This window comes from Sorex araneus, chromosome 4 (genome assembly GCF_027595985.1).
Source record: "Sorex araneus isolate mSorAra2 chromosome 4, mSorAra2.pri, whole genome shotgun sequence".
NCBI classification, from domain to species: domain Eukaryota; kingdom Metazoa; phylum Chordata; class Mammalia; order Eulipotyphla; family Soricidae; genus Sorex; species Sorex araneus.
The window spans coordinates 159,022,509-159,090,456 of record NC_073305.1 but is presented as its reverse complement, the minus strand read 5'-3'; the positions used below and the strand labels follow the sequence as shown (position 1 = coordinate 159,090,456).

Here is a 67,948-nt window from a genome sequence, read left to right as displayed (position 1 = left end):
CCGAGAGTGAGAAAGCCACAAGCAGATGCCTGTCTATGGAAACTCTCGAGCTTATTCGTCAACGTGGTTTGGCGTGAGCCTCAGGCAACCACAAGCTGATGTCCAAGCTCGCAAAGCTGTGCAGAGAAAGGAAGACCTCAAAGAGAGAAGAGCAGCAGTGTTGGCCGATGCAGCAGAAGCTGGGAAAAGTATTCGCAATGCTCGCCTGTCCTTCGCCAACTACAAGATCAATATGACTGCCCTCCGACGTCCTGTGGATCTATCACATCTTCCAGAAAGGCAATGGAGAGGATTACTCACAACTTCTACTTGGATCTCTTTGACAGCCACGTCTACCTGTCCACATACCAAATTCTGCAGGATCGATATGTTATTCCCAATATCTTCCCTTCCGAAATCCAACATGCCATTTTTTCAGTAAAGACATGTACAGCACCCGGTCCAGACAAGGTCAGACCTGAACACCTGAAGAATCTGCTGGCAGTACTCGTCAATACACTGGCTCAGCTCTTCACATGCTATCTGTCTGAATGCAAGGTTCTGTCTCAGTGGAAAACCAGCAGGACCTTTCTGTTGTACAAGAAGGGAGACATCCATGACATCGGCAACTATCATCCAATCTGCCTGCTTTCTGTTGTCTACAAGTTGCTCACTCGTGTCATCCTGAATAGAATAGGCAGAACACTAGATGAAGGACAACCATGTGAGGAAGCCGGGTTCTGAAGGGGATTCAGAACAATCAACCATATCCACATAGTGACCAAACTCATTGAAGTTTTGCGAGAGTTCAAGATGCCGCTCTGTCTGATGTTCATCGACTTAAAGAAAGCTTTAGATTCTGTTGAGACTGAAGCAGTCATCGAAGCCCTAGCCAAACAGGGCATTCAAACTCAGTACATCGAGGTCCTCTGCGAGCTGTATTATGGATTCATCACCAGGATCTCACCATTCTACAAGGAAGTGATCATTGACGTAAAGAGAGTCTTCAGTGCCACCCTCGAGAATGTCATGCAATGACTGGAATGGGAAGGAATGGGAGTGAAGATAGATGGTCGGTAACCACACCATCTCCTCTTTGCTGATGACATCGTTTTCATAACGCCAAACATTAACCAAGCAGCACAAATGACTTCGACCGTGAGTGTTGGAAAGGTCGGACTGCAGCTGAACCTCAACAAGACAATGCTCATGAAAAATGAACTAGTCCCTGACGCTCCATTCGCTCTCAATGGAACAAACATCTCTGAATGCAGCAGTTATGTGTACCTGGGTCAAGAACTCAACATGATGAACGACTTGGAGCCAGAACTGCACAGGAGGAAGAGAGCAGCGTCTAACGCCTTCAAGAGCATCAAAAAAAATGGTTAAGAGGATGAAGGACCTCCGACTCCAGGCACATCTTTTTGATTCCACCGGTCTTCCTGTGCTAACATATGAGACCTGGGCCCCATGCAAACAGGATGAGAACGCTATTCAGGTATCCCAAAGAGGAATTGAAAGAGCTATGCTAGGAATATCATGTCTCACTCAAGTGAGAGAAGGAATCTGGAGTTTCGACCTCTGTTGATGGTCAAGAATCAGGGATGCTGTCTCATTTGCCAAGACATCAAAAATCAAATGGGCCAGACATGTAATGCAATTCAGAGATGACCACTGGACTAGAGCTGTTACTGACTGGATTCCATGGGACGTCAAAAGCCTGGCTGCCCACCAATGAGATGGTCAGACTTCTTCTTTAAAACTCTGAATGAACGGCTTGAGCCTCTTCCTGTTCCTGGAGCTAGCAGATATCATTGGGCTACACTAACACTTGACAGAGACAAATGGAGACGTTACTGGAGCCCGCTCGAGCAAATCAAAGATCAACAGGAAGACAAGTGATACAAGTGATACAAGTTGTTGTTCTATTGTTGATGGATATGCTGAACTTGACCAAGCCTCTTGCCCCAAAATCATGGGTAAGTTTGATGCTTCAGTAAGAAACATGATGTGGGATCATTCAAAAGGGGCATTGATGGTCTCAGCATGTCATGAAACTTTATCTACCAACAATAAACCATCAATCAATCAGGATCATTGTCTCACTTCCTTTAATCTGCTATGTTCTTTAATCCCTTAAGAACTGCAGAAATCTAGCGTTTTGGTATACCTTAGTGAGAACACAGGTTTAGTGGCCCTATAACATTGATATTAATTATCTCCTTGGTGATGCTTATATCTTATATGATTTATTGGTAACAAGATGAACCAAGAAGCAATGTCTATTGATTCTGTGTCCTCATTTACATTGATCTTTGTCCCTGCACTTGTTCAGTATCGAGCCAACCAAATCAATACTTAAATACCCCTTTTTAGTTATTTATTATTCCTTTTATTACTCTCGATTTACAAGTACCCTTTAGTACCCTTGTGTATATGTCTGTATATTTTAAGAAGTCAAATGACTTATACCAAGTATATGTTAAGCAGGCTTTGTGTGGATGGTAAAAATTAATTAAAAAAAGTTCTGTTTCTTAATGATTTCTGTCTAGAACAAGGACAGAGTTTCATCGTTGTCATCATTCATTCATTCAGTATTAAAAATTATTTAGCACTCAGAATATGCCTTACACTGTTCTAAGCATTTTAATAATCTCAGTTAAGACTATACTGAATATCACAGAATATGATAATTCTGTAAGCAATTAAAGAACCAGGAATGGGACAATTTACCTTAGAAAACAAGAGAGATGCCAGAGACCAGCTGGGTAACTTTATCTGGGCATTTTATTTAGACTTAGTCATGAGTGCAAAAGCAAGAAAAAATAAGACACCACATCAGAGTCTAATAAATTCACACAGCGGGGTGATAAATGGAGGATAAAGAGAGGACCCATAAAAAAAATGAGGCAGTAGGGATAGACAAGAATCCCACCATTAGAAGTACACAAACATGCTATCCTAAAGCTATGAATAAGATTTAACTCAGGATTTCAGGATGGATTAAATCATTAAAAAAAACCCATACTTTGAGGGTTGGAGATAGTATAGCAGGTGGGGCACTTGTCTGATGTGCAGCCCCCAGTACCCCGTATAGTCCCCGAGCTCCTCCAGGAGTCATACCTGAGCACAGAGCCTGGAAGTGAGCTCTGAGCACTGTCAGCTATGATCCTCAATAGAAGCAACTTTGCTAGTGGTTTGAAGGATAGATTAGGAAAAGAAAACTCTAAAGTTATGGTCACCATACAGGTGACAATTGAAACCAATTCATTGGGAGTGGTGGGAGATGTCTTGGAGACGTGCCTGAGAAGTATCCAGGAGAGCAGCACATTGAAGCCTGGTGAGTAGCTGGGTGACAGGGGCTGATGTAGGAGTCGCAGGAACTGGAATATAGACAGTTTATAGGCCTTGGAAGAACCTGTCTTTTATTCTGCTGGTCATTGGATGCCACCTACATGCTTGGATGCAGAAAAAATCACTGTCACTGTCACTGTCATCCCATTGCTCATAGATTTGCTCGAGCAGGCACCAGTAACGTCTCCGTTGTGAGACTAGTTGTTACTGTTTCTGGCATATGGAATATGCTAAGGGTAGCTTGTCGGGCTCTGCCATGCGGGCGAGATACTCTCGGTAGCTTGCCGGGCTTTCCAAGAGGGGCGAAGGAATCGAACCTGGGTCGGCTGCATGTAAGGCAAATGCCCTACCCGCTCTGCTATCGCTCCAGCCCATGCAGAAAAACAACACAATTAATTCTTTTATTTTTTTTTATTATTGAATCAACAACAATTTGTTTTACATTCTAATAGGATCAGCCCGACTACTGTTGTGCAAAAGCATTATTGGTGTGAAAACCATATAGGAAGGTACTGGAATGACCCAGGGTGGAGATGATGGTAGCTTGGATCAGTTTCTGTGGCGAAAAATTTATGATGAGAAGTATTAAAAGAAGGAATCATAAAAATAAATGTTTTACTTACATTCACGAAGTAAGAAAGTGCAAAAACCCAGGAGAAAGGAGGAAAAACAGGAGACATAAGGTTGAAAAGGACAATCTGCCTCTGGATACCATCTCAGTGCACCAACAGTCTTGGTCCAGAGACACAGCAGTGAGTCCCGGAAGACAGCAGCTCGCTGGAGATCTCTCCGGACCCCGTGGAGCCATTTCCACCAAGGCACCTCAGATGGAGCAGGTGTGCTCTCTCCGCCCGCTCCAGATGAAACTCCAGTGACCACAAGCTTCCAGAAGCAAGGTCCAGTATGCTGGTTCCAGGACTAAGACTCCAAGCCACATGGCTGCAGTGGAGACGGGCTGTTGCTCCCTGTCTCCCCACCTGCTTGGGGTCCTTGCTGTCACGCCCACAATATGCCTCTGGGTGCCATCTCAGAGCACCAAAAGCCTCGGTCCAGAGACTCCCAAATGAATCGCAAAAATGGATTAGCGCCCTACAGAGATGTCTTTGGAACCCAACCTTTTACAATTTTAGAATTCCAGAAGCGTGTGGCCTCAAAACTCTCATGATATTCAAAGTGAGCAATAGAAAATAAATTATCTATCATCTGCCCCTGGCAGGCAGGCTTGAATGGTGATGGGGAAGTTTGAGCAAACTATAATGCCCAAAAGTAGAGAGAGAGAATATGGGGAAAATTACCATAGAGGCAGGGAGGAGGGCTTGGATGGGTGGGGGGACGGATACTGGGTACATTGGTGGCGAAAAATGTGCACTGGTGGATGGATGAGTGTTTGATTGTTTTGTGACTGAAACTCAAACATGAAAGCTTTAGAACTGTATCTCACGGTGATTAAAAAAAACAGTAACATTAGTAAGTTCATAAAGAATGAGGTAGTGGTTAGCTGTGTCAAATATCATTGTGTCAAAATGATGCTAAACTCTTTTGTTAAACTTTTAAGAATTAGTGAATGTTTTATTTATGTAAAGATCCACATTTACCTTGAAATGGTGATGAAATCATGGGGGAAAGGAAGGGAAGGGATTGAGATTGTATACCTAACCCTGGAAAGGAATTTTGTTGCAAAATAGAGCAGAGAAGTGGGGCTGGAACTGGAAGGGGATGTCAATCAAGAGTTTCTTCTGAAGTTGACTAAAATGACTTTCTTTCTTTATACTAGAGGCCCTTCTCCCCTATAACACTCATGCCTTATATATTTAAAATAGTTGAATTTCTTAATTCAAGTTTTAGACTGTAAGCTTTCTAATCTCATAATAGATACAAACTATCATTTAAGTTACATACTAAATAACTTGTTTAAATAACTTACATATAATTTTCATCCAGATTTTATTCTTCACACACAGATGAGGCAAAGACATTACAAGCCCCATTTAATTATTAATTTTTCTATCTATTTCAACATAATGAAAAGTTGGTATGTTTCCTGGATCTACTGACTGGGAGAGTGAAGGGGAATTCCCACATGTTTTTTTTTTAGATTTTGTTCAGAAAGTCAGGTGACCCAGGACAAGAAGGCACTGGTAGAACTATTTTTTTTTTTAGCTTATGAATGTTTTATTAAAGTTGTGTATTGTCTAAAATGTATTAGTTACATGAACATTTTTAGAATTTGCTATGTAGCTTACTTCAAATTGACAAATATAAGCAACTGCATTTAAGTTTTGTACATATTGTTTATTTTTGCTTACGACTAACAAACTGACAATAAAAATGAGGATGAATAAATAATGCATAAAATATTCAATTCCCATTGGACTTCTGAATTTGCTATATCTTAGCTAAATCTTTTTTGGAACTAATATAAAAGACTCTCAGGTGCAATAATATAACTTAAGTAATTTTTTATATTGCAACCCTTCTGACAAAGACCAAAATCTTTAAAAAATTATGATAGTAAGAATTAGGATGCAGTAATACAGATAGCTTATGTTATTTGAATTTTTTTTTTTTTTGCTTTTTTTGGTCACACCTGGCAATGCACAGGGGTTACTCCTGGTGGTACTCAGGGGACCATATGGGATGCTGGGATTCGAACCCGGTTCGGCCTCGTGCAAGGCAAACGCCTTACCTACTGTGCTATCGCTCCAGCCCCAGCTTATGTTATTTGAAACATGTTTAATTATTGAATAGAAACACAAATGCTAAAGAAGAATTTGTTCTTTTAACATTTAACATTTTAACATTTTTATCTCTATATCTCTTTTATAAAATATTATAATTTTCATTTAAAATCACCAGAATTTATTATGTACCAATCAGAATTACCTACCCTCATAGGAGTTTAAAAACAAGGAAGACAAAGACACCTGGGGAAAATTTTACAATATAGTTCAAAAGCACAAAGGTAGATTTATATGTATAATATATATTTTTTGCTTTTTGGGTCACACTCTGCAATGCACAAGGGTCACTCCTGGCTCTGCACTCAGGAATAACTCCTGGTGGTGCTCAGGGGACCATATGGGATACTGCAAATCGAACCTGGGTTTGCCATGTGCAAGGCAAATGCTCTACCCGCTGTGCTATCACTCCCACCACCTATATAATGATTGTTTTTTTATTTGATTTACAAATTTTTTAATTAATTTATTCTTTTATTGAATCACCATGTGGAAAGTTACAAAGCTTTCAGGTTTAAGTCTCAGTTATACAATGCTCGAACACCCATCCCTTTATCAGTGCACATATTCCACCACCAACAATCACAGTATACCTCCCCCTCCCCCCCACCTCCCCAGCCCCCCACCCCGCATGTGTAACTGGTAAATTTCACTTTACTGTCACTTTACTTTGATTACATTCAATATTTCAACAAAAAACTCACTATTATTGATTTGGAGTTTCTCCCCGCTAAAGTCGACCCGCTGAAAAGAAAGCATTTGATAATTTGTTTTCCATTGCTGAGAATGAAGAGATATGAGGTCGAGAGGCTGCACTAGCAGCCGCACGGTTTTGGATTTCTGTATTTTAGTAACTAAGTCCAGAGAAATATCTGCCAGAAATTGCAACATTGTAACCTTTGATTTACAAATTTAAAAAAATTTTTTTTAATTGAATCACCATGTGGGAAGTTACAAAGCTTTCAGGTTTAAGTCTCAGTTATACAATGCTGAATCCCTTCAGGCACTGGTAGAACTTTATGAGAGAAAAAAAATCCAACTCCAAAAATCAAAAATGGGGAGAAGAGGTGAACCGAAGTTTCCTCAAAGGAGAAATAAAAATGGTCAAAAGGCACAAAAAATACTCTGTATCATTAATTGTCAGGCAGATGCTTCTTTTGGAAAACTTGGCATTTCCACTTGCTTTGACATTATTTTTATCACCCAGCTATCATAAGTGAAGGAGTTTCACATTGACAGCAATCTCTTCCGTATGGCATAGTTCAACACACCACCCCTCTGATCAGCTGCTCCTTTTCAATCTTCCTGGGCCAGAGGTATAGGAGTCAACTTGCTGGCTGCAAATTTCCACACCAGTGTACACATGACAGGTAAATCACATCAGCAGTGTGCCAAGTAACTATGACAGACTCACTCACATGTCACTGACATTTAATTCACACTTTTCCTTGATGGTTTTCTTCTTAACTCTGACATGAAAATGAATAATAATAGCATGTTTTGAAAGACATAATTTAAGCAAACTGGTTTCATGGTGTTAAAATTATAGTAGGCAAAGTTCAGTACTATCCTCCCTCCCCACTTAAGTGCCCAAAGCTTCTCCATAACTGACCCTATGTCACCTGTAACCTCTAGTCCTCCTTTTCATTTCTCTTCTATTCCCCCTGGCTCCACAGTTTGGTAATGTGAATTTTTCTAATACAAGTCCAAGGATTTGTCATCCTCTAATGCTGTCTTTTTCCTGGTTTTTGTCTCTCTCTCTCTCTGTCTATACTGCAGATAAGTGAGATAATATGGTATTTGTTCTTTTCCCTCTGACTAATTTCATTTAACATGATACTTTCCAGTTTCATCAATGTTGCAGCAAATTTGGACTTCATTTTTAAAATAGCTATATTATATTCAACTTTGAATATACACCACAACTTCCTTATTCTTTCATTTGCCATTGGCTATTTGGGTTGTTTCTATACTATCACTATTTTACTTAGTGCTGCAATGAACATAGGCAGAGGTGTTTTGTTTTGTTTTTTTTTGGTTAGGGGTAGGGGCACACACGCAGTGCTCAGAGATTACTCCTGGCTCTGCATTCATCTGGGGTCACTGGTGTTGGGAATGTACACTAGTGGAGGGATGGGTATTGAACACTGTATGACTGAAACCTAATCATGAACAGCTTTGTAAGGGTCTATCTCATAGTGATTCAATAAAAAAAGATATAATAAAAAACTAGTTACTGTTAAAGTACCAAGTGCTGGAGCCTATGGACTGGTTGTGCCCTGCCCTCTACAAACATTAGGACATGCTCAGTTTTCCGGTAAAAGTTGGATGATTACTTCTCAGTTGCAGGTGTATGTGGCAATATTGAATTTTTGTGCCTTAAAAGTTAACATTCTGTGAAGACTGATAGATAAGAAAAAGAGCAGTACACAGCCTAATCCATCAGAGTCTTCCCCCCATAAATTAGGTCTAAGCAGCAAAATAACAGGAGTTAAGGAAAAGATAAAAGAGCTCCAAGATGAGATGCAGGTGATGTCTTGTAAACAACAAAAGATTAAAAGAAGTTTGGAGAAAAATTACTAGAGAATCCTATAATAAGTTCAAAAGGAACAATATAAGAATCATCAGAGTTCCTGAGGAATAGGAAGGTAAATTCAATGAGGAACCTCTAGTTAAATGAATCAGAGAGAAAAATTTCCAAGAATTGCAAATTGCAGACACTGAGATCCAAAGGATCCCAATGAAAACAGACCAAAATAGAAAAACTCCAGACATACTATACTCAGAGTGACAAAAGCCAGAAATAGAGAGAAAATATTAAAATATTAGAAAGCATCAAGATTACAAAAGGGACTTGCTTGCATACAAAGCAAAGCCCATCTGATTCACAGCAGATCTGTCAAATTAGACTCTACAGTCAGAAAAGAATGGTGTGTTATAGTAAAACCAACACACACACACACACACACACACACACATACACACACACAACAAAACCCAAACAAGAACATTTAGTGAAATGAACACCTCACCAAGAATACTCTTTCAGCTAGATTATCATTCAGATTTGAAGGTATGACACAGCTTTAATATCTTTGGGAGTTCCTAGCTTTGAAACCAGTTTTGTGAGAAACATTACAGGAAATTCTTTCGAAGACAAGGACTTTGCCATTGAATAAAGCATTCGCTTCGAAAGTTTATGGTTACTCAAAAGGTTCTTTGTTAATCTACTACATTAAGAAAGGTCTGTTTACTTCTTGCTTGCTAAGGGATTTTATACTCTCTTAATAACGAATTAAAGTTTCATTTATACTAAATGTTGTATGCCTATTGGGTGACTCCTTTTACATCCACAGAGGTTTCTGTTATAATATTTTAGTTATTAGTGCTGATGCTTAAGCCTTATCTATAACATAGTATTTTCTAACACAAAGCCAATATTCCCTTTTTAGGATAAAAAATATATACTTAAATAATTATGAATTTTTGAAATTGCTGTCAAGACCTCATTAATAACTATAACTAGTAATGAAGTAACTTGATTAAGAAAAAGTTCAGTATTATTTTTCTTAATCTTCTTCTTGATTACCATTGTACTTTATCATAGTATTGCCTTATTTTGATTTGAAACTTTTCTTCTTCTTGCCTAATTAACTAGAACTTCTATTGGTTAATAGTGATGAAAGTGACTTGTGCCTGACAACAGAGGACAGCTTTCAGCTTTTCCCCATTTAATATGATGTTATTCACGATGATTGTCATTTGTAATGACTTTTACTACACTGGGATGTTTCTTCTATCCCCATTTTTTTCCTCTCCCCACTTTGGTGAGACTTTTTCGTTATAAATAGGTGTTTGTTCTCTTTAAAAACAGTCTCTGCATATATTGATAGAATAATTGTTTTCTATAAAAATTATATTTGAGGAAAATTTAAAATTGATTAGTGTGCAGGGGATAATTTCATCCATAAACCTACTTTTTATATTTTCATATTCTTGTACTGGAGAGAAAACTCAATATGCTTTTCAGTGTGGGAGATGCCAGTGTAATCCCTGAAACTGCATCCAGTGCGTGGTTGCCTGAGCACCTTTGGAACGCATGCTAAGCTCAGACCCAGGAGCCAAACCATGAGCCCCATAAGAAATGGCCCTAAAACACATTCTTTTATGGTGCTTCCCTGTGTCTTTTCCTCAAGATCATGATCACAATCACGATCACGAAATCCCGTTAGTCACCCATTTCTCCGGCGGGCTCAGTAACATCTCATTTCGTCCTTTCCCTGAGATCTTAGAAGTCTATCTCCACTCGGCCCTCCTAACAATGTTGCACTGGGGGCTCTTCAGGGTCAGGGGAATGAGATTCAACTTGTTACTGGATTTTGCATATGAATACACCATGGGAAGCTTGCAAGGCTGTCCCATTTGGGCAGGAAACTCTCAGAAGATTGCCAGTTTCTCCCAGAGGGAGAAGAAGGCTAAAGATATCACTTCTGGGAGCTTGCTTTTAAGTCTCTCTGTGGACGTTGGCCGTTGATGGGATTACACACACCTGGGTTCCTCTGTCGGTACCTTCATGCATGAGGCCTGTCCGAATCTGTGGAGAGGGGCCTCCAGCATGGCTGTAGCTAGGTTCCAGTGGTCTTCGGCATCCAGGAGTTCTGCTTGGGGTGGGGGGGGGAAGCTGGAGCCCATCCCCTCTGAGGGGCCCTGGGGAAGACAGCCAGGCATGCTCTCTGCCCTCAAGATCACAAATTTGAATTTAATTCTTTCTGCTGAATCCCAATAATTATTTCTTTTTTCAATGAAATATTTTAGTTAAAAGAGTATGTTAGCTGAGATATTTTAGACATTGGGGCAGTGTCATTAATTCCACACTCACAAGAGTATCTACCTCTGAATGCTTCAACAACACTGACCATTGAAGTCAATGCAATCATGTACTTTCCAGGTGTCACATATATTGCACAACATCCTTTCTTAGTGCTTTGTTGTGCAATATATTGATGAAAGAATATAAATAGCTGGTGCAGAAATGGCTTTCATAAAACATCCATACCTTCATCCCCCCAGTACAAGATACACGATTTTGGCTCAGTTTAACAAAGGGCTAAAAAAAATTTAGCTATGTTTCCATCATACTTTTCAAAATATGCAGCAGTTTTTATCCTCTTTGTTCTGAGGGTTGGTGCTTTGGACACTTTTATTGCTGCAGTATATGAGCATGCTGTTATATTACCAAACAAAACAGAAATGCCTGTTTCCAAGGAAGAAGCTTTGCTCTACATGAACAAGAACATCGATGTTTTGGAGAAAGCAGTTAAACTGGCGGCCAGGATGGTATCTGTCCTTTTGTTTTGTTGGTTTATTATAAAAAGATATTTGAGATTTGGTGGGGTTTTGTGACTGGAATTTATAAGAATATTTTGCTTCCACCTTTTTTGATAGGGCGCTCACATAATTGTGACCCCAGAAGATGGAATTTATGGCTGGGAGTTCACAAGGGAGACCATTTACCCATATTTGGAGGGTATTCCAGCCCCTGAAGTGAACTGGACTCCATGTAAAGACCCCAAGAGGTATAGTTATTACCCTTTGGTTTTTGAACAATAAACTGTGGTATTGCAAAATACCAGCAACAAATTCAATGAATCTGACTAATGTACTCTCAGGCAAGTAATTAACCTTTGTATCCAAAGCTTCATATTGTGTAGTATTTGGCATGTCTTCTGCTTGGTAAGTGATTTGAGAACATGGTGACTCAGTTATTGGTTTTAGTTCTTTTGAATGAATTATATGCACATATGCAGTGTTTGTGATGGTGTTCAACAAAGTAATTTCTTTGTTTCTGAATATAAGTCATTCCATGAATATCTTCCTCCTCAGAGGTAATCACAAACGATGAAAAAACTAATATTTCCAAAGAACTCTGATATCACTTTCATTTGCAGTGGTCAGTGGAAATTTAATGGGACTGTTGAAACCACATTTACCACCTTTTATCTGTGTGATGTAAGGCAGATAACATAAACAACATGAAGTTGTTTATGATATCAACTTTCTCTTCTTTAAGATAGACATGACAAAATTCTCTCTTCCTACTGCCCTTACAGAATAAAGAGAGTCAAATAAATAATGCTTATTGAATCTGTACTTTTTTTTTTTTGGCTTATTTTGGGACCACATACAAAAGTGCTCAGGAATTATTCCAACTCTTAGGGATCATTCCTGGCAAGACTCAGGGGAGTATACTGGAATTCTGGGATTAAAACCTGATCATCTGCTGATAGGAAAACACCCTACCTGCTATACAATCTTTCTGGCCTCTGGACCTACATACTTTATGTTCTTCACAATATTTCCTGTCAATATTTATGTTGAATGGTCATCCAATAGAGATGAGGGATTCTGGGGATTACTCCTATGGATATTCAGCCACTACTCGGGCAGAATGGCTCAATGACTTGGTGATAAGGTGTTGTTAGGACCAGTGGTGCTCAATGTATTATTAGTTTTTCAACAGGGTAACTCAATTTGAGTTTATTTTTTTTCTTATCCTGTGAGAAATTGCAATAATTATTAATAACTGTGGTTTGGGTGCAATTATCTTAAAAGTTTATAAAACAACCAAATATTTATGAAACATAATATTTTAGGTTATTTACTCATGGAATACTATGTGTAATTTCATTAAATGAAAAACACTTTCAAAGTTATTTAATTTGCATACTATAAACTGACACCGGTTTGTTCAGAATTTTATTGTCGATCCAAAGAGGAAGCTTCTTTTATAATTTTGATAAATGCAGCAGCAAAAGAAAAAGAGCTACTATATGAGCCAAGTCTAGTCTGGAATTTTCACCTTTAAAAATTGTTTAAATGTTGCATAATCAGTATTTGCAGTAACCATTTAAGTATGATGCAGTGTATACTTGATTATGTGGTTTTTCCCAGACCAGGAAGAACTCATTATTTTTTTTTAAACTTTTTGGGTCACACCCGGTGATGCACAGGGGTCACTCCTGACTCTGCACTCAGAAATCACCCCTGGTGGTGCTCAGGAGACCATATGGGATGCTGGGAACTGAACCCGGGTTGGCACATGCAAGGCAAATGCCCTACCTGCTGTGCTATCACTCCAGTCCTGAAATATGCTGTTTACTTAGGCTGCTTGAAAGTTATTTCTTAAGGAAGTGAGGTCCAAAAGTCTAAAATTAGTTTCGAGTACGTCATTTTAAGGGGGAAATTAAGTGGCTAATTAAACTTTCATGTTGTTGAGATTTGCAGAAACTTATTTAAATGACAAATTTTCAATTTTGTTATTTTAAAAAATTGGGACTGGAATTATAGCACAATGAATAAGGTACTTCTTGCATGTGACTAACATGGATTTAATTCTCTGAGCCACATATGGTCTCTGAGCACCAACAAAGTGAGCACAGACCTAGTATTAAGTCTTGAGTTACTGACCCAGAATTAAGTACTGAGCACAGTTGAATACCAACCAAACCAATTCCACCCCATCTCCGAAAAAATAGAAAGTGAAAAATTCACTATATCAGTATTTTTAGTAAACAAAAACATTTCTTTCCTAGTAATATTTCTCTCTAACAGAAGTGCTCATCCTTGGTGTATTTAGATACTATCATTTAGAATACTGACAGATCTCATGCTTCCTTGGACTTTCTTGATGAGGAAAACGCCAATAACTAAAGTGTAATTATTCTCTATTTATTTAGTCAAAAAATAAGATGAGGGGCTGGAGAGATAGCACAGCGGGTAGGGCGTTTGCCTTGCACGCGGCCAACCCGGGTTCGAATCCCAGCATCCCATATGGTCCCCTGAGCACAGCCAGGGGTAATTCCTGAGTGTAGAGCCAGGACTAACCCCTGTGCATCGCCAGGTGTGACCCAAAAAGCAAAAAAAAAATGAATCAAAATACTTTTTAATTCAAAGTTCTTAATGAATATGAATGCTGACCATTTGGCTCACTTACTCTAAGCGAGGGAGGTGAGGAGGGGGACTTTATGGTCTGAAACCATGGCCATAAATCTTCCCTTCCTAGTAAAAAATTAGTTGAACAACAACTATAAGGGGCTTCTAAGAGAGTATGAAGCACCCAAAAGACCTTAAAACAATAGACCCATCAGTCTTATGAGTTGCCATTCTACAGCTCAAAAATTCATATTTGCTGTTATTTATATATTAAGGACCTACTCATCCCCAGGAACTATATCTGGTACAATACACACATTATCCCATTCAACTTATACTCCAGGTTTAACTACTTTCATTTAAAATATAATAGTAGAAAAGGATGTAATTAGCATGACAATAATTCAAACACAACTATCTGTTTTGAACATTGCTAATTAGATGGTACTATGAATACCTATTTGCCATATATTATACTTGCAAAATTTTCAAAGACTAGTGAACTCTCTTCTTTTGTCTATGTAGCAAGGCGAGTAGGGAGTTTGCCTTGCACGTGGCTGACGAGGATTCGATTCCTCCGTCTTTCTCAGAGAGCCTGGCAAGCTATCGAGAGTGTCCCACCTGCATGGCAAGCTACTGGTGGAGTATTTGATATGTCAAAAACAGTAACAACAAGTCTCACAATGGAGATGTTACTGATGCCTGCTCGAGGAAATTGATGAACAATGGGGCAACAGTGTGACGGTGTGACAGTACAAAAAGATTGGTTTTGGGGTCACAATGTTGGTGCTCAGGGATAACTCCTGGCTCTAGGTTCAGGGATCATCCCTGGAGAGTGGGAACCCTATGGAGTGTGAGGTATTAAATCCAGACTGGCCATGTGCAAGGCAAGTGCCCTCTCCTCTGTATGCCTCCAACCCCAAGTTACTATCTTTTTCAGTTTTTTTCCTCTAAAAATTATTTTTGCCTTTCAATTCCTTTATTCTAACAGTATGTTTATATACATATATCTGATATCTTTTCTTAATCTCTTACCATCCTTTACATTAGTGCACTTTAAATGTTTGAAACCAGCTATTATCCCTCCAATTTTATTATCTTCCTTCTAGGATAACATCCCAAAGTGGATAAGTTTGACACTACTCAAAAAAGCAATTTCACAGCCTGTATCCGTCTCTGGGTCTCAGGGTTCTTCTCTGTTTGAAGGGGAGCAATACTGATTAATGAACTGGAGAGGAAACAGTCAACAGATTGGATTATTTCCTTTTGTTTCTCTTACTAAAGTAAAATCCTCTAATAGTAATGCTTCATTTGTTCTCTATAATGTTGATTTACATGAGACTATTTGCTTCCTATTTACTTCCAATTCCTATTTGCTTCCATAATATGACTATGGCTTGAGCTATAGAAAAGATTTTTTTTAATGAAGAGTCTATTAGGGCTCACACCCTTCATTTGACCTCCTATGATAATTTTTAAAAAGAAGCTCTTACTTCTCTTCTTTTCCTGGCATCTCTTCACTGTTGGGTCTTGCATTGTGACTTGGAGTTAGGCACACTAAATTAGATGACCTTTTTTTTTTCTTATAAAGATGGAGAGATTGCATTGCATGTGAGATTTTAACTGCTAGTTGTTAATGCATGTCTGTTTTGTTACAGGTAAAGGGCAATTGAAGCAAGTTCAGAGATCATAAAACTATTGTAAGTTAAAGGCATATATCTCCTGATTTAGGTTTGGCTATACCCCAGTTCAAGAAAGACTCAGCTGTCTGGCCAAGCAGAACTCCATCTATGTTGTGGCAAATATTGGGGACAAGAAAGCATGCAATGCCAGTGATCCTCAGTGCCCCCCTGATGGTCGTTACCAGTACAACACCAATGTGGTATTTGATTCTCAGGGTAAGCTGGTGGCACGATATCATAAGGTGAGAGATCTTATGTCTTGCCTAAAATTGCTTATGCCTTTTGCTTGTGGCCTGAATGTGTACTTGTCTATTGAATGCCGGTGGGAGACTGTTAGGAAAGTATTCTTAATTATAAAGTCATAAGAAAAGGGGGATGGAGAGATGGTATGGCAAGGAAGGCACTCGCCTTGCATGCAGCCAACCTGGATTTGATCCCTGGCATTCCATATGGTTTCCTGAATACCACCAGAAGTAATTCTTAGTGCAGAACCAGGAGTAGCTCCTGAGCACTACAGTAGCTCCTGAGCACTGTTTAATGTTGCCCCAAAACAGAAAAAAGTCATCAGAAAGTTATTCAACTAACTTCAGTATCACATAAATTTTCTGAGTTAGTTATTCTTAGAATATGGAAGACTATAAACCAGATGTAATACTAGCCTTGCAAAGATTTCATAATTCTCTTAGAGAAAAGTTTGATTTTCTGTATAATGTAACATCAATGTTAGATCTGACTCCTACTATGCTTTAGTCATTAATTCTTTAAATCGTTTTTTTAAAAAACGTATGCTCATAGAAACTCCCCTCGGAGAGCCTGGCAAGCTACCAAGAGTATCCTGCCCACATGGCAGAGCCTGGCAAGCTATCCGTGTCATTTTCGATATGCCAAAAACAGTAACAACAAGTCTCACAATGGAGACACAACTGGTGCCTGCTCAAGCAAATCGATGAGCAACAGGATGACAGTGACAGTGACATAGAAAACTCCAATTTAAGTTGGCTTGATAAAAGAGCAATGGGGTGGGGCTGGAGTGATAGTACAGCGGGTAGGGTGTTTGCCTTGCACGCGTTCGACCCGGGTTCAATTCCCAGCATCCCATATGGTCCCCCAGCACTGCCAGGAGTAATTCCTGAGCGTAGAGCCAGCAGTAACCCCTGAGCATCGATGGGTTGACCCAAAAAGCAAAAAAAAGAAAAAAAGAGCAATGGGTATCTGCAAGAGAGTTCTTGGTGCTCATGAAGCTGAACTCTTGTCCTGTATGTGGGCCTGGGGAAGCACGGCCGCCTTTCAGGCACTAAACCATGTGGTATTCTGTGGAGTTCCGGTTGGTGGTGGGATGGCTATTACCCCCCTCCCCACCCCACCAAATCTAATAACTAATGATGGGATTTCCTTACCTATGTACTTGGCAAAATGTAAATCATAGAAATGATAAGCCTAATTTTAGAAGCTCTCTATCCTCACAGAAGCTTAAAAGATGTCACCCTAGATCCTTTCATTTTAATTAAATTTTAATGAGTCCCTTTTAAAGGGACTTTTCAGGGGTTTATTTTCCCTTTACAAGTCACAGGGCTAATCATCACAAGCTCACATAATTTCTAGCCAATCCAGAGGAATGTTTTTCTCTATCTTAGATTACACTGAAAACGCCTTTGCCATTGCTTGATTCCAATTTGGTCACCTGTCTTAGGTGGGATGATCACTGCATGATGAAGAATAGGATAGCAAAGGAGCAGAAAGTGGAAAAGTAATGGATTATCATTAAAATTGGGAAGAGAAAGATGCTGCCACAGCATTTGAATGCATACCTCTAGCAAAGTGAAAAACCTCAGCAAAGCATATGATGTAGTTTTGAGCTCAAGCTAAGTTAAATTTTTGGAGCAATAACCAGGCTGAATAATTATTTCTTAATGAAGTTAACAGATAATTATATTATTAATGTTTTATCTTATTAACGGATTAGACTTTACACTGGCTGTGTGATTTTTCTTTAAAGAATGCACTGCTGTCAGGGGAAATTGCTCAAAGCACTAGTGGACAAGTTTTGCAAGCAGGAGCCCTGGTTTGGTCTCCAGTATCATATGGTCACCTGGGAAATAACAGAAGCAACTCTAAGAAGTTAGAGTAGCCTCTGTGTAACAGAACATATGGTCTCAAGGACATATTCCTTCTTAATATGGTGCAAGCAACCTTAAATTTACAAAATTCAAAATTTTACGGCAGGAGTGTTCACCTTTCAATATTATTTATAGATAAAATTCATTTATTGTGGAACAATGACATTTTATTATTATACTATAAAAACTTCACAGTGGTACACTAGGTCTGATCTACATGAATTTAGGAGCAACAGGATTAAATATGCATAACATGAAAGAAAAACATTTATATTAACCATTTCTTTTGGCAGCGTTCTAACTAATCTCTCTCCCCCTGCTCTGCCCTTTGCATTTTGTCAACAGTACAATCTTTTTGAACCTGAAATACAGTTCAATTTCCCCGAGGATTCAAAAGTTGTGACTTTCAACACTCCCTTTGGGAAGTTCGGCATCTTCACCTGCTTCGACATTTTTTCCCATCACCCAGCTGTGGTAGTGGTGGAAGAGTTTCAGGTTGACAGCATTGTTTTCCCCTTGGCATGGTACAACACGCTGCCACTCCTCTCTGCTGTACCCTTTCAGTCATCATGGGCCAGAGCTATGAGAGTCAACCTACTTGCTGCAAACACCCACAATACCAGAATGCACATGACAGGTAACTCACACTGGCAGTATACCTAGTGGCTCTGACACCCTCACTAAGACTCTATGGCAGACAATTTCCCCCGTACTCTCCACTTTGGGGCATTATGGTTTGCAATATAGATACTGAGAGGCTATCATGTTTGGTCCTTTATCTACTTTCAGCACACATCTCCCATTCTGAACGAGCCCTCCAACCATCACTGACTTAGTGCTCCCTTCTCTAGGCCAGCTGCCTTCTCTCTCAGCCCATGAGGCAAACTTCCAACTATGGAGCAATATTCCTGGCCTTTGTCTCTACTGTCCTTTGGTGTCAGTCTCATATTATGTTATTTTCTATTCCACAAATGAGTGTGGTCCTTCTATGTCTGTCCTTCTCTTTCTGACTCATTTCACTTAGCGTAATCCTCTCCATGATCATAATAAATTATTTCTTAATTATGCCATAAATTAATACTGCCATGAGTTTTCCTGCCAGCATTATTTAAGAACATTCTCCCCATATATGAGTAAAGAAGGTGGTGTAAAATTTCACTTAAAGGAGTTAAAGAGAAAAATAATTCCTCTCAAAATTTAAAGTCAGGTGGCCAAATGGGTAGTACAGTGGGTAAGGTACTTGCCTTATATGTGACTGACTTGGGTTCAATCCCTAGCACCACATATGGTCCCCTGAGCATCATCAGGATTTATCCCTGGGCACAGCTGGGTGTGGTCCCAAACACTGCCTCCCAATTTAAGTTAGATATAAGGACCCTAGAAGCCTGAATCTACTAGCAATACTTAAATAAATCATGTTGATGTGATAAAATCAATTCAGGCTTAATCAAGTTTGTCCAGGTTATCTTTGATAGTGTCAGGGTCAAGGAAATGCAAGATCTATGCAATCGTACCTAGGCTGCACTAGCCTGACATTTGTTGACCCTGATAAAGTATTAGAAATGAAAACAGATTAGCTCGATCGTGAGCTAAAAAGTCATGCCAGAATTTTCCAAGTTTTTGTCAAACTGAAAGAAAGGATACCCATGTTAAAAAAAAATCAAGCTCACCAAGTTATAGAATAATTTTAAGACAAATTGTACCTTATGAAGGACACAGAATCAAACCTTTGATGAAACTTAAACCACTGTAATAAGGTACCCACTCTCAGAAAGGGTCCCCAAATTATTTGACCTACAGTCTACTTTTTCAGGAAAAAAATTACTTAGTGCTGCTCTGGAAATCTTCCTTCTTTTTTTTTCTGCTTTTTGGGTCACATCCAGCGATGCACAGGGGTTACTCCTGGCTCTGCACGCAGGAATTACTCCTGGCGGTGCTTGGGGACACTGGGACACTGGGTCTGGAACCCAGGATGGCTGCGTGCAAGGCAAACACCCTACCCGCTGTGCTATTGCTCCAGCCCCAGGAAATCTTCCTTTTTTAAGAGATCAGTTTTCTCCAATTGCACCAGAAGTTAGAACTACACTCTAGGTTCACTCCAGCTTCCCCTAGAGGATGTTGAAAGCAAGACTGATTCTTGGCTGTTTTGAAAACCCTTATGCTTAGAGCGATAGAACAGTGGGTAGGGCGTTTGCCTTGTACTTGGCAAAGCCGGGTTCGATTCCTCCATTCCTTTTGGAGAGCCCAGCAAGCTACAGAGAGTATCCCACCCACACAGCAAAGCCTGGCAAGCTACCCATGGCGATATGCCAAAAACAGTAACAAGTCTCACAGTGGAGACGTTACTGGTGCCCGCTCAAGCAAATCAATGAGCAACGGGATGACAGTGATACAGTGATATGTTTAGAAAATTTGCTATTTGAGGAATCATCAGGATGATTGTGCCCATATGACATTTGAAATAGGATATCTGTGCTACTTTACATTGCTTCAGGGAGTGGAATCTACGCACCGGAAGCAGTCAAAGTCTATCACTATGATATGGAAACACACAGTGGGCAGCTGATGCTCTCTGAACTGAAGTCCAGGCCTCAGAGTGATCCCGCTTACCCCACACCAGTTGACTGGAGCGCTTTTGCCAGAGGTGTCACGCCTTTCTCCTCTGCACAGTCGGATTTTCCAGGGACAATTTATTTTGATGAGTTCACTTTCACGGAGCTTAAGCAGAACACAGGAAATTACACAGTTTGCCAGAAAGACTTATGTTGTCACCTGACCTACCAGATGTCCGAGAAGCGAGCAGATGAAGTGTACGCTCTAGGTGCTTTTGACGGGCTGCACACAGTCGAAGGACAATATTACTTACAGGTAAAAGTGCTCGCATGTGCTAAAATGACTGTTTTTATTGGTTTTTCCTCTAAGTCATCACTGTTTCATTAAAAATCATGCTGGGCTCAGTTATTTGCTTTAATGTTACACAATTCTCTGATATTGCCTCCAGAACACTTCATTTGTTCAGACTTAGCAAGAACAGAATTTGTTCTCTTGACTTTTAAGTAAACACACACAGAGCAAATTGCTTTGTTCCCAGCTGGTCAAATAATAAAAAGAACCAAGTTTCAACTTCTATGCATGCCAATTTTCTGTCAGATTAGTCTTAGAGCAATGTTTTTCAAACTGTCTGACTTAAACCTGAAATAAGTAATCCAAGCCACTGTAGAATTCAGGGCAGTGCAGTGACCTAACCAAGTTAAAAGAGATTTTTTTTAAAAGTATGGTTCTAATAGTTTATATTAGAATCAGAAATAGCATAATTATGTGTTGTGGGTTTGTGTAATTCAGTTAGTGCAAATTTAATACTCTAGTTTGTCCAATTTTGCTCCATTTAAAAATGAAGAGCTGGGGCTAGAATAATAGTACAGCGGGTAGGGCTTTTGTCTTGTACAAGGCTGACCTGGGTTCGATTCACGGCACCCCAATGGTCCCCCGAGCACCACCAGAACTAGGAGAAACTTCTGAGTATTGACAGGTGTGACTCAAGAAAGTTAAAAAAGAAAGAGCCAATCCTGATCCAATAAATTGGCTTTAGGACTCACTAATAGGTTAGGAGCTGTATTTTGAGAACTGCTGGCAGACCACTTCAAAATGTTTTTCTAATTGTACAGCTGAGAAAATAGTCCCAAGTGTCCTTTTCCCATACAGATATGCACACTGCTGAAGTGTCACACCCCAGACCTGAGGACGTGTGGGGAGCCTGTGGGGTCAGCTTTTACCAAGTTTGAGGAATTCTCCCTCAGTGGCACATTTGGAACCAGATACGTTTTCCCACAGATCCTTCTCAGTGGGAGTCAGCTTGCCCCTGAAAGATACTACGAGGTAAGAGGCTTTCTGGATGATAAATATCTTTGTTTCTTTTTTTTTTTTTTGCTTTTTGGGTCACACCCAGCGATGCTCAGGGGTTACTCCTGGCTTTGCACTCAGGAATTGCTCCTGGCGGTGCTTGGCGGACCATATGGGATGCCGGGGATCGAACCCGGGTCGGCCGCGTGCAAGGCAAACGCCCTACCCGCTGTGCTATCACTCCGGCCCCTGATAAATATCTTTGAACAAATGTGATGAATATGCTTGGAATTCATTACCAAAACCTATTGCAGTGTTTTTATCCATAATAAATGAACAATCCTTTAAAGACATGTGGATGTCAGGGCCAAGGTAAGACAGTGAATAGCGCACTTGCATGCAGTAGAGCTTCCATTCCTAGTACCACAAAGGGTTCCGTGAGCACTGCCAGGAATTATCCCTGAGCACAGAACAGGAGTAAGCACTGCACACAGCCTGGTGCATCCCTAAAACAAAGCCAAACCAAAAACCAAACCAAAACCAAACCCAGAAAACACAAAGACATATAAAGCTATGACAGGAAAGACAATTTGTAGTTCTAGATTGTCTTTAGACTACGATGGAAAACGGGATTCATCTTTCTATAGGACTCTGATATTGCGACCACATTGAATTTATGGAAAGATTAAAATGACAATGGTTTCAGATAGTAACAACAAATGTTATCTTCATTTGCACGTTGTAGAAGTTCCAGTCAAACACATTTAATACTGAACATGCAGCTTCTCTGCTGGTACACTGTCGTGTGAAGTTATTAGAATGAGAGTGATAGTAATGTCAAGTGGTTATGGATATCGTTATTTTGATACATTATTTCATTTGGCCACCTCTGCCAGTTTCTCTGCTATAATTCCCCCCAAATCCTCCTGCAATTAGGCCTTTATATCTGAAATGATATATCTTCTGACACAAAATCCTTTATGCTTTTGAATCTTATATGCACTTTTATTATATTCTTAAAATTAATTTTCATTCTCTCAAGCTGTGCTCAGGGGCCAAAAGACCAGTCATAATGAATCTTGGCAAATGGGCTGGTACCAATGCTATTGCCAAGGGAGGACTTGGTGAGTCTTGGGCCCTGTATTACCAAGGACCAACCCAGGGCTAAATCCAGTTGATCTTCAGGGCCAGACATAGCTGTACTACCCCTAGGTGATATTCAGGATGCCTTATGAAGTAGGGATTGGCCTCATGACAAACTGCTGTACTTCCTTATGCCCTGTTAGGCTGCTTTTAGAGTGAGGTTGTCAGAGATGGCTTCTAGGCTAGAAATCAAGCTCTACACTAGGGTTAATGCTTTGATTTTTTTTTTTTTATCAGATTTTAAGAGATGGACGCCTGAAGAGCCGAAGTGGAACCCCTTTGCCTATCTTGGTTATGGCCTTGTATGGAAGAGTGTTTGAGAAGGATCCTCCACGCTTAGGGCAGGGACCTAAGAAATTGCAATGATTTCCTTCAGTTCTAGCTTTAAGGGTTGGGTTCAGTAAAAAAAGGAATAAAGTTAAAATTTAACTCCAGTTTAGAAGAGATGTTATAAATTTGCTGAAACAAACTTAGGACGATTTAAAAAAATCAATGAATATACGTGAATAACTGATCCTTTATGTGTTCTATTGTAGTTCATGGGCTGGAGGGATAGCACAGTGGGTAGGATGTTTGCCTTGCACGTGGCTGACATGGAGAGCCTGGCAAGCTAACGAGAGTATCCTGCTCGCACGGCAGAGCCTGGCAAGCTCCCCGTGGCATATTTGATATGCCAAAAACAGTAACAAGAAGTCTCACAATGGAGACGTTACTTGGTGCTTGCTCGAGCAAATTGATAAGCAACGGGATGATAGTGATACAGTGATTATAGTTCATATTTGATTATATATAGGAACTTTTCTTTTGTATAGGTGCCTCTCATGGGGTGTTAGTATGTGTATGTATAGAGCAACAGCTATATAAATGTAAGAATTGCTAGAAAAATATTTTCCTATCCTTTTTGTGGTGATTCCTTTGATGTTTTACAAAAAATATCTTGTAAATATTTTTTCCATCATTTGTAAATTTGCAGGGTAAACAATTGTCATGTAAAAGTTCATCATAGGTAATTAATGTACAAATAATTAAAGTGTAAGGGCATTTAAAAATAATTATGAATAACATTTTTATTAATTTGAATTTCTTTTTATTTCTATCATCTCTTATGATCATTTGTATGACAATCATATTTTTTAATCATGCACCAAGATTTATTTAAAGACTTTGTTAATCAGAGTACAAGCCTAGCTTAAAACTGCCCTTCTACTCAGGCACAACATTTCTAAAGTTTTTATCCCATCAAGAAGTGTTCAGCAAAGCCTCTCTGCTCGAAGTTACAAAAAATCCAATGCCATCCAGAACTATACAACTTCCAAATATCTATTTAATTCACAAAGGTTTTACTGCTCTCTACAAGGATTCATCAAGTTTCATCCTGCATTTGTGCCTTAGTCATCTGAATCCATGGTATTTTCTACACAATTTACTGACGGTCCTTCATGAGCATTTTTCTTATTTCTGTATTTGACCCTGAAAATTAGAGCCACTAGCAGAGAAATAAGATCCAGTATCACTTTCCGACATCTTTATTCTCTGCCACAAAGAAATATGGGATATTGATCAAGCTCACTCTTTCTATTTCTGCAAGGATCACAGTATTGTGATTTTTGTTCTTAAGTATTGTGAATTGTTTTTAAGTATCCTCAAACAATTTTCTTTGTGCAGATCTATAATTGTTTATGATACAAAATTAAGTGAAGTTCCTATATTTATATCACATCTAAACACAATTTTCAGTACTTTATTATTAGATTGAAATTTTGGAGTGAAAACAGTGTACTTTAATGGCCTGAGTCATGGAAAAATCATGTTTGTTTCTTCCCATGACAAAAGTTTATTTTTAGATTCAGAGAAACATAATAATTTAAAATTTCCCCCTTTTAAATTAAATCGCTGTGAGATGCATAGTTGCAAAGGTGCTCATGATTGGGTTTCAGCCATAAACGTTCCAAACCCCTTCCCTTCACCAGTGTACATTTTCCAACACCAGTCCCCCCTCCCCCCCTTTTTGACACCTCCCCTCCCCTCTCCCCAGCTTGCCTGTATGGCAAGCACTTCTCTCTCTCCCTCTGTCTCTCTCTGTTTCCTTTAGGCTTGCTTTATGGTTTGCAATACAGGTACTGAAAGGTTATCACGTACATCCCTTTGCCTACTTCATACGACAATTAGATACTTAGAATGTTAAATCAAAGAGATATAATCTAATTTAGACCACAATTTGTTTTTTCCTGAAGTTATTCTAGGTAAAGTTTAACTAATTTTATTAAGTAATCTGGTTCTGGAGTTAGACTGGGAGCAATTTGTAAAGGGCCACGTTGTCTGCCACCTTTCCCCCAGTAACCCTTGGCCCCTCGACCCAAAGCTCTGGATTTTCATTGAGGTTGATCACTGATTAACTCTGTTGATAAGGCACCCTTGAGAGGCACCCTGAGATAAGGCACCCTTGAGAGCAAGGGCACTGTCTGGGAAATGCAGGAGCATTTGAGACTAGCCCAAGTTTGTAGATACCTTCCATATACAAAAAATACATGATAATTGCTTTCTTGATTCTCTGTGTATTTATTTTCACTCTATTTATTTCATCTCACTTTCTTTTTCTTTTCTTTTTTTTTTTTTACTGCCTTTGTTCCTGGATTCTCTTGGGGAGGGTCTAATTCAGAGCATGTATCTATGCCCTAGACCTGGGTTCTGGGGGACATGGCATCTTCCCTCCTTATAGCATCATATTGGTTCCTTCTATGCTTTCCTCCTCTCTCTTCTAGATAGATGTTTATATTACCTGATTGCTATGATTTCCTTTTCATCTTTCACCCTATATGTCTCTTATAAACTGACCTCAGTCCATTGTCTCCAGTACAGAGAAATGTAGAATTATAAAATCCTGTTGGTGTCTCAGCTTTTACTCAGCATAATAACTCTTAAAAGAGTTTTGTCCTTGTCATTTAATGCTCTATTTTATTTTATTTTTTACTTTTTGGGTCACACCCAGCAATGCTCAGGGGTTACTCCTGACTTTGCACTCAGGAATTGCTCCTGGCAGTGCTTGGGGGACCATATGGGATGCTGGGAATCGAACCCAGGTCGGCCACATGCAAGGCAAATGCCCTACCTGCTGTGCTATCGCTCCGGCCCCAATGCTCTATTTTAAAGACAGCTTTGATATCTTTTGTCTCTCTCCATACTTCTCCATCTTTTATTTATCATGATATAAATGACTAACTGTTAAACTCTACTTTACACTGTCTTCCTCATCTAAATTATTTCTTTGGAAATTGAAGCCATTCTTTTGGTTTCAACTAGCATTTATTAGACAAAATGTTATAAGTAACCAGTAAGTTGAATTAATTTTTCAAGGAAACACTTTCTTTTATAATAGAAACAACCTTGTCTAGCATATCAATGTGATTATGTATTATATAAAATCTAATTTAGATTTTCACAAACTCTGGACCACTAAATATAAATATCTAGATATGTATGTATTGGCAACAACAAAGATGCAGTTGTCTATTATCATGTTTTCTATAATTGTGACTGATCCCAATTTTTATTAGCAACTATCATTCTGACACAAATATGTTTTTTTTTAAATACCCAACAATATTTTGTAATTAGTTGTGTATCTTGCAATTCAACTCAATCCTGGCACTGCACCTGGAGATAGTATCAGACTCAACAGGCAAAGTCACATCCAACAAGACTTGTCTCCCATATCCCACTTAGGGCCTCCAAATTCCTACAAATTTACCAGATGTTCTCACAATTCCTTTTTGTAGGTGATCAATTTTCCACAGCAGCTCATAGAAATGTGAGCAACATTTTAACTTACTAGTTTACCAGTTTGTTAGTGCTTAGAAATGAATCTAAGCCACAACCGGGCAAAAGAGAAGCATTGAACAAGACATGAAGAAAGAGTACAGAGATTCTGTTCTCTAACATATCACTCTCCTCAAATCTCTACAAATGTACCAACCCAGAGGCACTCAACCCCTGTAATTATGTAAGCATAATTCATGAAATCACTGCACAATGGTGACTGAACTAAATTTTAGCTCCTCATACCTCCCTACCCCAAATCCCAGGATTATAATGCAAAGGTCCAACCATTTTATGACATTGTTTGTTGTCCTCATACTAACCGCTAGACCCAAATATTTTCCGAAAGTCCCATCATTGATGTAATCACAGGCATCTCTGTTCTCATAGAACATAGAGCTCTGTGGGGAAAAAAAAATCAAAAGTCACTTTTCTACTTAGAAATCACAGCACTACGCATCCTACATACATCTATGTACACACAGGTGTCTGGTGATGACTCTTTAAAGATCCCTAAGATATCTGCAAATACTCACGCTCAAATTCCAAATCACTCTGCAAGATCAGATAGATCAACAAAGACAAAGCCCCACGGCAAGTTACTGGCAGTTGGCAAATATTGGTTTATTTCCTTACACATCATAACCTTTTGTTTACCAGGCGGTATACTAGATGCTGGAGATTCAGTGGATACAGGAGACAGTGTCTACTCTTTCCCTCCTGGTATGCTCTGCTCCTTTTCTCCTGCTTCTGGTTCCTTTAGCTTGTGTTCAGAAGCAGTTGCTGTCATTTATCTTCAGCCTGATGCCTGGCTTGGTGTCTTTGCTGAAGTCCTTAGGTTTTGCTCCCAGTGAGACTGTGGGCTATCACATGTTCCCTTTCAAGAGGCAACTTTCAGATTCATGCAGGTTTTTTTGGAGGAGTCTGCAGATACAGGTCTAGGCTACTTTCTGCATATAATTTTTGTTGGAAACCAGTCTGATAGTCTTTTTATTTTTTATCAGTAGAAAGCTGGCGCTTCAAGAGCATGGCAGGCTACAGGTTGCTTATTGAAGGTGACAGGGTGGCACTAGGGATCTCTGGTTATACAACTCAAGTGTGGTAGTAGAAGTGCTTGTAACACCCCAGCTCTGGTTTTTAGTTGATGATATCCTTTTTTGCATGAACCACAATTGCCCACCTGGTGACCTTTTCTCTGCTAGATTCTGAGTGGTAGGTGGATCATCAGCACAGATTATTGGAAATCATTTGGAGAAAAAGATTATCTAGTGTTGTTAACTTAAACAGAATGAAAAGTATTTATTTGGAATCTAAGGATTGTAATTCAGGTCAGTTGCCGTCAGATTAAAAATTCGAAAGGTATCCTAAGAATGGACAAAGCTCTAGGATTTTATAGAGGCAAAGAAGATTGAAGTTAAAATCAGGCAACTAACACTAATAGACCAGTATATCTGTCCTTGCTCAAAAGCCCAAAGATAAGTTCACCTTTCCTCCAAAGCCTTTACTTTTTTGGGTTTGCAGTTAGATGGAATATAGAAAGTGTTTCAGGGGAATGTGTCCATTAGCGGTTTTGTTATTCATGCTGGTACTCACTGATTTGTAGCAGAGTCCCCCACTCTCTGTGTGCCCCCTCTTCTCTGTTCTTTCGGTTTCAAAGTTTTTGAGGACAAGAAGTCCATCATTTTCTTGGGGTTGCTAGCTCCTGAATGAAAAGTTTCCACACTTTCCCCATTAACAGAGGAATTATTGATGTAGGGTTTGGCAATAAGATCATGTAAAATTAAGTAATGATGAAATGCCATTAAAAGGTTGGTAAAAGTTATCTTTATCTGTCCTTTAAAGAAGTCAGTCTCATTCTTGTGACTCCTTGAAATGTGGATGACTTGGTCCAGTCCAAGGGTCAGATCCAGTTGATAATGATAATGAAGTAGGTCTTGCTTTTCTGGTCCTATTTGATTATCCCTCCCATTGTGTTACGGTTAAAACAGTCTAATGATTAAGCCTCTATTTTGCCAAGAGTCTGTTCCTGGGCTGTGATCTTCACAAGTGCTTCTCAGTTTTTCTTTTCTTCCCTCAACCCTTGCCCTTTGGCTTGGACACGAAGCTCAAGAGGATCAAGAGCTGGGCTTGACACGGTTGCTTAGACTCTGGTAAATCGTTTTCTACCTTTCATTACCGAGAACTCTATTTTCCTACTGCAACAAGCACTGAAGGTATCTTTTGCTGTTTTTGGCCCAGAAAAATAGGTGGAGTTCCCTGAAGGAAAATTCAAAACAAAGACTCCCCTAACCTGGAACCCGCCCTAATTTTGAGTTCTCAAGCTTTTGCATGCTGCAGCCTCCACCAAATCAACTGCAGTGTAAGTGAGCGAACCATCACTGGTCTAGGGTCGGCACTTCACCAGGTAAGCCCCGGTCCTTCCCTCCTGTTTGGGCAAGTGGCTTATTCTGTGACCTCAGTTCTCTTAAGTAACTGCAAAAAGTTGTTGATTTTGAGTTGTTCAGTTTTTCTCTTGTGTGATAGGAGAGATGAATTCATGGCCTTTCTATGACAGATGGGAAACCAATTAAGAGATCACTATTTGTTTTTAATACTTTTAACCTAACAGTGTCAAGTATCATTTATTTAGTGTCTTGGTGACTCATTCCATTTGTAACTTGTATTTCATAGTTTCTTATTATAGACTGGTATTTAACAATCATATCTCCTTGTGAGACACAATAGCTTCCACACCCCCCATTACATGTGAGTTTATAGTTCAACATCTCCTCTGGATTCTGTGACAGTACTAAAGCCGGTATAAACTGTTTTTTTCCTAGATGTTGTAACCACAAATTAGACACACTAACAAATGAACAGCAATAACTAATAATTAAATAATTACACGTACTATAATAAAAATAATATGATGCGGTCTCTATATCTTAAAGTATATTATTGTACTATGATTTAAAAAAAACTGTATTTATTTATTTTTAATGAATCACCATGAGATACAGTTATAGACTTACAAACTTTCGTGATTATGTTTCAGTCATACAATGATCGAGTACCCATCCTTTCACCAGTGCCCATTCTCCACCACCAATGTTCCCAGTATACATCTTGACACCCCCTTACTTCCCCCCTCCCCCCAACCTCTGTTGTAGGTACCTTCCTTTTTTACTCTCTCCTTTTGAGTGTTACGGTCAGCAAAACTGGACAGCTGCATAAAAAAAATGGGCTCAGACTTCTACCTAACAAAATGTACTATTGTAAGTTTTTCATAGAACAGGTCACAGATAGCTAAAAGCATAGAAAGCAAAACCACAGATAAGGAGAAATTTCTATCGATTGTACCTTCTGGAAATGGAAAGGAGATCAGCAATCAAACAGAGCTTGTGTTTGCTGCAGGTTCAGGAGCATTAATTGGGTAATAGCAACCTCTTGGTTACTCTGGTAGGCCCAGAGTAAATTTGCTATTCTACCAAAGTAAATAAAACCTGACCTACACATTTGCAAATAGAACAAAATGAAGGATGAAAAGTAAAATATCCTAGTAATAGGATGGGTGATCATGAACACTGTTTCTGTAAATAGGAAAAAAATAATTCACTTGAAACATATGCCTCTGAATTTCATATAAAGATCTCTAAATTCTTTCCCCTATTATTTTATTATTTTCCTCTCTTTAATCTTCCTGTCTCACTCTTCAGCTTTACCTTTATGTCTCCCTCTTATTCTCAACACTTCCCTTTCTATTACCTTTATGGATGTGGCCTCTAAGATAACCCCCAAAGACTTTGCCTCTATCATGCCCTTATTTAAACCTCTCCCATCCCAGATGGTCTGAACCCACTGACTGACCTTTAATGAAGAGAATCCAAGAAAAGTGAGGTGATTGCTTGATTACGTCTAAATTAGGTTCTTAGGATATCATAGTTAAGTCTTGGTTGGGTTCTCTTGCCGTTTTGCTCTCAGACAAATCAGATACCATATCTGAGTTTTAGCTATGCCCTTGGTTTCTGTGGCAAGGCATTCACCCAATCTCTGGGCCCGTAAGGATGACCTGAGTTCAAGGCCTACCACCAGAGGGCGCCTGAAGCTCAAAAGTGACTCCTTCCATCCTGCTGTTAATGATAACCGCAGTTCTGGCCCATGGCTTTCCTATTTCGAGGAAGCAAAGCATGAAACTCCAAATATTCACATAACAAGATTATAATAATTTCAACATAATAAGAATAGTTATTATTCTTATTGTGAACACATAATTTGAAGAGGGCCCTGGGTTTAAGAACTGCTGTCCATATTAAAAGGGAAAATTGAAGGGCTTGCTTAGGAATGTGACTCCGTGTTAGAGTACTTGACCTGCAGAACTTTGACAGATGGATAGATATATACTACTCACCCAAACCCTGGAAATACCTGCGGCATGGGAAGGCCATTATAATGCTTAATAATGCTTTTAAATGGGCTGGAGCAATAGCGCAGCGGGTAGGGTATTCACCCTTTCACGAGGCCGACCCTGGTTCGATTCCTCTGCCCTTCTCAGAGAGCCCGGCAAGCTACCAAGAGTATCAGACCCTCACGGCAGAACCTGGCAAGCTACCCGTGGCATATTCAATATGCCAAAAACAGTAACAAGTCTCACAATGGAGACGTTACTGGTGCCCACTTGAGCAACGGGATGACAGTGAGAGTGATAATGCTTTAAAATAATCCTGCAAAAATGGCAAGGTTTTCTGAAGTACTAAGTGCTGGGAACAGTGTGATTTATTATGCTCACCCTCTATTTTAAATAGAGGATATACTCTATTTTCCAGGAATTCCAGAAATCCTAGTATGAATACTTCTCAATTTCAAGTGACCATCATAATTTTGGCACTTTGCATCTTAAAAGTCAACACACAGGATACCTTTATTGCAGCGGTTTATGAGCATGTGGTGGTATTGCCCAATGAAACTCTCAGACCAGTATCCCATGAAGAGGCCTTGGCGTTAATGAACCAAAATATGGATCGTTTGGAGGGAGCAATCACATCTGCAGCCACTCAGGTAACACTTCTCCAGATTGTAGTCTTCTGGGTAGAGAGAGGGAGGGGTCCGAGGCTCCAGGGTCACTGGTGAAGTTAATTACCCTTTGGGGTGACACATGTACCAGGGTGCCTGAAGAGCCTTGTTTTACAATCACAGTCTTCCCTCCCTCTCTCTCAAAGTTTGTTGGAGCAAGGACATTAGGACACTTGCTTAGATTTGAGAGCCAAGCTAAGTGATTAGGGTCCTGCTTATCTTTAAGAGACAGCTGATTTGATGAACTTTCTGCAAATTCTACAGTTTTGTTGCCTCTTTTCTGCTACTGCTGGAGGGTGGGGAGTAAATGGGGCAGGGATTTGGTACTATTAAGAGTTTTAGTGAGGGCTGGAGCAATAGCACAGCGGGTAGGGCGTTTGCCTTGCACTCGGCCGACCCGAGTTCGATTCCCAGCATCCCATATGGTCCCTTGAGTACCGCTCTGGGGTAATTCCTGAGTGCAGAGCCAGGAGTAAACCCTGAGCACCACCAGGTGTGACCCAAAAGCAAAAAAAAAACCAAAAACACAAGAGTTTTAGTGAGGGTGGCCAGAGAGATAGTACAGGAGATGGGTATTTGCCTTGCATTTCACTGACCTGAATTTAATTCATGGCACATCATATGGTCCCTGGAGCCTTACACAAGTGAACTCTGAGCGCAGAATTCAGAGTAAGCCCTGGGTACCACTGAGCAGCCCCCCAATATATAAATATATATATATGTGTATATATATATATTTGATGAACAAGAGGATGACAGTGATACAGTGACAGTGATATTTTATTGAATCACCGTGAGATACGGTTACAAAGCTTTCATGTTTGAGTTTCAGTCATACAATGACCAAACACCCATCCCTCCACCAGTGTACATTTTCCACCACCAGTGTCCTCAGTATCCCTCTCCCTCACAAATCCTCTCTCTGCCTGTCTCTATGGCAGACAATTTTCCCCATACTCCCTCTCTACTTTTAGCAGCCCCCAAATATTTAAAAAATAAAATAAAAATGAAGAGTATTAGTGCCCTCATTGTACTTTTGTGCTATTAAGAATTTGCTATTTTAGGATGCGAAGGGGCAAGTTTTTGTAAGGGTTTTGAGTAATAAAACCCAGACACTTAAACTTTAGCTACAGTTTGTTTTTAAAAGCTTTAACATGTATTTATTCTTTATTTTATGAGTTAAATGATCTCTGTTAATGCTTAGTAACTTCTTGATTTGACTGAAATACCCTAGGTGTGGTTTGATTGCTATAGACATGGCTCTTTATAGGATCCAAGTCAATCATGCAAACACAGGACATATGACTATTGGCAGGCATTGTTACAAATCAGAAATTTTCAGTTTCAAATAACTCTGAAGTTCTTTTTTTCACTCTTAGTCCAAGTATCTTCCCAAAGGTATATACAGCATATTTCAGGGTGACTCTTCCATGGAAAGGTCATACAGGCAATATTTCCGGGCCCAGCTCATTTCAGGTAACCCTGCTTAGAAGCAGGAATAATGTTTGCAGGATATGGCACAGAGAAGGTAGGAGCAGAGGAGGATGTGAAACAGCAATCCTAGCGTATCCAGACACAACAGTGGGTCAGAGTGATTTCGAGAAGAGCTAGGGTTGTAATTCAAGTCTGTAGTGTTTGGCAAAAACTCTGGATAGCCTAGGAAATAAAAATGTCTAAAACAATGAGAAGCTGGGAAGAAATGAGTAATATGGGACTAGAAAATAAAAGTGGTTGACAAAATAACTTTTTGGCACTCAAATTCTGAAAATACGAAAGAGATGAAAAAGACAGCACTGGGAAATTGAAGTGCCGTTCAGATACAAGTTTCTCTACCTGTCACCGTGTTGATTCTTTGTTAACTTGAGAACCTATTCTCGACATTTTCAATTAGGGTGCGAAGATCATTGTGACTCCTGAGGATGGCATTTACGGTACAAGATTCAACAGGGAATCCATCTACCCGTACCTGGAGGATATTCCTGATCCTCAAGTGGACTGGATCCCCTGTAATAATCCCAGAAGGTAAAGAAAAAGTATTGAAATTCAATTATGAGCATTAGGGAGTACCTAGGGAAACTTTGTAGAGGACATGACATAAGATGGTAAGTCCTAGTGATAGATCGCTGGCCTCAGCCAGTGCAGAGGACAGAGACAAGTAAGGTGAAGAAATAGGAGAAGATTATTGGGATGCACCATGGGTGGGAAGCTGTGAACCTCTGGTGAGGCTGGAGTAGAGACTAAGCAGGATTTTAAATTGTTTGGGGCAGGAAAATTGACCAGAGACCAGTGGAACTGGTGGGTTTGGTCTGGCCTTCTGCTCTCTGTAGCAGGTTGATGTGAGGAAGCATGGAATGCAGCCTGGAGCCAGATGGGCCATGAATCCTGTCTTTCGTGCTGCGGGGCAGGGGGATTTTTGATTTCAGGAATGTTGCTATCTTGTCAGCAGGTCCTTGCCATTTGGTCCTGAGCAAACCTTACAATAAATTTCCTACAATAAGTTTCAAGATAACGATGGATTTTCATGTCTTAATAGAAAAGCAGATGCAAGTGATAAAATCATAGAAATCTGTCCGAGAATGTAACAAAGAAATCACCACATTCAATGTATGTATATCTCCGTGGACAAAATGATTCTCGGGAAATAGAAATATTACTTGTTTTAGGGTTACAGGTTAGCTGGAAAGTGAGAGAACCGAATTCAAACTCTTTTTTTCAAACTTCTTCCTTAACAGTGAATAGAAAATTCTTTGACTATGCGAGTTTATAATTTGAAAACTGTGAGTAAATGGAAATATAAAATCACAATATTGGTTCAGGATTTATACTTTTTCTTTCTTATCAATAAGATAATTCCACAATGAATGCATATGAAACCCTTAAAACAATCTGAGGAGCTGGAGCGATAGCGCAGTGTGTAGAGTGTTTTCCTTGCTCAAGGCTGACCCAGGTTCGATTCCCAGCATCCCATATGACCCCCCAAGCACCGCCAGAAGTAATTCCTGAGTGCAACTAATGAGCATTGCTGGGTGTGACCCAAGAAGAAAAAAAATTAATCTGATTGTTAGGAGGTGATTTCTATGTTTATGGTTAAGATCTAGAATAAAGAAACATGCAGTGTAATTAAATTGGCACTAATACTTTAATAGAAGCAAAGCAGTAACTTACATGTATAGTCTCAAATGTTAAGCATTATACTTCTTTTAAAATGTACCATTATAAAAGTCATTAGCCTTTTTTCAAACAACCGCTCACAGAATCATACTACTTATAAAGACATCTCAATTGTGATTGAAATTCAATATATTTGACTTAGTCTTCTACTTATTTATTTTGTGTTGCATTAGAAAATGTTTTATTCAGCATTTCTCATGTAAGACCTTTGGTTTCTTTGGGGTCTTGAAGTTTAATTCTTTCTTTCTTTGTTCCGAGGATACTGGTAGTGTTCGTGGTTTACTCAGTCTGTACAGACTGGGAGCACTCCTGGCAGGGTTTGGAGGATCATATGGGGTGCAGGGAATTGAACGGGATTTGGTCACTTGCGAGGAAAACACCAGATTTTCCCTACCTGCTTTATTATTTTTCCAACCCCAGATCTTTGGTTTTTAAAGGACAAGCACTCTGTTCTCTTTCCATTATGAATTGACTTCAGGTGTTTCTAAAAGGAAGGTCTTCTCTTAGAACCAAAATTTTAAAGATCTCCTGAAAATATCCCACCATGTTAGTCCATTTTACAGGGATTATTTTTTACTACTTTGTTTCCATTAAGCTAATGACACTTTCTTTCTTTGCTTTCAATCATTTCTCCAACAAATGTTCTAAATACCAGTATGTCTAGGTCTTGTTCTGGACCATGGGATAAACAAAACTATATTTTTCTTCTTATAGGGCTTATAGTATAGGATGAAGAGATGATTAACTGAAAAATAATATATCTGGCTATACAGTAATATATCATGATACAGGGAAAAAATAAAACAGGAGATATAAAATGGTGGACCGCAGAGGGCTTAAAATTTTAGGTCAAGGGAACCATCCTTCTAGAGCCTGGAATTCTGCATCTCAATAGTTTTCCTGCTCTGAGTTGGGTTTTTGTGTCAAAGGCCTCCATGCCTTCTGACTGGCTTAGGTTTTAACACTTTTTTCCCCCAAGATAATTTTTGCAGCCTCCCTCCTAGCCAATCATATCTCCCATTTTCCTGTCTGCAACAGGCTAGTTTAGATACTGGACACTTTGCAAATAAATATAACATATATTTTATTCTTTTCATTTATTTCCCAGTAGCCCTAAGAGTCTGCACATTTTAAGGGCCTACATAATATTATGGATTACAGGCAGATTTAAGGCTCATACATTAAACTCCAAATCTAGACTTGTGGGGCTGGAGCGATAGCACAGTGGGTAAGGCGTTTACCTTGCAAGTGGTCAACCTGGGTTAGATTCCCAGCATCCCATATGGTCCCCCAGCACCACCAGGAGTAATTCCTTAGTGCAGAGCCAGGAGTAACCCCTGAGCATTGCCAGGTATGATCCAAAAAAAAAAAAACAAAAACAAAAACAAAACCCAAATCTGGACTTGAGTTCTACTTTTTTTTTTTTTTTTTTTGCTTTTTGGGTCACACCCAGCGATGCACAGGGTCATTCCTGGCTCATATACTCAGGAATTACCCCTGGCGGTGCTCAGGGGATTGTATGGGATGCTGGGATTCAAACCCAATCGGCAGCATGCAAGGCAAACTCCCTACCCGCCATGCTATCACTCCAGCCCCTGGACTTGTGTTCTAATTTTTTTAAAAAGTGGAGCTTTTCCTGGTCATACTAGACAACATATGGAATGTAACTTAAATAAAAGATATTAGAATATACGATATACTTTAAAGATTAATAGATGGGAAGAAATTACATAATATAACTGCTTCAAAAACCCCAAACACTAGACTTTTATTTTATGTACCTAGTCTAGCATTCAGATTATAAAATAAAAACACAGCAGGTAATTATGTTTCAAGTGGTAGTTAATTGAAGCAGATGTGGGGAAATCATTTTATAGTCATTCTTTGTTTAAATATATTCAGGACATTTTATATGTGGTTTTCCATCATTCTTGGGATTTTGCAAGGATGTGTTGTATAGGTGGCTGCTATAGTTCTGCCTGTAATTAATTGTACATATTTGCTTGCAAATCTGAAGGTCAAAACTGATACCAAAGAGAATGTGTTCATTATTATTGCCAGCAGATGGCACCAAATTTTCATTCATTGAACAGTTACTAAGTTTGCTCAGCCTTTCTCTTCTGGTCAGCCCGACAGGAAACCCTCTTCTTTGTAATAACATGGATAGTCCTTAAGAACATTATTTTTAATAAGATGAGTGCAACAGAAAAGACAGAAGCCTTATGACTTCATTTACATGTAGATAGAAAAACACTGAGCTTTCAGAAACAGAGCGAACAATGGTTTCCAGGGACTAAAGCTAGGGGAAATAAGGTGATATAGGGCAAAGGGTAGATTTATAGCAGGAACAAACTCTGGGCATTTAGCGTAGAGTTTGACGTTTATTTTTATTTATTTATTTATTTATTTTTGGTTTTTGGGTCACACCCGGCGATGCACAGGGGTTACTCCTGGCTCTTCACTCAGGAATTACCCCTGGCGGTGCTCAGGGGACCATATGGGACTCTGGGATTAGAACCCGGGTCGGCTGCATGCAAGGCAAACGCCCTACCCGCTGTGCTATCGCTCCAGCCCCTTGATGATTATTTTTAACCGCACTTTTGTCTTTGAGAAAGGTGTTATGAAAGTAGATTTTAAATATTCTCAGCATAACAACAAAAGCAAAATGATACTTTTGTGAGGTGAAGTAGTGTAGACCATACTTTTCCTCAAAATATATACATAAACCATAAATCATCATATTTAACATCCTACATTTACATGATGTTATTATGTCAATTATTTTTCAATAAGGATGAAGGAAAAGGACAGTTGTTACCTATTTTTCTCTCCCAGTCAGACTCTGCCAACCATTATTCTACCTTCTGTCTCTAATGAAAGTGACAGTTCTAGCTACCTCACCTAAGTAGAATTATTCAGTATTGATCTTCTTGTGATTGACTTCTTCACTTAGCAAAAGATGACTAAGGATCATTCACGTTGTATATTGTGTGTGTCAGAATTCCCTTCCCTTAAAGGATTAATAAAATTCTTTGAATATTATAAATTTTGTTTATCCATTCTTCTATCAGTGGACACTTGCATTGCTTCTAACTTTAAGCTAATATGAATAAAGCTGTAGCACTATAGCACTGTCTTCCCACCATTCATCAATTTGCTCGAGTGGGCACCAGTAACATCTCCATTGTGAGACTTCTTGTTACTGTTTTTGGCATATAGAATACACCACGGGTAGCTTGCCAAGCTCTGCCATGCGGGTGGGATACTCTCGGTAGCTTGCCGGGATCTCAGAGAGGGATGAAGGAATTGAACCCCAGTCAGCCAGGTGCAAGGCAAACACCCTACCTGCTGTGCTATCACTCCAGCCCATCTATGAACATAAATAGGCAATGTATATTTGAGACTAGTTTTTTTGCTGGATATGTACCCAGAGTGCAATTGCTGGATTATGTAGATTATGTAATAGTTTTATGTATACACTTTTAGAAATCATCAGACTGTTGCACCATTTTACATATTTACTATCAGTACCCTACTTAGGGTTCTGATTCTTCCTCACACTCACCAATTTGGTTTTTTTTTTCTGTTTTTCTTTGTTTCTGTTTTTGTTTGATTTGTTTTTAATAATAGCCATCTATACTATATGAAGTACTAGCCCGTTATGGTTTCAATCCATCATAAATAGTGGTCTTGAACATGTTTTTGAGTGCTTATTGTGGGTAGGAGAAATACTTATTATGGGTAGTTGCAACTGTGCTAAAGAGATGAAATTCACTGCATTTATCTCTTACACCTTCTGGAAGTTGTAACCCTTCAGTTCTACTCTAGATTTCTGAAATTATCCAACCAAACATTCTGCCAGTGCAGATACGGGGAATGATTTTTAATACATTTTTTCCTGCCAGACATGGATTTAATGAATAGTAGTAGATATGTATCTTTGAGGGCTGGAGCGATAGCACAGCGGTTGGACGTTCGCCTTTCACGTGGCCAACCCGAGTTCTATTCCTCCACCCCTCTCAGAGAGCCCGGCAAGCTACCGAGAGTATCGAGCCCACTCGGCAGAGTCTGGCAAGCTATCCGTGCGTATTGGATATGCCAAGAACAGTAATGTCTCAACAAGAGACATTACTGGTGCCTGCTCGAACAAATTGATGAGCAATGGGATGAAAGTGACAGTGACAGTGATTTATCTTTGACATATAATAACTATAGGATATAGGATATGGTACCACTGTTACTGTCACTGTCATCCCGTTGCTCACCGATTTGCTCAAGCGGGCACCAGTAACGTCTCCATTGTGAGACTTGTTGTTACTGTTTATGGCATATCAAATATGCCACAGTTACCTTGCCAGGTTCTGCTGTGTGGGCAGGATACTCTCGGTAGCTTGCTAGGCTCTCTGAGAGGTGGGGAGGAATCAAACCTAGGTCGGCTGTGTGCAAGGCAACACCCTATACGCTGTGCTATTGCTCCAGCCCTATTAGATATGGTAGATTTTGTAAAATGAATGCATCACTGAGGCTATGCTTATATGATATAATAACTTTTATCATTCAACATTGTGATAAGTGCTGTGAAAAAATGCATAATCTTAATGCTTTTCCTAGAATAATTTTTTGCAATCAAATTTTTCAAAGCATTAACTTCATTTGGCTAGTTTAAAAGTAGTGAGAGGTGGCAAGGTCAACCTTAAGTCAACCTGCAGCAAATTATAAAGCATTAGCTTTCTCTGAACTCTCTTTTTGTTTCACTCTTTCTTTTCTAGCTACTGTTATTTAGAGCTTATTTTTGTATATATCAAATAATAGATGCAGGTAATCATCACTCTGAGAAACTAAATTTGATTTTTCTTTTCTTATAATGAATGCATAACAGATTTGGCCGTACCCCAGTACAAGAAAGACTCAGCTGCCTGGCCAAGAACAACTCTATTTATGTTGTGGCAAATATTGGAGATAAAAAGACATGCAATACCAGCGATCCTCAGTGCCCCCCTGATGGTCGTTACCAATACAACACTAATGTGGTATTTGATTCTCAGGGTAAGCTGGTGGCACGCTACCATAAGGTGAGAAATCATATGTCTTGCTTGAACTTGCTTACTTCTTTTGCTTGTGGCATGTATGTGTACTTAACTACAGAATGTTGTTAAGAGAACCATTAGGAAATTTATTTCCCAATGATAATATTGTCGGAAAAGGCATTTAATTTACAGAAGGTTTCCTAGTTTAAATTTAGAATATGGCAGAGTATTAAGTAGGGTATAATAATAAACTCAAAGATTGTATTGTTCTTCTAGAAGATAAATGCTTGATACTCAGGAGACTTGATGGCATGACATTATAAGGCAAAATTGGATTGCAAACAATGCAATTGCTGAATGCTTAGCAAAATTTTAAAAAAGGCATGGGAAAACATTGTTGTTAATACTGAACAGAAGCATTAGAAGTAAAAGCAGAGTAGAACAAACATAGAAATGAGTGGATAATTGAGTATCTTAAGGGATCAAAGTAATTTACTTTGTATTCAGAAACATAGAAGTGTGTGAGAGGAGCTACAAATATGCTCTACCACTTGAGCTGTATCACAACATAAAATAGCTGCAAAGAATAGTCTTTATTCACTGTATCACTGTATCACTGGCATCCTGTTGCTCATCTAGTTGCTCGAGCGGGCACCAGTACCGTCTCTATTGTGAGACTTCTTGTTACTATTTCTGGCATATCGAATACACTATGGGTAGCTTGCCAGGCTCTGCCATACAGGTGGGATACTCTCGTTAGCTTGCCTGGCTCTCCAAGAGGGATGGAGGAATCCAATTCTGGTCGACTTCGCGCAAGGGGAACGTCCTACCCTCTGTGCTATTGCTCCAGCCCCAGTCTTTATTCATATAATAGTTATGTTCTGGACCTCTAGAAGCTATTTATTCCACTCTATGATCTTGTAAAATTTGAGGAGGTTTTAATAGTTAGATTTTTGTGGTATATTTCCACAAAATATAGAAATTGAACCAAAGGGCTCCAATTAACTGCATAATCTCTGATTCTCTGACATGCTTTTCCTCTGAAGTTAGTTGTTTTGCTAAAGTGAACTCTGCTGAAAAGATGAGTTTTCCCTTTTCAGACACAGTTATGTCCAGGTCAGTTTCCTAAAGGAGATTTTGCTCTCCTTCCTCTTTTGTTTACTGCAGCAAAACCTTTTCATGGGTGAAGATCAATTCAATACACCTAAGAAGGCTGAAATTGTGACTTTCAACACTTCCTTTGGAAAATTTGGTATTTTCACATGCTTCGATATTCTCTTTCATGATCCTGCTGTTACTCTGGTAAAAGATTTCCACGTGGACACCATTGTCTTCCCAACAGCTTGGATGAATGTTTTGCCACACTTGACAGCTATTGAATTTCACTCAGCTTGGGCAATGGGCATGGGGGTGAATTTTCTTGCCTCAAATTTACATAATCCCTCATGGAGAATGACAGGTAATGTATAACCTTGAAGATGTATAAACCTACAGAAATAAAAAAACAGATAAATTTAAAATATCTTTTTTTTCTAGTTAACATGTTTCCTTACTATAATGCTTCAATTCTTGATTTTCGAACTATTTTGCTGATAACATGCTCTAAAATATTTAAAATTTGCAATTTACAATCTACAAAGCAATTTAAATAATTTTAAATTGCTTTGTAGATTTAAGTCTTTTTGACTTGAATGTATGCTCTTTCTGATTTTCAAAATTTATGTGAGACTTCTTGGCAGAGATCTTGGAATCAGGATCTGCTGGATTTCCCCTAGGCTGTCTGTTCACATGTTTATAAGCACATTTACTGAGATAGAAATCAAGAGAATAGAATGACAATCACTGTATCACTGTCATTCTGTTGCTCATCAATTTGCTCAAGCAGGCACCAGTAACATCTCCATTGTAAGAATTGTTGTTACTGTTTTTGGCATATAAAACATGCCATGGGTAGCTTCCCAGGCTCTGCCGTGCGGAAAGTATACTCTCAGTAGCTTGCCAGGCTCTCCATGAGGGATGGAGAAATCTAACCCAGGTCGGTCATGTGCAAGGCAAACACCCTACCTGCTGTGCTATTGCTCCAGCCCAGAATGACAATAGAATTTAAAATAACATTAAGTTTGTAATCTTTTTTCACTGTCCAGTTTTTTAATACCATTTCTGATTTATTACTTTCAGGAAGTGGCATCTATGCACCTGATTCTCCCAAAACATTTCATTACGATATGAAGACTAATGAAGGAAAACTCATTTTATCTCAACTGAATTCCCACCCACACCGCCCAGTTGTTGAGAACTGGTCTTCCTATGCCAGTGGTGCAAAAGTGTTTCAAAGAGTAAATGAAGAATTTAAAGGCACTATCTTTTTTGATGAATTCACTTTTGTGAAGCTTGCAGAGATAACAGGAAATTACACAGTTTGTCAGAAAGATCTCTGCTGTCATCTCAGCTACAAGATGTCTGAGAAAAGATCAGATGAAGTTTATGTTCTAGGGGCATTTGATGGACTACATACTGTGGAAGGGAGCTATTATTTACAGGTAATGATTACTTGGGTAACAGAGGAATTACCAGATAAAGGAGAATACCTAATTTAATTGGAGTTGCAGATTAGAAATGAATTATTTATATTATTACAGTATCTGACTTTTAAGAGCTGTTATATATGCATATTAAATTTTTCTATTTATTTTAAGATGCAAATTAAGCTGCTCATTTGTATTTTTATTTGCTAAAATTTGTCATCTTAGATGTTATTTTAGTTTTATACTGGTTGGGTGAAGGCAGAACACTTATACATGACTAGAGTTCAAAATGACATAATAATAAGAGTGTAAATTTTTAAAAAAATAATGTAGGAGTACTGCTATTTGTTCAGCCATTGATTAAGCTTATTGAATTGGGCATGAACTCCACATTATTTTTTTTAATTATATCACCATGAGATAGAGTTACAAAGCTTTCATGTTTGAGATTCAACCATACAATGATGGATCACCCATCCCTCCACCAGTGCACATTTTCCACCACCCACATCCCAGTCCTCACCCTGCCTCTATGGCAGACAATTTCCCCAATACTCTCTCTCTAATTTTGGGTGTTATGTTTTTCTGAAATTTCTCACCACCCTTCAAAAATACCTGCCTCGGCAGACACTAGATAATTTATTTTCCATTGCTCATTTTGAATATCATGAGAGCTCGCATGACTGCGATTGTAAATGTAAATTTCAGATTGCAAATTGTTGGGTTCTGGAGCCATCTCTGTATGGCACTAATACATTTTGGGATTCAATGGGGAGTCTCTGGGCCCGGGCTGTTAGTGCTCTAGGATGGTGCTTGGAGGCAAATTGTGGGTATGACAGCCAGTCTGCTGAGTGGCCAGGGACCTGGGAAGGAACAGCCCAGGTCCTCTGCCGCCATGAGACTTGGAGATTCAGTCCTGAAACCCACATACTTGGGCCTTGCTTGTGGAAGCTCTTGGGTGATGGGTTCTACCTGGAGTAAGTGGGGAGGGAGACTGCACCTGCTCCATCTGGGGTGCCCTGGTGAAATTGGCTTGGTGTGGGGCATGAAGCAATCTGCAGCGCTGTGGTGTCTTCCAGGACTTGCTGCTATGTCTCTGGGTCAGGGCTGTTGGTGCACTAAGATCCACATTACAAAATTTTCAGCAGATTATATCTTGGTGTGGTCCATACTAAGACAGTGGAGTCAGGCTGGGGTTATGGCGACGATTTTTGATTGTGGAAGCAAGTGGCTGCTGGAGGCTCTTCTTGGGAAGGCTCAGGTCAACCCAGCCCTCTCCAATTTACCTCGGTCTGCTCAGCCATGCATTGCTCCGAGCTTTTCTGCAGCTTTTGATCTCTTTTGAGATTTATTTAGGGGTTCTGAAGCAAGGCCAGCAGTAGGGCTTATAGGGTGGTGCTGGAGTTGATTTGTGGGAGTGACTGCCAGTGCTTCCATGTGAATTGGAAAGTGGGGTGAGGTAGCCCACCCCAACTCTGAGAAAGCCTGGGGATTTCAGTCACAAAACCTGCACACCAGAATTTTCAGCAGATTATATCTTGGTGTGGACTGGAGTGATAGCACAGCAGGTAGGGCATTTGCCTGGCATGTGGCCGACCTGGGTTCGATTCCTCCGACCCTCTCGGAGAGCCCTGCAAGCTACCAAGAGTATCCTGTTCGCATGGCAGAGTCTGGCAAGCTATCCGTGCTATATATAATGCAAGCTTTATTCAATATGCCGAAAACAGTAACAACAAATCTCACAGTGGATAGGTTACTGGTGCCCGCTTGAGCAAATCGATGAACAATAGGATGACAGTGCTACAGTACTACAGTGTTATATCCTGGTGAGGTTCGTCCTGAGATGGTGGGGTCAAGGAGGTGATTTGGGAGGTGATTTTGGATTGTGGAATCAAGCGGCTGCCGGGCTCTGCTTGGGCAGGCCACCAGGCCAACCCTCCCCCATCGGACTTATTCCAGTCTGTTCAACCATGTACAGGTTTGAGATTAATTCTGTCTTTGGATCTCTTTTGAGATTTATCTATGGGTCTCTGAAATAAGGCCAATAAATGAGTTTGTATAGCTGAGCCAGAGGTGGTTTGTGGGTGTGGCTCCGACATATCTAACTTTTGGCCAGTTTCTTGGTAAACTTGATTCCAAGTTGTTGGGGTTGGCCATAGGCAGAGTGGCAATTCTGGAGTATCAGGAAACCTGAAGGCACCATCAGGCTGCTGATGCACTAGCCCCACAGGTACAGGTTGACCTGCTGGTGGCACCATATCCCCAGTGTACATTTTTTAAATGAATAATTAATATTTGACATTTCCTGCCTAAATAAATTTGTTAATTTTTCATGTTCACGAAAGCTTACCTTGTTTTATAATATTTTGTTACCATATGATAAATATTCTATTAGCTCTTGTCCTCTTGACATTTATTGAGTGCCTCTTATATTCGCAGTATAATAGTTCTAATTGTATAAAAAGAGTAAGTGTAGACTTTGCATTGGAGGATTTTAATGTCACATTCCAACCGTTTATTTCTGTACAGGTTGGCATATGATATAACATAGAAAGCATATTTTATCAAGGAACTTTAATTTAGGATCTAGTGAATTTAAAATTTTTTTTCCTATGGAATTTTTTGGACACATGACACATGAACTTAAGAACTTATGCTATTGACCAGGTGAGGAAGAGTGTGTGGTTAACTCTGGATAAAGTAAAGCAAACAAGCATTTATGTGGTTTATGAAGTCATAAGTATGAAAGGAATAGAAGGTCTTGGTGTTCTCTAGTATAGTCCTTGAAAGCAAGGATTAACTGAGGACGAACCTGGAGGGAGAATCATAACCAAAGGATCCTTCCTGTCAAGATTGGGATATCCCTTTTTTCAGTCATGATTATCTGTTCCAAGATGTTTAGCTAAAAATGATCTGATAGCTTAAAAAATGATCCGATAGGATTCGCTTTTGTGTAGCATTGTGGATGATAGATTTAGGGACAAGTAGACTAGATTAGATATCAAAATAGTCATATTGATTCCTGGGCCAGGATTACATTAGCTGGGATAAGAGGATGTTATGGTATCAAGAGTTTTTAAGAAAAAAATAATTTAGTAGTTCAATTGATATGGAACAGGAAAGGAAACAAGGATTTTAGAATATATTTGGTTTCTGAACAGAGTGAAGTGCTGAACTGACGCCTCTGATGGAAAAGAGAAGCGTAGTGGAGAGATGGTAGTGGAGGGATGCTCAGTTCAGCTTTGGCCATAGCTATCTATCTATATCTATCTATCTATATATCCATCAATCTATCGATCAAGATACCTGCCTTCTGAGAACTTTATATTGTGAGGCATTAGTGTATCTAACTTTTGCGTTTAAATAGCTATGTAGGAAAATGTAGCACATCAAAAACCTTTCTGTCCTGCTTAAATACAAAGTAAGTGACTTTTACAGGTTACGTGGTAGCTTCAAATCAATTCAGGGTTTATTATAAATATAATACTCCTCCATCTTAAGAAATAGGCAATAAAATAAAGATCTTAAAGTCTCAATTAAGATAAACTATATCAAGCTCTTCATAAGTCAAAGCATTGAAAACTTAAAACAATAGGCATATTGTTCATGGTCATGGTTTGAAGACCTGTTTCTTCAAAAGGCTTGTAAGCAGTGAATTTCAGAAATCATTAAGTTCTGAAGTCTTTATTTTAATTACAAGTTATCTTAGCTATTCATCAATAAATTGATTTAGTTAAATGAAGAAATGTAGTTATTTTTACAAAAAAACCTTATCTTAATGTAAATAGAAATATTTTTTTAGGTAAAGAAGTGTTACAGTTACTTTTCTTAGAACTTTGTGATTTTTAAATTACTTTCCTAGGTTTGTACTTTTCTGAAGTGTGCAACAACAGATTTAGTCACTTGTGGCAGCTCAGTGGAAACTGCCTCCACCAGATTTGAAATGTTTTCCCTCAGCGGCACTTTCGGAACTCAGTATGTCTTCCCTGAGGTTCTGCTGAGTGAAGTTAAGCTTGCACCTGGGGAATTTCAGGTAAGTTTCTTCACTTAATATTGCCATACTACTTCATGGACAAAGAAGTTCTCTCTCTCTCTCTCTCTCACTCTTCCTCTTTTTGTCTCTTCCTACCTACACAGGTGTTTACAAATGCCATAAAAATCTTCAGTTGAGAAGGGTCAGTCCTACTAGATGAAGCCCACTGGCATTTATATAAATACTTGGTTACATCATTTGTGATTGAACACAGTATTTGTGCGTGGAGTGAAATACACATACTAAATCAGTGACTCTCAAGTACAACTGAACAAATGAGGTTTTTTTTTTTTTGCAGTTAGAGAAACAACTGAAAGCAAAGAACTATATACTGTGCTGTTAAAATTTTTGAGTCAGCTGATACAAACCATGTGTTTTCTATTGCGAAGTCATAAATAAGTATCAAAATAAAAAGCATAAACTATAGAGATAGAGATGTAGTCTGGGCCCATAGATTTGATCCTTGGCATCCTATATGATCCAAAGTATGGTCAAGAGTGATCCCTGAGCACACAACCAGGAGTAAGCCCTGAGAACTGCTGAGTCCGATTCCCCCAACAAATCAAAACAAAATTTACAGTGTTAAGATTTAACTACTAGGAGTTTCAGGGGAAGTGAAAACGGGATGAGGCACAGGGCAGCAATTTGAATGAGTCTTGGAAAAATGAAGACCAAGGATGAAGAGAACAGTGAGTCTGTGCTCAAAATACTAGGGGAGAGTTGCGTCAGAGTTTTAAAGTATGTTGTGAGGTTGGATACTCAAAGCAGATCATAAACTTTTCGTTGCTGTCTTTTCCTTTAGGTGTCACGTGACGGACGCTTGTTTAGTCTGAAGCCACTTTCTGGACCTCTGCTAACAGTGACTTTGTTTGGGAGGTTGTATGAGAGAGATGGGGATGAAATAGTTTATAACTCAGGCACAAGCATGAAGAGTAATGCTTCTGGTTATACATTTTATGTATTCGTTTTATATCTTTTCTCTTTAATTTTACATGATTAAAGAATTAAAGAATTAGGTGAGAAGAGTGTCTCTATGATTTTGGTAATAGCTATTGTCCCTTATATAGAAATGCATTTATCTGGTGCATGGGTAGGGTGCTTGTTGCACAGTGCTAATGTTGGGTAGATCCCAGCCACACAATATGTTCTCCCAAGCCCCATTGGGAGTAATCTCTGAGTGCAGAGTAAGGAGTAAGACCTGAGTACCACCCAGTATGACCTCCTTCACCCAAAAGGTATTTGTCCATCTATATTTTTATTCACACAGCAATATAAACCAGATATAATGTCAAATATTAGGAAGCCAAAAATCTGTGAAAGAGAATAACAAATGTATACCCCATTTAGTCTTTTTCCTCTAATTTTTTTTCTAGGTTTTTTTTTTTTTTGAAGTGGGGGCTGTTAGATTAAAACCAATTGTGATGCTTTTTTGGGGAGGAAAAACATTATTACTTCCAACTGTTCAGAGTGCAAACATTTATTAATGGCTCTGTCACATTGCATATTTCAACTAGGAAGTCAGAGAAGTCAACTTCAGTTTATTGGCTCTGAGCTGAAGTCTAATTAGGTATACAGAAGGCAGCAAGGATTACTTATAGAAATCTGTGAGAGGCCACTCCTGTTTTCTCAGATGTGTGCTTCTTGTGCAGATATGCTACCTGCCTTAGTGTTTTACTTACCTTATAAATCTGTGAATATATTAAAATGGTGATTCGAAAGCAGGTGTTTACTATACAACATATTTTTTCTTTTGGGGTCACACCTAGCAATGCGCCGGTGTTACTCCTGGCTCAGGCACTCAGGAATTACTCCTGGTGGCTCTCGGGGGACCATATGGGATGCTGGGAGTCGAACCCGGGTCAGCTGCGTGCAAGGCAAATGCCCTACCTGCTGTGCTATCACTCCTGCCCCTCTATAACTTTAAATATGGTCTATAAGCGGAGAAATATTTTTACATTTCTTTCAGTGATTGAAAAAGAAAACAAGGACTGAGCTGTTCAAGGGCTAGAGTACATGCTTTGAATGCAAGAGGCTGTACCTCACCCCTGACACTGCATGGTTCCCCAAGCACTCCCTAGAGCAACCCCTGAGCACTGACTTGAGAGTAGTCCCTGAGCACCAACAGGTGTCCCCCCCACCAAGAAAATAATAATTATTTTCTGATTCATGGGAATTATATTAAATTTAAATTGTTTCATTCTAATGCAAATATATTCATTGATTTAAATACTATTGATGGTTGTATTTAGGCTCCAATGACATAGTGGAGTAGTGACATAGATTCTATGGTGGAAAAAGGCAAAAAGACTGCCTGGGTCTTATTGGAATATTATTCTGGATTCTGCTATAAAGTTTTAAATATCAGTGGATTTTAGTGTTGAAAGTCAATAAAAATCAGTGGGCAAATTTTCTTGAGTGCCTTTCTTATAGTTATTCTATTCAAGAGAAAGAAAAACAATTTATTTGCTTCATATTTGTAACACAAAATGATTTCCTTGACTTATGACAAAATATACTAAGTAGATTGATGCTCCAAACAAGTGTATGTTTATTTTAAAAATATGATTGACAGCTATTTATTTTGAGTTGCTACACCAACACCATATATTTTTTGTTGCACTTGAAATGCAAAATGGTTTAGAGAAAATAATATTAGTTTTATTTTCAAAATTTTCTTCACTGCCAACTAATATATTATCTATCTTACAGTATATTATATTCATATAAATATAGTATATTATGAATATATTATCATATTAATTCATTGTCTTATGTTTTCCTATATAACAAACTTACTAGTCTGTCCTAGAATAATTTTAATGGTAAATTTAACAGCAATGAGTTTACTTTTGAAGAAAATGGTATTTTCTATATCCATATCTAGTTCTGATTACTTTTTAAAAATCTAGTTTCCCTAGTCCATATTTCTATATTTGTAATAGCCTTTATATGCTTTTTGGACTTATTTTTTGAAATTCTATCATTCAGAAAGGGAGATGTGTGCTGAAAGTAGATAAAGAATCAAATGTGATAGTCTCTCAGTATCTATATTGCAAACCATAATGTCCAAAAGTATAGAGAGTATGTGAGAAGTTGTTTGCCATAGAGGCAGGGGGAGGGTGTGGGGGAATCTGGGGACACTGGTGATAGAAAATATGCACTGGTGGAAAGATGGGTGTTTGATCATTGTATGACTGAAACTCAAACATGAGAACTTTGTAACTGTATCTCATGGTGATTCGATAAAAAAAAAGAAAGAAAAAAATTCTACTGTATAAGAAATCTGTGATGTTGATATGAGCAACTAATTTCAGGAAAGAGCAATGTTAAAAATATTTTTTATTAAAATAAAAAAATATCTGTCTGCAGTCTTATTGGTTTGCTTATTTTGCGGGCCACAGCCAGCAGTGCTCAGGATCTACACTCAGGTGGGCTTGAAAGAAGAAGCCTTCGTTTACCTTTACCAGCTGCTGTGAGTCAGACTGTTTTGGGCTGGCACATCCTACATTTTTTATTTCCTGCAAATTCCTGGGCTTTTTCTGATAAACAGGGGGTTAACAACTGCTCTTCATAAAATTCTCCCCCAGAATTTAGGCTCATAGGAGGGAGGCTAAGATAATGGGAAATAACTAAGGCAAGGCACTGTAGCACTGTCGTACCATTGTCCATCAATTTGCTCGAGTGGGTATCAGTAACATCTCCATTATGAGACTTGTTACTGTTTTTGGCATATCGAATGTGCCATGGAAGGCAAGGCAAAAAAAAAAACACCAAAACCAGTATCCGTTAGATCCTTGCATTTCCTGTAACATTTGCCAAGAGCCCAATTTTCATTTCAAAGGTTCTAGGAAAAACCCTTGTCTTTTACTTTCCTGCATTCCCTATAGCACAAAGATCTGGTTTTCCTATAAAAAAATCCAATGAAAATAGCCGTAGCTAGCTTAGTTCTATACTAAGTTCCTCTCCCTTTGGGGAGCTCCTGGGGAGCTCCTTTTCTTTGCTCTTCTGCTTTCCAATAAAATTTTTTACATTCAGCTCTGAGTCTGAGCATCTTTATCTTTCAGTATTTTCATTCCTGAAAATAGTGAAGAACCTGGGAATCCCAAACAAACAGGGATCAACTGCCATTTCTTCTGCCTCACGTGCTTCAGGCTTGGAGGACCACGTGAAGTGCTTTTCATCATTATTGAAAGCACATGCCTTTTATTCAATTCTACTGAAGAATCAAAATGATTTTATTTGCTTAAACTTTATTTATCTGAACAATATGCCTCAGTTCTCATATGAAATAAATTGGTTCTACCCAAATTTATTATTTTGAAGTTTTAACTTCTCATCTTAGAAAGTGGCTGCCTTTAGAGATCTGGGTTTTATTTTTTTTGGTTTTTTTTTTTTTGCTTTTTGGGTCACAACTGGTGATGCACAGGGGTTACTCCTGGCTCTGCACTCAGGAATTACTCTTGGCGGGACTCAGGGGACCATATGGGATGCTGGGAATAGAACCTGGGTCTGCCACGTGCGAGGCAAATGCCTTATCCTCTGTGCTACTGCTCCAGTCCCAAGATCTGGTTTTTAAGGAGGTAAAATGAGATCATTAGGGTAGTTCCAGTTCAGTGTGACTGTTATTCTGAGGAGAGTCGACCAAGTGTACAAGAGGAGCCCTTGTGCAGAGGTAGAGGAAGATTGCTATGAGCAGGTCCTCAAAGGAAATCAACCTCTGACACTGGGGTTTTTGTGTGTGCTTTCTTTGTTTTTTGTTTTCTGGGTCAAACTCCTTCCTGCTCAGGTGTTGTTTCAACTTTGAACCAAGCATGCTTGGGGGACCATATGGGATGCCAAAGATTGAACTCAGGTCAGCAACATGCAAGGGAAGTGCATTACCCTCTATACTATCTCTCTAGCCCAACCCAGGGACACTTTCATCTTGGACTACTAGTCTCCAGAATCATTAGGAAATACATTTGTGTTGTTTAAGAAAGCCAGTGTATATTTGTTTTGGTAGCCCTAGCAAACTAATACAAATCCCAACACCCTTCCTCCCTTCTCTGTATATGATCATTTGGGCACAATGGGTCCCTAAGAAGACTATTTAGTGGGGTAGGAAGATAGTCAGGTATGACAATGAATTTCTGGAAAGAGGAGAATCAGGACGTTTCCAGCTACAATCACGATCACAAAATCCCGTTAATCACCGATTTCTCAGGTGGGCTCAGTAACCTCTTTTTGTCCTTTCCCTGAGATCTTAGAAGTCTCTCTCGACTGGACCCTCCCAACAATGTTGCACTGGGGGCTCTTTCAGGGTCAGGGGAATGAGATCCAGCTTGTTACTGGATTTTGCATATGAATACACCATAAGAAGCTTGCAAGGCTGTCCCATGTGGGCAGGAAACTCTCAGAAGCTTGCCAGTTTCTCCCAGAGGGAGAACTAGGCTACAAGATATCCCTTCTGAGAGCTTGCTTTTAAGTCTCTCTGGATGCTGGCCGTTGATGGGATTGCAGACACCTGGGTTCCCCTGCTGGTACCTTCATGCATGAGGCCTGTCCGAACGTGTGGAGAGGGGCCTCCAGCATGGCTGTAGCTAGGTTCTGGTGGTCTATGGCCACTGGGAGTTCTGCTCGGGGTGGGGAGGGAAGCTGGAGCCCATCCCCTCTGAGGGGCCCCAGGGAAAACAGCCAGGCATGCAGGCAAGAGACTCTCTTTGTGTATTGCCAGCTACAATACACAAATAAATGCTCTCCCCTCTCTAGAGAAATGCATGATCTAGTGAATGTATTTTCATTCTTCATACTACCCCCCTTGAACCTTGCCCATCTCCCTTCCTCCCTCCCTTCCTTCTCCCTTCCTTCTTCCCTCCCTTCCTCCCTTCCTTCCTTCCTTCCTTCCTTCCTTCCTTCCTTCCTTCCTTCCTTCCTTCCTTCCTTCCTTCCTTCCTTCCTTCCTTCCTTCCTTCCTTCCTTCCTTCCTTCCTTCCTTCCTTTTCTTTTCCCCCCTATTTTTAGTCCTTTTCCATCAGTACTTAAGGGTCACTCTTAACTTTGAGCTTTGGGGTCATTTCTGATATTGCTCAGAAAACCCAGTGGTGCTAGGAATTAAGCCCAGGCCTTTTGCATGCAAAGTTCATACTCCAGTTCTTTTAAGCTCTCACACCCTTTATCTAACTCGTTCAGTAAAATTTCTTTAGTTCGTTCTTTGAGCAACAAAAAAGTACCTGGCAAACCTGATTGGAAGAGAAAATTGATTTCATGTAAAAAAACAAAACCTGTTACTTCCTCAGACTATGGCATTCCTGGAATTTGAGTAGATGAGACCCGTTCCCAGCTATGTAAATTAAGTGAATCTCAGGTGCAGCCTGGCAACTGCCAGCATATGACTGGCATGGCAATGGTGTCTAAACCAGGAAGTGCTTGTTCAGATTTTACCAGTCTCAACCAACCACAAGCACTTCCCTCGAATCAAGATGGGTCAAAAGGGAGGGCAGTAGCTTTCCTTCTTTATCTCTCTTTCTCCCCACACTTTACCTCCCTGCCACCCCCTTCCCATTGGCAATTCTGCTAGCCTGTCTTGAGACTCAACTAGAAGCTCTCAGAGAGGCATTGCTGATAAAGTGCTGTTGAAATCACCAGATCATTAAAGATCTTGATCTAGAAAACCAGAAAATGATGAAATTAGGCAGTAAGTGTCCCTTTTTTTACTAACAGCAAAATCTCTTGACATACAACATAGCAAACAAAAGCATATTAAAATATTTTAAAATCATAATAGTAGCTTATGCAATATGTTTATAATATCATTAGCTTTTATGAATTTGACCAGAGCTGGAGCGATAGCACAGTGGTACGGCGTTCGCCTTTCACGAGGCCGACTTGTGTTTGATTCCTCCGCCCCTCTTGGAGAGCCTGGCAAGCTACCCGTGACATATTGGATATGCAAAAAAACAGTAACAATAAGTCTCACAATGAGAGACATTACTGGTGCCTGCTCTAACAAATTGATGAGCAACAGGATGACAGTGACAGTGACTTAGTCACACTTCACCATCATCTATGTGCCCAGGACCCTCCAGGAATGTCCTTACGTAACTTTTAACCCAGCTCTTTCTGTTCCCCTTTCATTCTCCCACTTCCTTGCTCATCTCAGTTTTGTAACATAAGATCAAGGACTGATACCAGCTCTTCTCTCCTCTTGTTTTCTGTACACCACTGATGAGTGAGAACATCTAGAATTTGTCATTTTTTATATTTACTTTACATAACATAATAGCTGCAGTTCCATTCACTTTGAAGCAAATGGCAAGTTTTCATCTGCAAAACGTCCTCTTTTTCATTCAATTAGTTAATTAAAAATTAAACAAAAATTGAATCACCATGAGATACAGCTGCAAAGCTTCCATGATTGAGTTTTAGTCATACAATGTTCCAACACCTCTCCCTCCACCAGCGTACATTTCCCACCACCAATATCCCCTGTATCCTTCCTGCCACTCTCCCAGCCACTTTTCTTCTTTGTCTCTCTTTCTCGTCCTCTCTCCCTCCTTCCCTCCCCTCTCTCTCTCTTCCTCTCTCACTCCTCTGTCTCTGTCTCTGTCTCTGTCTCTCTCTCTCTCTCTCTTCTTTTGGGCATTATGGTTTGCAATGCAGATACTGAGAGGCCATCATGTTTGGTCCTTTACCCACTTTCAGCACACATCTTCCATCCAGAGAGATGCCCTCCAACTGCCATTGTCATAATGGTCTGTAGGATATCATTGGTTTGTTCTTTCTCCTTTGCCACAAAGAGTTTAGGGTTATCTGGTAATAATCTCTAAACAATTTAAGACAACATTGGTATGTCCTGTTCTCCTTGCCACAGGAAGTTTAGGTTTATCACATGCTCCCGAGTCACTCCCATTCCTTTATTTATCTGTAACCACTTCTCTATCCTATCTTCTCCAACCAGTTAATCAGCTTTCCCCCCTAATCAGACTCTGTAACTTGTAAGGTCAGATTCCTCAGAAATCTATGATTTTATATGTATGAGTGAAATATTGTCTTTCTACTCTCTTTATGTCTTTTGAATAGTTTAGTTTACAGCAATGTCCCTTTTGTATGAACAAAGGAAGACAGTCAATATTATGCTTTATAACTTGGGATTTAATTGGCCTTGAATATTATTCATTCCAGGGCATCTGCTTTCTCGACTTAAGCCTCAGTTGCCCTTAGTTCCTAGTACCCCTTAAGCAGGGTCCCAATGAGGGACTGAAAGGACCCAGGGCAAGCTGTGAGCTACCCTGGCATCGATATGGGCCAGGCCAAAGAGCCACAATTCTTAACTATAAGTAAAGAGCTTGATCATGGACAAATGCTGTCATGATCCAAAAGTAACGACGAGACTAGGACCCTGCTAGGGATAGGAAAGACTAATATGGCCTGAGCATTGTAGTCTGAGATAGAGATGACCCCAGGAGAGCAATTCTGTAAGCTTAATGTATCTCTTACTGTGTCCATAAAAAATGATTAATATTATGAATGCTTATATGTTAGTTGGACAAGGAGAGGAGAAACACACCCATGGGATTCTGCTTTTGGGTGGATTGTGGGCTCAAAGAGAATCTTTCCTAAAAGCAGCAGCCCGTGAGGAAAAGAACTTTAACCCTATTGATTGTGACCACACCTATGTGTAAACCCCAACCCCTCAAGCTTGGGGATTTAACTAGGCTGTGAGAGTGGGGTGGGGGTGCCAAATCCGGAGAAGTCAGATCGAGATCTAGATCCAGAGCAAGAAGGAGAATGAAGTAGCATGGGGGAGGAGGAAGCAGGAGGAGAATCAGAGGAGAATGGAGATGGGAATGGAATAAACTGTAACGGATACCAACCAGCCTGGCCTTCATTCCTTCTTTTGCCTGCCCATCATTATCGACCTCCCTGGGGTGGGGGAAGTGGCGAGAGACTACCGAACTAGAACTAGGACATGGGTGGGGGAGACATAGAGCACCGCCGGTGGTGCCCCCCTTTTTTGTGATTACACAATGGTCCCTTCTCTATAACATGCAAAACATCTTTGAAAGCAAAACCTTTCTTAACTAATAACTATTCACCTGACTTTAAAGTCAAGTAGACACTGTATAAAACATTCATTTCAGTAAGGGACTACAGACCACTAGCAACAGTGACCCATATTTGCTCTAGGATATTTTGAAATCAGCATATTAGGGTGTTGTTTTTCAAAAATTTCCATCTCATAATAAATATTTGAGCAGGAATTATCTTGTGCTATTTAATAAGACTAGCTGAATCTTTGAAAGGTTTATTTGAAAATAAGAAAGCTTTGTAGGTATTGAGGAAAAGGAATATTCTTGGGAAAAGCAGACTGCCATATCATTTAAATTTAAGGTTCTGGCTCTGCAATTTGTGTCAATTAAAGCACGTCCAGGTTGGTCCACAAGTGCTTTGTGCAGGTACCAACATACTAAAGCACAAATGTACTCTGCTGGTCATAGGTTTAAAATAGGCTTCAAGAATGCCCAAATGCTTCTTTTCCCATTGTGATATATCATTCCAAAATTTTATAGCTTAAAACAACAAATATTTATTAACATATAGTTTCTGGAGCAGAATCCAGTGTTAGGATCTGAAAGTAGTTTATCTTTTAGAGTTTTTTTTAGAAACTGTAATTTTTCTGTTATCAAGATATCTCAAGATTGGCTTGGAGACTGCGCCTAGCTCATTCACTTGATTGTATGCAGGCTTCAGTTTCCTGTTGGACTTTAGCAAGGGCCTCTACTCCTTACCTTATATAATAAAAAGGAGGCAGGGAGCAAAAGACAGGGGAAAGATAGAATGGAAAATACACAGAGAGAAAGAGAATCGGAGAGAAAAGAGAAGGACTATTTCAGGATAGACTGAATCTACGCTATTCTCCAACCTAACTTTGATAGTGAAATCACTTCTGCCCTATCCTGCTATTCACATAGACTTACTGTTGTAAAGAGGAGATTCATGAGATGGGGATTATTGCAGGTAAATAACCCTAGATGTCATCAGAGCAAATACATACAACACACAGTCATTACATGGCAGAAAAAGTATTGTTTTCTCGTTTGCTATGTGCAACTTCTTTCAAAGTGCATTCTTAATATTTGTTTCTAAAAGGTGTTGACTAAAAAAACTTCATTACTTTGTGCAATAAACACAAAATAATTTAATAGTTTCTAATTTTTGACTGCAGGAAAACTTACATAGGTTGGATTAACAGCAATTTATGCAGTATTATATCCTGATGTGCACCTATAATATTTTAATTACTCTTCATAACTATTTTATAAAAAATAGAGTTAAAAAGTAATAAAATTAGTGGCTTAAGTTCTGGAAACATGTTTATGATGTGATACTACTTATGGATGGAATCTTTCCTAAAAACGACCATGTTACCTGTTGGGAACCTGTGCCAGTTAATAGAAAGTCCTTGTCCTGGGCACGTGTTGTCTAAAGACTGGTTTATAGAAATCATTGTCTTGGGATTATGCAATGTAAGGGCTGACTTTCTTGTTTTTCTAGCTGGTTCTTTTTTCGTTCTTATGGCAGAACATGTTGCTAAAGTGTATCAATATATAATCAAGGGAAATACCAGGAAACTATGTAACTACAGAAATACATCATTGAAGTCTAGAAGCCCAGTACCTTCTAAACTCATGTATCCCGAACATTCCTGTATATTTTTCCAATATCTGTTTCTTTCTAGAGATCTATGAAAGTCTGTTGCTTGTTTAATCAAGACTCTTTATGAGCATCGCTTGTCAGCCCTCCTTACCCGTTGTCCTCTCTCCTCCTTGGGGACCCTGTTGGACTTAGCCGCGCAGGACACGGCAGTTACCTTAATTAACCATCTCCCCAATCTATAAGATGTGTTTTAGAAGTTGGAATATAAACCTAAATAATTGAAGTCCATTGGCTACTATGAAGGATGGAACAACAACTAGCACCATTGTTCATAGGAAAAGGAATCCAACCATCAAATTTCATAGAGGTGGCTATCCATGTTGCTTGAGAGAATAAATGAAACTTCACTGCCACCTGCTGGACATTGGCCCCACCGTGCCACTCCATCGTGGGCTGCCTGCAGGATCTCATTCTTTTCATAGCGTTTGTCTCTCTTCAGAGGATAATTTCTCCAACTCAGGAAGGACAATTTCTCCATCTTCAGAGGACAATTTCTCCATTTCAGGATGTTTGAGGATGAACATCCTGAAACTCCAATTATTGGCAACAGCATAGTAAGTCCAATGGTAACACAGAAGTTCTGAGTGGTTCATTTCAGAAGTACCTTTAGGCTGATTCTTTTTTTTTTTTCCTTTTCTACTTTATAAAATTTTTTTCTTTTTTAATTTATTTTATTCTTTAATGAATCACCATGAGGGAACAGATAAATATTCTTTTTTTGCTTCAGTTTTTTAATCTGTTGTTGTCTCCTGAAGTTCTTAATGTTGAGTAGTGAGGGGAAATAGCAGTTTCATCTCTCAGGCTCTCACTGTCATGCACAGAGCCTAAGGCCTCCTCTACATCTCCTTCCTCCTCCTCTTGCCCCAGGACATTGGTCAAGCTCCAAAGGCCAGCAACCCCCAACCAAGCCAACATTTGGTATAGAGAATGGGGTTAATGTCCATATACTACCTACAATGTGTGGGGTTGATGTCCATAGTTTGAATTGCATCTTCGTGATAGTAATAGCTGCAGATTTCAATGTAAGCCTACTAGTTAGAAGTCTGGACTGGAACGCTAGCACAGTTGGTAGGGCATTTGCCTTGCATGCGGCCGACCCAGGTTCGATTCCTCCGTCCCGTTCGGAGAGCCTGCAAGCTACCAAGAGTATCCCGCCCGCATGGCAGAGCCTGGCAAGCTATCCGTGGCATATTCGGTATGCCAAAAACAGTAAATCAATAAGTCATACAATGGAGATATTACTGGTGCCTGCTTGAGCAAACCAATGAACAACGGGATGACAGTGACAGTGACAGTTGAAGTCTATGCTGTGACAAATAGAGATAAAGGTCAACTTCACGCTTAATATTAAAGCATTAGGGGCCAGAGCGATAGCACAGCTGGTAGGGCGTTTGCCTTGCACACGGCTGACCCGGGTTCGATCCCCGGCATCCCATATGGTCCCCCAAGCACCACCAGGAGTAATTCCTGAGTGCAAAGCCAGGAGTAACCCCTGAGCATCGCTGGGTGTGACCCCCCCAAAAAAAAAGCAAAAAAAAAATTAAAGCATTAAATATCCTTGAACAGTGTTGAATTTAATTGATCGTGTGTGTGTGTGTGTGTGTGTGTGTGTGTGTGTGTGTGTTTGGATTTTTGTGTCATACCTGGGGCAATGCTCTGGGGTTACTCCCAGCTCTGCACTCAGGAATTACTCCTGGTGGTGGTCGGGGGATGGTATGGGATGCTAGGAATCAAAACTGGGTCAGTTGCATGCAAGGCAAATACCTTCTTCACTGAACTATTACTCTGGACCACAAATCAATCATATCTTTTGATTCATTACGGAGAATAAAATTTTCCCTTGAAACTTTGAAAAAAAAGACAGTACAGGCATTTTTCAAAATTTTGGAGGTAAATTTACAAGTATCAGTTAAAACATGTTAAGACAATAGTGAATTGATTTGAACTTTATTTTGAGATCTGTTCTGTATAGTTGTCTAGTCACAGAAACAGAATGAAAGTTCTTATTAGCATTAGTTGATGTTTAGCCAGCAATACCTTCTAAAATCTGAATTACTGCCAAAGCAAATTAGGCCCACCTGTCTGTACGGCGATAGCTTATCTGATAAACAGTTAATGTTTGGGCAATGTGCCTTATAGATAATTTTATCAAACAAACATTGAACTGAGTTATTAGTATACTAATATTATGAAATGGTGTTTTATGAAATTATGATATTGATTTAACTAAAATTGATTTTTTTTTTTTTTGCTTTTTGGGTCACACCTGGTGATACACAGGGGTTACTCCTGACTCATGCACTCAGGAATTACTCCTGGCGGTGCTCAGGGAACAATATGGGATTTTGGGAATCGAACCCAGGTCGGCCGCATGCAAGGCAAATGCCCTACCCGCTGTGCTATTGCCCCAGTCCCTAAAATTAGTTTTCAATTTGAATCAGTTTCTTATTTTCTGCCTCTGATAAAATTTCTTATCATAGTTCATTAACTAATGGTTTATTTGCTGTTTCACTGAGTGAACATTAATTGAAAATTCTCTCTTACTATGTACCTAGCAAATACATACTGTAATATATGTATTTAGGAGATTTTTTTAATCCAGAATCATTCTAGGATTTACTCAGCTGGAGCCAATTTGATAAGACTCTGAAAGAGGACCTCTGGTGCTGATCCTTACAATGTCCTGAAAATGATTTTATGTATTTTTGTAGTGCCAGTGGATCTAATCCTGTGCCTCACACATGCAAGATAAGTGCTCCACATTGAGCTATATATCTCCACCCGAAGGAATGAAGAGGTAGGTCAAACATAAAAAAATGAAAATGTTCATTTTGGGACAAAATGGACGGGTCTTGCGTAGTTATGCTAAGTGAAATTAGAAAATGAAAGAATTATCAGATCATCTCACTTATATGTGGAAAGTGAGTAACTTGAGCAAACAAACTGGCAAAATTCAGCAAACTTCCAGACTCAGTGTAAACTGGTGACTAAAGGTAAAAGCAGGAGGGGATCAGAAGAATCTTAGAAGAATCTTTTTGGACGTGAGCTGGCACTGAAACTTTGGCGGCGAGAGTGGTGAGAATTATAGAAACATATAGATGTGTATCTAGGCCCCTGATTCCCATATTATTATAAACCTAAGTCAATGAGAAAAACATTAAAAAAGTAAAATGAAGCTATTATGGTAGATACTGTTGCAACTGACTAATGTCTTTATAAAACAATATTTGACACATAAAGACTAATCAGGGGTGTGTAGGACAAAGGAAGAACACAGGAAAAAGACAGTCATCTATGACACGGACAGAGACCTCAGGACAATCAGACCTGCCAATACTATAATCTTGGTTTTAGACAGTTCTTGAGCTAGGCAGTTCTTCAGTGGATTAAATTAGGTCCAACCACATTAGGGAGGGAAATCTGCTTTACTCAGTCCACATATTGCAATATTAATCTCATCCAAAACTATTCCTCGAAATGGAGAGTAACATTTGACAATCTTGGAACTCCACACCATAGTGAACTTGACACATAAAATTAGCTATCACAGTGCAAGGGATGTGCACTTAGAGTTGGGGTGGCGATCAGTATAAGCTAACCGATTTTAAAGGAAAAATAAACTTCTCTTTATAACAAAAAGCATTTTTACCCATTGGGAGCAAGGTTTCCACTGGAGGTAAGTGCAAAGTTTCCACTATCACAGAGGAACTGGTAATGAGGGGTTGTACTTTTTCTGAATAATGACATTGCAAATAAATGGTTCCCAGGTTCCTGAGCAAGACATTCTTGGATCATAAAACCATCCAGAGGACTACTTGTCTAATCACAGGATTTATATACACTTTCTATACACTTTGAAGAAATAGTGCAAGAACTCGCCATCTTATCTGTTCCAAAGATATTAATAAAATCCTTGTCTTCTCCCTACCAGACACCCATACTATCTCCCTTCCTCTAACAGATGCAACAGTCAATAAGATACTAATATATTGAGAGTGAGGCCCATCCTCTACTTCCCCACTGTCAAAAAACACTGCTCTAGTTTATGTTATTGGCATGACTCACTGCTCATGTGTGTCTTCTTTCTCTTATTAAAAAAATGGTAGAGGGTCCAAAGTGGTAGTAAAATGTGGAGGATGCTTGCCTTGCATGCAGCAGACCCAGGTTTGATTCCTGGCACTCCATATGCTTCCCTCAGTGCAGAGCCAAAAGTAAGTTCTGAGCACCATGTGGCCCAGAGATCAAATAACAAAATGTGATAGAAAGAAAGCTATGAGACATAAAAATGTCTGCATTCACTTCTTACCTTTATTTGGTTTGTTTCCTTATAATTTTTCTTTTAGTTCAGTAATTACATGGGACTATATCACTGTTAAAAGCAAAGAATAACTTCTCTCTTAGAGCAGTGTGGAATTTTCTTAAAAGGATAAATTTGACTTAATTTATGGCTTTGCCATTTGCTGATAATGTGACTCTGAAAAACTTTTCCAAATACATCATAATCTGTAAAGTGAGAATAATAACATCTATTTCATTTGGTTATTGCAGATATAAAGGAATAATACAAAGTAAGCACTGCAGCACTGTTGTCCCGTTGTTCATCAATTTGCTTGAGCGGGCACCATTGTCTTCATTGTGAGACTTGTTGTTACTGTTTTTAGTATATTGAATACACCATGGGTAGCTTTCCAGGCTCTGATGTGCGGGTGGGATACTCTCGGTAGCTTGCCAGGCTCTCTGAGAGGGATGGAAGAATCAAACCCGGGTCAGCCGTGTGCAAGGCAAATGTCCTACCTGCTGTGCTATAGCTCCAGTCCAATACAAAGTAAACATATAGAAAAATTCTATTCATTGGCTGGAGTGATAGCACAGCAGAGAGCATTTGCCTTGCCCATGGCTGATCTGGGTTCAATCCCTGGCATCACATATGGTCTCTCAAGCACTTCCAGGAATGATTTCTGAGTACAGAGCCAGGAATAACCCCTGAGCATCAATGGGTGTGACCCAAAGAGCAAAAAAAAAAAAAAAAAAAAAAAAAGGAAAGAAAAGAAAAGAAAAATTCTATTCATAATAAATGCTGAATCAATATTATTCAGTTATATGGAGAAACAACTTTTAAATATTTTGGAAACCTTATTAGCATGCCCTTATAATTATGCTATTTATAAAAATGAGATATGTTTTAAGCCTCATTTTTTTTAGTTGAAATATCATTGGTTTACATGAGCTAAAATGCTTTTATGATTTAGGATACAATGTTTTCATACTACTCCTACTATCAAAGTACCAATAGTTTTCCACTATTGTCCAGAGGGCCTTTTCAGTCCAATTTTCTTCTCCATAAATATCAACTCTGCAACTAGAATCTAAGGTTGTATCTTCACTGGACACACTCTTCCCCTTGCTTCGCTTCTTCATATATCACACTTGAGTGAGACTGTAGTATTTGTGCTTCACATTCTGAAGGGATATTATATAAATATACAAGCTATATAAATATAGCAGGACCCTTTCCAGTTCCAAATGTTGATTTCATGTTAATTCATATTGTCATGAGATAAAATAGAAATTTTCCATTTGAAGTTTGAAAGTCATTGATTAAGTTTATTATATTTTATAAGGTGTTATTAGAATTAATACATCCTATTTAAAAAAATTTTTCCCTGGAGGTTTACAAGTCATCAGTTTTGAAAGTGAACTGTTATAATGTTACCTGTATAATATATGCAGATATTTAATACTGGTATATTTTTCTTTCAAATCAATCAGATATTAAGGCAGTTTTAATGGACATGTGCCTTTATTTCAGAGCTGTTGTTGATACCTATGACCATGGTTACTGGGGAGTCATGTTTGTTATTATTTTAAAGGTAATGGTAATATTTACCTTCTCTATTTCGTTTGCTTGCAGTTAGCTTCCTGAGGCAGGAGTAGAACAAAAGCCCTTCCCTGTTATGGTTTCTCCATTAAACACTAGTACCTTCTTTTAGAAAGATTTATTATCAGCTTATCTTTTCCATATTTTAACATTTGCGTCATTCTGTCTTTGTTCATGTGGCCTATCACAAGCCGTGGTGGCTTTAGCTAGCAGCAGCTGTGCAGACCACCTGCCCCAAAGACTGTTCCTGCTTTTACTCGTCCTCTTTGTCTTAAAGGTAGGTCTGAACACGTCAAGTAGTCATGACAAAAGGAAGAGATCAGCCTGGAGCTGGAGGTATAGTCTTTGGAGAAGACAGTAAGATGTATCAATGCTTTGTACTTATTTATACATTAAAATTTAATATTGTTTAATATAAATATTACTAAAGTTTCTTTAATTGCTTCACACTTTCTTTGGTAAGAGAAGCTAAAAATAATTAAGTGTTTCTAAATAGTTTGCTTTGCATGTATTTTAGATGTTTTATTTTTATTTAAAAACTAATCTATGGGAAACTAGGAAATAAAAAATTGAAATTAGTTTTAAAAATATTTTTATTATACTTTGTTTATTTAGGTTTTTGATTATGCAGGGTCACCTTCCTCTGAAAATGGCATTAGGGAATACTCTGGGCTCTGTATACCAGGAACTGGACAGTGCCAGGGATGAAATTGGGGTTGGTATTATGTGAGGCAAATGTTTTAATTTCTTTACTAATGCTAGTACTAAATTTCTTCTTCAAATATCTTTTAAAATTTAAACTACTTAAATTTGAAAGATATTGCTATTGTTGCTTTTACATTTCTTATCTTGCTATTTTTTGTTGTTGTTTCTGGACTACACCTAGTGATGTTCAGAGATTACTCCTGATTCATCGTCCCTGGTGGGGCTCAAGGGGTGCAGGCAATCAAATCCAGTCACTCTTATGCAAGGTAAATACCAGACATTCTCCAATTATTATTACTCCAACCCTGATCTTGCTACTTTAGTTTCATTTTGAGGGACGAGAGAGACACTCAACAGATTGAATGCATGTGTAATCTGTAACATATTTTCTTTATCTGCTCATTTATATTTTTGTGTGTGTGTGTGTGTGTGTGTGTGTGTGTCTATGTCTGTGTCTGTGTGGTTGTGGTTGTACTTAGGGCTTCTTGGCTCTGTGCTCGAGTGGCCTCTGGTGGTGTTCAAGAGGCATCACATGACTTCATCTTTTCTAACAGCTACATAGTATTCCATTGTGTAGATGTACCAAAATTTCTTTAATCAGTCATCTGTTCTCAGGCACTTGGGTTTTTTCCAGATTGTGACTATTGTAAACAGTGCTGCAATGAACACATAGGTGCAGATGTCACTTTTTCTATACTTTTTTTGCATCTCTGGGATATATTCCCAGAAATGGTATTGCTGGGTCAAATGGGAGCTCAATTTCTAATTTTTTGAGAAGCATCCATACTGTTTTCCAAAAGGGGTGAACCAGTCGGCATTCCTACCAGCAGTGAGTAGGAAAAAGGAGAGTCATTTTCTCCCCACATCTGCACCAATACCGGTTGCTTTTCTTCTTTTGGATGTGGGCCAGTCTTTGTGGTGTGAGATGGTATCTCATAGTTGTTTTGATCTTTGAGTGATGATTAGTTATGAGGAGCAGTGGATCAACATGGAAAGTATCATGTTAAGTGAAATGAGTCAGAAAAAAAGGGACAGACATAGAAAGATTGCAGCCATTTGTGGAATATAAAATAACAGAATGGGAGACTAACACCCAAGAATAGTAGAAATAAGTACCAGTAGAGTTACACCACAGCTTGGAAGCTGACCTCACATGCTGGGGAGGAAAGCAGCTCAGATAGAGAAGGGACCACGAAGCAAAGGATGCTAGGTGGGCCCCCTAGGGATGGGAGATGCAGGGAGAAAATAGAGTATAGATCAAACATGATGCCTACTTAGTACCTCTATAGCAAGATACAATACCCAAAAGGAGAGAGAGAGCAAAAAGGAATGCCCTGCCACAGAGGTGGGGTGGGGTGGGGTAGGGTGGAGGGGATGTGGTGGGGGTGGTGTGAGGGATGCTGGGACCATTGATGGTGGAAAATGGGCACTGGTGGAGGGATGGGTACTCGATCATTATGTGACTGAAATGCAAGCATGAAAGTCTGTAAGTCTGTAACTTTATCTCACAGTGATTCAGTAATACAAAATTTAAAAAAAAAGAGAGGCATCACATAGTACCAGAAACCCTATAGGTGTTGTCAGAATGCCGAGCCTTCTTCTCTCCTGCCCCCCTTTCCTTATAATTAGCTTATTCCATTGCCCTTAGGCTTTCAAAATTATAGAACAAGTCCTATTTTTATATATTTGGTATTTTTCTTTCTCCCTTTACTTCCTTCACTCCATATGATAACCCTCTAGTTCCATCCAAGTTGCAATAGATTGCATGATTTTATCTTATTGTTTTTTACAGGTAAGTAGTATGGTAATACATTTTCTTTATCTGCTCATCTTTTTTTGAGCACTTGGATTATTCTCAACTGTTGACTCTTGTGAATAGTGCTGTAATGATTGTAGGAATGCAACTTTATACTACGAAGTTGGAGAATGTAGAAGAAATTGATAAAATTTTGTAATACTATAAACTCCCAAGACTAATTTAGGAGGAAGGAGAACACATGAGCATACCAGTTATTAACACTGGAAATTGAAGCATTCTTCATGTATCCTCAAGACTCACAATCTTGGGCCTAGTAAGTTCTTCCAAACCTTCAAAGCAGACCTACTTTTCATATTCTGGGACACTTTCAGAAACTTGAAGAACCAGGAATTTTCTTGAATAGGTGCTCTGAGGTCAATGTTATCCCTTCTTCAAAAATAGATAAACGTCACACACAAAAATAATCATAGACCAATATCCTATGAACATAAACAAAAAGATCTTCAACAAAATCTTAGCAAAACAAATTCAACAAAATATTAAAAGAATGATATATTATGATCACTGTCACTGTCACTGTCATCCTGTTGCTCATTGATTTGCTTGATTGGGCACCAGTAACGTCTCCATTGTAAGATTTGTTGTTGCTGTTTTTGGCATATTGAATATGTCACGGGTAGCATACTATGATCAACTGGGATTCATCCCAGGGATGTACAGGTAGTTCAAAACATACAAGTCAATTTAATGTAACCCACCACATTAACACAAGATTAAAATGATATGATCATATATATAGATGAAGTGAGAGCACTCACAAGATCCAACATTCACTTATAGTAAAACCTGTCATCAAAATGGGGATAGAGGGAACTTTATTTAATATAGTAAAGGTCATATATCACAACTAAAATATCTCCATGGTCTACCCACCTAAATAGTTTATAATCTAGTGTTTCTTCTATAAGAAATGGGCCTGGGTGTTTACTGAAATAAATCTTCCTCTTGGGAAGAGAAATCAGAAAAAGATCAGCAGAGGTTTTAAATTTATTAAAATATGCATTTAGGCACAAAAATCTTTTGCTTCTTTCAGTTTTGAATAAATTTAGATTTCTTTGTAGTTCTGGTCTAACCTGCCAGGTCAGAGGCAATGGGGAGATATATAGGGAAAGACTGACTCTGGAATTCTTGCCATTTCCTGCATTTTACAACATAGTCACAAGAGGTTCCTTTACATAGCTCCTTCAAACTCTCCCCTTTCCTTTTCTCTTACCCACCTCTTTTATAAATTTATATCTCTAGAGAAAGTTTCAGAATTTAGCAGAGGATTACAGAATCAGATATAAAGAAAGAGACTGGGCCAGAGTAATAGGACAGCAGGTAAGGTTGTCCTTGAACACAGCCGACCCTAGTTTGATGCCCCGCTTTGCATACTGTATCCGCAGCACTATATCAGGCCTTGTCCCCCAAGCACGAAGCCAGAAGTAACTCCTGAAAACAGCTGTGTGTGGATCCCTTGACAAAACCAAACTTTTGGGCAGGAGAGATATTACAGAGGTTTAGGCACTTGCCAAGCTTATGACTGACTTCAGTTCAATCCCTGGCACTGCATTGTTGGGGGTTTTCTTTGAGCACAGAGCCCGTTGTAATAAACCCGAAGAGCTGCCAGAAGTGACCCCCCCAAACCAAAAATAAAATAAAAAATAGAGGAACCATTTCAAACTGGGCCCCTTTGGTGCCTGGGGGTTCTCCAATGAGGTATGAAGAGGATAAGATTAAAACAAGGCTTTTATGCTTCATGTAAATGAGGATTAAAAATAATTTTAATGTTTTTTTAGAGCTTAATTAAGAAGCACTATTTTACCATCACATGCACAGCTATGCCAAGCTCAGCTTCCCCTGCCTTCTCTCACCTGTGCCACCTCACCTCTTTTCACAGGCTCTGCTCTACATATTTAAAATTATTAATAACATAGAGTGTGTATCCCATTTCACTAGAAGCTGCTGTTATTTATAAAAACACGCCTTCTTACTATACAAAAGTTCAAAGCTATTGTGCTTGAAAGTAATTTATCTTGAAAACTTGATTAACAACAGCAAAAAACTGTACTAGTAATTGTGACCTCAGGTCATACTCCAACTTTAATGGTTTTATGAACTAACATTCAATTTCTTGCCAGAGAATTAGGCTCATAAATTATGTCAAGTTTTTCTCATGAGGAAATAATGTTGGTAACACAGATGTCAAATGTTAAAATGCAGGGAAGATGCGTGTGATTGCTTTCCAAATTTAAAGTTAAAGCTTACACCCAACACAATTATAAAATAAGAGATATATGTAAGTGACTAAGAAAGAATTAGTGACTATTCTTTAAAGAGGCATATTTGAAATATTTCATTATTTTCTGTAACATTTTAATAATTAACTTTGTAGCAATTTATTTCTGTTACTCGGAATGTAAGCTTCTCCCACAAGACTGCATTTTACGTAGAGGCTATTTCCAT

General features: G+C 39.1%; 2 protein-coding genes across 2 annotated transcripts; both read left to right on the top strand.

Moving 5' to 3' along the window:
• The first annotated feature begins 8,399 nt into the window (after positions 1-8,399).
• Positions 8,400-23,151, top strand: LOC101553342 (vascular non-inflammatory molecule 3). Its single transcript, XM_004609025.2, has 8 exons — positions 8,400-8,467; positions 11,252-11,408; positions 11,517-11,647; positions 15,735-15,927; positions 18,148-18,439; positions 20,297-20,670; positions 21,505-21,678; positions 23,023-23,151. The coding sequence occupies exons 1-8, from the start codon at positions 8,400-8,402 to the stop codon at positions 23,149-23,151; spliced, it is 1,518 nt and encodes a 505-aa protein (XP_004609082.2).
• Positions 23,152-31,422: 8,271 nt separating this feature from the next.
• LOC101551220 (pantetheinase) lies at positions 31,423-47,406 on the top strand. Its single transcript, XM_004609088.2, has 7 exons — positions 31,423-31,635; positions 33,542-33,672; positions 39,701-39,893; positions 41,016-41,307; positions 42,027-42,388; positions 46,236-46,406; positions 47,209-47,406. The coding sequence occupies exons 1-7, from the start codon at positions 31,423-31,425 to the stop codon at positions 47,404-47,406; spliced, it is 1,560 nt and encodes a 519-aa protein (XP_004609145.2).
• Positions 47,407-67,948: the final 20,542 nt, after the last annotated feature.

Excerpts from the sequence above, each read along its gene's own strand:
- LOC101553342 (XM_004609025.2), top strand. The coding sequence starts at position 8,400 with ATGATTACTTCTCAGTTGCAGGTGTATGTGGCAATATTGAATTTTTGT. Across the intron at positions 11,409-11,516 it reads TTAAACTGGCGGCCAGGATG|GGCGCTCACATAATTGTGAC; the intron begins GTATCTGTCCTT and ends CTTTTTTGATAG. Across the intron at positions 18,440-20,296 it reads TACCAGAATGCACATGACAG|GGAGTGGAATCTACGCACCG; the intron begins GTAACTCACACT and ends ACATTGCTTCAG.
- LOC101551220 (XM_004609088.2), top strand. The coding sequence starts at position 31,423 with ATGAATACTTCTCAATTTCAAGTGACCATCATAATTTTGGCACTTTGC. Across the intron at positions 41,308-42,026 it reads TCCCTCATGGAGAATGACAG|GAAGTGGCATCTATGCACCT; the intron begins GTAATGTATAAC and ends TATTACTTTCAG. Across the intron at positions 46,407-47,208 it reads TTGCACCTGGGGAATTTCAG|GTGTCACGTGACGGACGCTT; the intron begins GTAAGTTTCTTC and ends CTTTTCCTTTAG.